The sequence below is a fragment of the Sinohyriopsis cumingii genome, chromosome 10 (assembly GCF_028554795.1).
Source record: "Sinohyriopsis cumingii isolate HCF-2022 chromosome 10, ASM2855479v2, whole genome shotgun sequence".
NCBI lineage: Eukaryota > Metazoa > Mollusca > Bivalvia > Unionida > Unionidae > Sinohyriopsis > Sinohyriopsis cumingii.
Window position 1 is genome coordinate 11968505 of NC_142970.1, and position 55888 is coordinate 12024392.

Sequence of the window (55888 nt, forward strand, 5' to 3'; positions counted from 1 at the left end):
GGACATCATGCTACATGTTTGCGGCATGCTGCCCCAGTGCTAGACATCACTATAAACTGCTAAATTAAAGACATAGTAGTGATATGACTGAATTTTTAAAAAAAAATCCAAATCACATCACTTCAAGTCAAATGTTTGTTTTACTTCTAGCTTTTATTCAGTGCATCGCTTATAATTGCAATATGCCCTCTTCTATTGAAATGAGGAAATGTCAATCTTCCATCCACAGCTATGTCCAAGAGAATTTAATTTAGAATATAATTAATTCCCGTGTTTTAAGCTCAGACTTTTTTAAGTATTTGTCATAATGTTGCACTTGATTAAAAACATTACAACATTAAGTTGTATCCAATCAAAATAGAAGAGATGAATAATCAGACAACGCTGCAAGAGACAAGCAAATCATACCTGCAAGGGACATTCATATTTGTGCCATATTACAAAATTGCAAATTATTTCTAACTGTCTGCAATCATGCAACATAACTGATGCATTATCTAATTTGTGCTGAGCACCGATCACTTCATTCGCAGTCTGAGAATGCTGGAAGCAATACCAAAGCATCTGAATGCATGTTCCAGACTCCTTAATATCGCCTTTTCAGCTTCATTTTGTCTCCATTGTCTCCTTATTTCCAAGCACTGGCCTGGTATGTCACGTGGGTATTTTACACGGTTTTGCTCAATTCTGTACAAAGCGACTTATAGTTCAACGCCAAGATGCACATATTCTTTTCCAACCCTCGTACTGATCTCATTTTGATGTATATCTTCTGGTTGCATGTCTACTATACTATATGGGAGGCAACACACTTTCTCCATTGTGAAAATGTAATTAAATTGATTCAAGACGGACCAAATTGAAAACATCATGCATGCATATATATATATATATATATATATATATATATATATATATATATATATATATATATATATATATATATACTCTTGTCATTTTCCCATGGTCACAGTCAGTCTTTAAAATATAATGCCGTGCAAACATTGCATGTTATTATGTTGCTTTGGGATTTAATGTTGTTTCTTGGTGCAAGATACATTGCACATGGCAGCCAGTTTAATTGGTGGACGATGAACCCGGGAAAAGCCCAGTTAGAACCATTGAACCACAGGAAGCTGCTAGCAGCTTTCTGACATACACACATGGGCCGAGTCTGTGACTCATACACACGCGGACTGAGGTCATATGGCAGTGATCAGTAAAGGTGAGCATGACAGATCACTCGGTGACCTGGGGGCCCATATAATATGTCTAGTGTACCAGCTATCCGATAAAATACATGCATATGGATTACTCTGTATAGGCATCATGGACTAGATCAGAAGACATGCTAACATCTTCCTTGACGCATTCTAAATAAATTAGTCATTCATCATGAAAATATTTCAGTAAAACTTGATCTTCAAACTCTGTGCCAAACAAACCTGTTGTCTTAACTGATTTTAGAAAACCAGTATCAATGCCAACAACTGTAAATGCTTCAAACAGGTTTCTGAATGCGGCTTTGTCCTGACTTTGCTGCTTCCGTTTCACCACGAACACAAGACATACAGTGGCTGCATCTTGAAAATCATATTGTATTTGCTGGACATTAGCTTCTAACAGTTCCAGCTCTGAACCGAGGCAGGGAGACTCTCGTCCAATTTTCAATGGCACTCTACCCAGTTGTCTCTCGAACAGTTTCTCATTTTCTAGTGACAAAACTGGAATATATGACAGGAAAAGCAACATATCTATCCATGATTATGCATTTGGCAAAATTAATAAGTAGACCTTGTGTGTAAAAGGAACGATCAATTCTTCTATTAGAAAACAGAGAGTCATTTGTGAGATGTTGATTTGTACTCCTACACAGTAACATGGTTAAGAAATGTGTTTGTCTTTGATAATCGGTTATTTCAGTATATTACTATTTTATATTATGACTGAATGCAATGAAATCCCTTTAAAAAAATAAATAGAAAAATATTGTTTGTGCAGATAAGGATTACCTGGTCCTTCAAATATACTGATTTGTTTTTAAACCTTTCAAACTATTTGCTTTTTATTCAAAATAACTTTTCCAACTAGCACTAAGGTTTTATCTTTGTTTCAGATCAAGGACCTCGAAAATTAGAATTATTTTCCAATGTCCTAATCTTTCCACATACTCTTCTTTCAGACTGTTTGATTGTGTACATTATAGTGATTATAGTATTGTTCATAAACAAACATGGACAACAGTATGTAAATTGAGTGAATAATGTTGATTTGTTTTGTATCTAAAACTTGAAGACCTGTTGGAGTTAATCACACTTATGTGATCATTAGACAATGAAACAATACATACTGGCTTAGACATGTTAAACAATGAAGCAATATGTGTTGACTTAGACATGTTAGACAATGAAACAATATCTGCTAACTTAGACAACGAAACAATTTATACTGACTTAGTCAAGGTAACATACCAAATTATACAAAGTACAAATATATACCGACTTAGACAAAGTAACAATATATACCGAATAAGACAAATAAAAATATATAACGACTCGCTACAAATACATACCGACTATAATAGATACTGATTGAGAGAATGAAACAATGTATACTGACTTAGATAATAAAAGAAAACTTGTAGATAGATAGATAGATAGATAGATAGATAGATAGATAGATAGATAGATAGATATACACCAATTTATGTTATGGAGACAAGGTATTTCATAGGTTATGTTGTTTATCAGAATCTTCTACATGTTCTATTGGACTGGCCTGAAATATTTGTCGCAAGATAGACCTAAATGTTATAATTTTTCGATGAATCATCTGTGAAATCTATTTGTGGTACAACTTGAATAGCATCTGCGGATACTTCACTTTGCTATTTCCAGCATTAATTAATAAGGATAAATACTTCATCACATGCATAGGAAATCACAAACAAAACCTTGTTCATACACACAAATTCTGATCCTCAGCTGGGACTTGAGTATAACATATCAGTAGAAACATCCGTTACCTGTACTTATCGAGACTCAGTAAAACACGTAAACTTTTTCGTTTTACAGTTTAATTAAAAATTGATTGCGCAGATGTTTCTATCAGTATCCAAAACATATGACCACATATCTTAGTTATAAAAATCGGATCATTTTTAAGAATTATGAGATTCATTGATTTGGATTGGAAATGTATAAACGTGATTATAAATAAAATGCGATTAATAGTAATGTATCATCCTATTTTTTGTGTAATACACCATTGATTAGGAGATTTTTATTTTTATAATATTGAAAAAATTATTACAATAACTTAAACAATTAATATCAGTAATGTCGTTGGAATAAGACTATTTATCATCAGTGAGGGTTTCAGTAGGTTGGCAAGCCATAATCCTACCTGTAAAACTCCCGGTCAGTAAAATACAATTAGTGTAGCCGTGATTTGTTACAATAATAGTGCTTCTAATATTATATTATATTGGTCAAAATGTCACTGAAAATCTAGTCTATTAATATCGGGAGATAGAGGACCAATATACACAGCGGTATTAATAGTAAAGGGAACAAACAGCCTATTTGATAATAATATTATAGGTCACTATCTTAGGTCAAAGTTTCATGGTATGCTATCATCGTATATTCCTGGCAAAAATCATGTATGTATGTATGTATGTATGTATGTATGTATGTATGTATGTATGTTATATTGTATGTATGATCAAAATAAAATTCCCAGTAACAAATTTAAATATTATTAAGGCTAACACCCAGAGTCATATATTAAACTCAAGTAGGAAACCATGCGTGTTTCTTTCTACAAACCGTTACACAGGACGCTTATGGCCATACCTGATTGCAATGTAACGTGTTAAGCAGGTGATAGATGGACATAAAAGCCAATGTAACAAGTTATTTCTTCCACTTGACTATTCTGATGAATACCTATTCTTTATCAAATTTTGTCTGAAATCGCACAGTTGTTAATCTTAGGACATGATATAATTGCGCACCTTTTTACATTTAGTAATAGGAAGGATGAGAAATTTCCAACAAATACAGCGGATGTAGAAACATAATTTTGTGGTTTCGATGGTGGCACTACATACACCATTCTGCGATTTTTAAAGTCAACAACTGCACCAACAATTAAGTATGTATGCTTGCAGAGAGGAGGAAACGATTTAAGGAACGCTGTATCTTGTATCGACGTAGCCAATTAGATTGACATAATCTGCACTGAATTGCTACAAAAAGGTATCAAGAAAGTGCTGGTTGGAAATATTCTACCCCGAGGGTATCCAATGGGTATGACCGTTTCCGAATATTGCAATAAGAAAAAGATATTAAGGAACATATTGGCTACAAGATTTAAAGATCATGACCGTATCGTATTTTGCACATACCGAATTATTTTTGCCAAACTATTGGGCACGAAATAAAACTCATTTAAACGAAAAAGGGAATGGGTGGTTGTATGGCAATATCCGTATTTTTGGTGAAAAAAAGCACATTTTAAATGCATAAAATCTGTTTCAGCCGCTATTGAACAAACATACCTTTTAAGGACTATATGAAACATAGCAACAAGACTATAATGTTTCGGAAACAGCAACGTTAACATAAACATCAATATTTATGTTAGCGTTGCTGGCTAACGTCGTCTCAGTCAAAACAATTACTATGTGAATTAGTCACTACCGAGATCTCAATTAATAGCAATGTATCCACCCTGGTTATTAAATTACAGATGGATAAAAAAATAAACTGTCTGGCTTAGATAGGTTGGATTTGGACATAGTAACCGTAAGCTATATGACATATATTCATGAATATTGTGCCGTGTTATTATAGAAACATGTTCCAGGTAAAAGTCATCCCAGTTAGACAGGTAATGGAGGAGAAGCATCCGTTACCTTTACTTACCGAGACTGAGCATAAAATTTAAACTTTTTCTTTTGATATTTTAATTAAAAATTGATTACGCAGATGTTTCTATCAGTATCCAAAACATATGACCACATATCTTATTTATAATGCATCCCTAACGATATAGTGTTCGGTAATTTAAATACCATTGCAAGTAAAAAATGTTAAATGGGAGTATTATTCTTTTGAAAATCCGTCTATGTACCGTTTTTAAACTATAGCGGTACATATTCTGTCTCTTCAATCCGTCGCATTATTTAGTTGTCATGATTATGTCCTCAAACTGTACATTATCAGAAACATGAAGCTGGTCTATTTCAAATCAATATCGTATATGTATTTATGAACTGTGTTATGTTTGTTCGTCTATATCAGATTTTATATTATGTATTACCTAACTGTAGATCTTTGAATGGCAATTACAACGATACCAATACGTTAATGTTATCATTTCCATTAGAATTAGAGCAATATTGTATCTGTTACGATTCTTTAATTTGTATGCCGTTTGGAACGAAAGTTGTATTGCTTTTTATAAAACTTGATTCCAATGGTATTTATTTAAGATATATTAATATATTTTCGAATCCTACACGTTATGGAACCAAAAAGCAATATTTAGCCGCCTTTCGACTCTTTTATTAAACAGAGTCATCCTATCCTCATTTAAGCTGCAGTTATCTTTTAGAATTTAAGTTTTACAAAATGGACCGTGCTCTTTATGAATATTGTAATGAATTATCGATGGTGACGTTACTTTTGTGAATATCGTCATAAAGATCCGTTAAACTATTTTGCAATAACTTTACCAAATATATAGATATCAAGAAAACGTAGGTATGACCAGTTATCTATCTTAAATTTCTTTTCAGGAAGGCAACGCATATGTATTCTGTCATGAAATAAGTGTGTAATCGACGAATTAAAGGTAACAAATATCTTAAAGCTTCAAGTTGTCTGTTTTTACCACATAACGCTTCATGTTCTGGCATACTTTCGCATTGAAAATGGAATTTATTTGTTTTTTTTTAGAACTTAAAATCTCTATGCGTGAAGGCTCCAAATCTGTAAACTTTCCGTTTTACAAAATGGACCGTGCTCTTTTTGAATATTGTAATGAATTGGTGACGGTAACGCTAATTTTTAATTTTTCATAATTTTGTAGACCATGTCATAAATGTGTGTTACATATTTTTGCGACAATTTCACTAAATACGTCGATATCAACATTGCATGGGTATCGCCAGCTAGCTATTTTAAATTTCTTTTCAAGAGATAAGAAATATGTATTTCTGACATCAAAAAAGTGTGTAATAGACGAATTGAAAGTAACAGATAACCTGAAGCTGAGTCAGATCAAATCAGACCAGACTGTCATAATTTGATTTTTGACCATGTTTGTATAACTACTAAACACAAGTGAATGATATATGCATCATAGGTAAGCCTCTTAAAATCCCCTTACAATATATTTCCACGACGGAATCAAACAAAAATGTGTCAGTTTATTTTTGATCTGACATCAGGCTCTGTTATTTGAAGCTTCATTACCCGAAATGGAAAACATGTCTTAAAATCTTAATTTATTTTGGTTTATAATTAATTGAATTTGAATATATTGGCATCAGTTATATTAAAACGTTTTACTCCTCGTCAAACATCACACTGGCTGTGAGTATCTGACACAAAAAATTAAAAAATGTAAAAATCAAAAATGCATGGTCGTAATGGACGTCGAACATGACTCTCAGGGAAAAGTAAGATAGATGCTGGTACCATTTTTATATATCCCGCGTATTTTATAATATAGCTATTTTACACATGTTATAATTATATTCTCTTTAGATATATGTAGCACTAGCTATAATTCATAGTTGCTTAGTTTCGCTAATTTACATTCCTGCCTTCTTATGCCGTTTATATATATCCTACTCTTAGTAGATTACGTACCTCCATCTATTTTGGTTAAATGCCCGTGGATTATGTAGTTATATACCCATTATATATATATATATATATATATATATATATATATATATATATATATATATATATATATATATATATATATATATACCTGTTTTAGTAGATTATGTATCTGCATGCCTTGCAAGGGCAATAAACTATTTGTCATTGACTATTTATATAAGTTTGTGTTGTGCATCCTTGGTTCGGTGTTGTTTGTAAATTATACAGTCTTGACCGAAACTCCTTTTCTAATTTTATGCAGTTTGTGTAATGCATGATTTGTATACTTTATTACATGCATGCATACGGCGTGCATTGTACTAAACCAAATTTGTTACAGTTTACGTTACAATTTTTGTATTCATCTTTTATCTAAACTCATTTTTATGATACTTTAGGCTTCATTATATGGTTGTTATTGTCTTGTCGCCAAACTTGGTGTAATGGCACATTGGGGTTAATAAATGCATGTCGAAAGGCACAGGTTAATAATCATGAATTCGCTAGCAGACATCTGGTTGATAGTGTGTTATCTTTTATGTCAGGTATACTTTCATCTTGGTAAGCGTAAAATACAAGCCGCAGATAGTTTGCAATCATGCAGCAATGAATAATATTAGAATAAACTTATGACGCGTTTTGTACAACATGGTATAAAGAATTAATTATGCATCATTCCTTTCTTTCTAATCAGTGTTCAAATGATGTGTCTTGTACAATATGGTATTAAGAATTATGCATCATTTCTTTCTTTCTAACCAGTGCTCAAATCTGGCAGGCTGAACGTGTTTGATAGTGCTATGAAAATGTTTTGTTGTTTATTTGTTGTTTGTTTTTGGAGAGGGGTATTTGCTTTGGTTTTGCCAGGTTTAATGTGATTTTACAATACCTGATCGGCCATACATGGCGAACAGTTTACTTAGTGGAAAAAGCGTAGAAAACCCCGGAAGCTACTGGCAAGCTTTCTCACATACCACGTTGGGCGAGTGAGACTCGAACCCATTCGGACAGAGGTGAAGTTTGTGAGTGATATGTAAAGGCGACTGTCTTAGATTACTCGACCTCCTGGCGCTCTGCTTGTAGAACGGAACACCATTGTCGGTATCATTCAAAACATCTGCAATATTTATTAAAGTTTCTAAAGAGCCTTTGATATGTAAAGAATATACTTATATCAGAAAGTTCCATAAAATAAATAGGGCTATTGATTTTTATTGATTCTTCTCAAACCTTTCCCATATTGGTGCCACGTTAAATTTTAGAAACAAAATTATAGTGAAATATAGCATGCAAGGTTAGCAAGGTCACAGAGAGCAAAACTACTTTTTAGTGGTGAGATTTTCATGACCTGTGGTAACCAAGATGGAACTTTACTTAGAATTTATAACATCTAATAAATCTGTTGTTGTGGGGTTTAACGCCATTTTCATCAGCAAATACATGGCGGCCAGGATAACAGAATCCGGTAAAAAACACCAACCCACGGGAAGCTACTGGCTAGCTTTCCCAGGTACTCGCATTGGCCTATTTTGAGGCTCGAATGCACGCAGACAGTGGTGGGACAGCAGTGGTCCGTAACGGTGAGCGCTTTCGACCACTCAGCTCTTTACGCATTATATTTGGCACATGTGATTACGTAACTATCAATACACCTAATCAAGTCATCTCATAAAAGACCACGTTTTTATTGAAAATGAATTTGAATCGGGGCATTTTCTGTGTTTATGCAATTTGTAAAAAATCACTTTGTTCTAATTTAAATTAATTCTGAATATGTCTCTAATCATTTGTATCATTACTATCACAAAACATTAAAAAATTATAAATCTTTATCTTGCAATTCTGCCACATACTAATCCTCGCATGACATTTTCCCACTCAAATACGAGATTACCTGACTAATATACGATATATCGTTATCTTGCAATACAGTCACATACTAATCCTCGTATGACACAATTTTCCCAATCAAATGCAAGATTACCAGACAAATATACGATGGATCTTATTCATTATGGCCATTATCTAAATCCTGAAAGATAAGCCTAGTTAATACCACTTCAGTCAGAGTTCACTTTGTAACACAGCTTAAGTAATCAGCCTCACATGTTGATGAAGATGACGTTTTCAGTTGTAAAAGATCCACATGAAGGAGTTTTAATATTATACAAAATGTACAAAATGTGATATCAGAACTTTAGCAGAAAACAAAAAGTGATTACTTTGGAAAAGAAACACCGTGTTGAGAAGACACTTTAGCCAATGCAAAAAATCTAGATTTTTTTGTTGTTGTTGCACAATTTCTGTATATAGATCGATGGACAGATAATACCAAATACGGAAATGGACGCGAAACAAGTTGACGTTTGCTTTCCTGATCAGCATGCAACCAGATATATTTAAAATATCATGATTACATTATTGGGGCAGCAAAGCAACATTTTCCAACGTCGGTTAAAAGATAATTTACTATGCTTATACACAAATCTGTTTGTATACATTGTTAGTGTTATACTAAACTTCCCATGGGCTTAAATAGCAATACAAGTTTACCGTTTTTTCTAAAATAAGCAATAAAATATGTTGAACTACAAACGCATCGGTAATTCTATGAGCATGTATTATTTTATTACGACCTTTGAGTAATATATAATTTACAGCATGGCGAACAATAATATTTTCGTTTTTATTTTCTTTTTGTCCCCGTAATAGGTTGACAGTTGGGTCGGGAACCATCCCAGGGTCACCCTACAACTGGTACAGCATAGGAACAAAAACATAGTATAGGCCACAAAAAACATACACACATGCAAATGCAGGTTCATACATTCATATATTACACAATATCTTATCTAACAATTATAAATATACAACATGTATGTGACACACTATACTAATGACGCTATTAAACATGTATTTTAGTTAAACACATCATTCTAGTTACTGCGGAATAATGGTTCCCACTGTTTCCAATGCTATTTTCATTCCTGGTCCATTTTCACGTTGACTGAATTCAAACTGTAAATTAATATATTATGGCTACTCTAGGTTCAGATTTGTGTTTACTATAAATGTAATTTATTTGGCGTCATCCTATACTATTTCAGGTTCGTATTAAATTCATCCTCTATTCCAAATTTAGACGCACTCAAAATGTTTGACTGAAAAAAGATGCTTTGCGAGTTTTGGTTGGTTGTAAAGGGACTGTAATACTAAGAATGTCATCTTTTCGTTAATGAAAATTGATTACTGGCAAAAGTATTTTTTAGGTTTATCCTAAATTCAAATATTTAACGTTGCCAAAATACATACTCATTTGGAGGATTATGATTATGGTCGAAACATGGCCCCAAAATTAGAAAAGGAAAATCCCTTGTGTATATAGGTATCCAGATTATGCTTTTACTTAAATTACACCAAACGTCTCCCAGTTATCTAACTTAAGTTTATGCCCTATGGATAACAACGCTTTTTTGCGCAAGAAAACATGCATCTAAATTTTATATCAATTTATCAACCAAGTCATTTTATACCCAATCTCTTCCACGGTTCATGGTGATCTGCTTTATCTAAGTAAACTGTTACCATAGTGTAATGACCACGCCATTTCGCACTCCGCAGTTAGAAACGATTTTACAAACGTGGACTTCCTTCAAAGATCTTCATGCTATGATAATTGTGTCGAACTGTCAAAGATGTCCAGTCTTTTGAGGAGAAGTCATATAATAGCTTTTATATTATTCGTAATGATGGTTGTATTTCAAAGTCGATCATCATGCAGTTTATACTTGAAATTTAAAGTCTGCAAGTCAATGCTCTGTATAAAGTTTGAAAAGTTCTGATAAGCGTTTTGTAAGGAAAGGACGTTGTTTAAAAGGATTTTCATCTTTTAGTTACAGCTGGCGCGTGAGTGATGGCAGAATCATGCATGTAAATGTTTTGGATTTCCTTCGGTCAAATTTGGTCCATGACTTTTCTTCTACGATTTCTGTCAAATTGGTCCCTGTGGTTTCTTCTGAGATTTTTCAACTTTGGTACGTTTCTGTTCTTGGTCGTAACATAGATCCTGTGTAAACATTGTTTTAAAAATAATTACTACATAGCCTTGGCAAGTCAGTATCATTTTTGTATAATTAGAAACGACTTCATGACAGGATGCTGCAACCATGTTTTAAAAATATTTGTTGTGCATTTTATTTCAGAAGCTGAAAGCAAACATTCTGATCCTTTAATGCATGACAAAAATTAAATGAAGCGCTACAAGACAACTTTACATGGCTTTATTATCAAGCCAGTCACAAATTACTTCCGTGATTGCCTGGCATCAGCAAATACCGATAACTAGAACGAATTGTTCTTTCACTCAGTATATATCAGACATATTTCACATAGTAGTTAAAATATCTTTAAATTTAGCTTGATGCAATATTTGCAAGACATCCTTTAATGATGCTTTAACTGGCGTCATTTTTTGTTAGGTATCATATGAAGTATATTAGTGAAAACATGATGTTGATAAAGTCATCAGATTAGAAAGAGTAGAGATAATACATTTTTCAAGGTAACCCAAGGTGTGGCCTTATTAAATGTCAGCTATATCTTACCAATACCAACTAGATACGACGATAAAAGTCATATTGGCCAGACTATCCAATCACGAGCAGTAATTGCATGACAATGTTTAACATGGCCTTTTTGATGGTCATACTAGGTATCAAATTGGTATCTTTTTCATTTAGAACCAACTAAATATCTTAAGATTTCAGACAAAAACCACGTTGATAGGACAAACAAGACACCATACGTTTTTCTAGTAAACACAAAAGGTTTTGATCATCTATTCAGGAATAGTTGCAATAACAATATCTCCACTGTGGCTGCCATATTTGATTTCGGGTCAGCACCATTTGTTTTGACCAGCTATATATTGCAATGAATGTGTGTGTAGTTTTATGGCAATCGTCCATGGGGTTTAGGACGAGTAGCAAAAACAAACTGGTGCTAATGGACCGATTCAACATCATCCCATAAACTCTTCGGTTGAATGACATGTAGAGTAATCTTGTCATAATGTTGTGATTCTATTTCTCTCTGAAACACAAGTAAAAATGTGGGTTACATGTTTTATGCTCTTTTATCATGGTTCCTTTAGGGTCTACATTTTCTTATCATGTACTCTGCACTTTCACATTCAGCCTATATGATGCATTTAGAATTATTATTGATATGCTGCTATAAAATCTCAAGCGTGTTAAAATATTTTCATTTTCAGATATAAATCGGAACAAAATAAATAAATATTAAGTGTTTTGGTGCTTCAAGTGAAATGTCAATTGCTATTAATACTCAACAGTTTTCAAGATGTTTCAAGTAGTACCTGGTTTATAATGCAGGGTATGGCACATGCTCTATTCGGAGAAATCAACACAGGTAGTCACAAACGTTTACAGTTCCGTGGCAGCCTCTCAAGCAGTCTGAGAGCAGTATCAATCACAATTTTGTGCGACAAATAGATTGACTAATGACTGGAAAGAGGCCTGAAATCTGAATTGTATGACTATTTTATCAGCATCATATTGACTGAATAATACAAGAAAATTGAAATAGGGTGCCACCTATGGCCACCTTAGGTTTCGTGTTATTTCTTCCATTTCTTATATTTTGCTTGTATATCTTTGAAACACATAACAGTTATTATGCTTTCTTGGCTTTTGTCTTTAGTGTTTGTTTTGTGGAAGGAATTGTTGAATTGTTTCCTCCCCTCATGAAGAATTTGGTTCGCTTGAAACATTTGGAAACTTATGTTATAGAGTAATCTAATTTATGGCAATATTTTGTGGCAACCACATTCATTATGTACTAGGTAACCAGAATCATCGGCCTCATAAACGAACATTTCAAACTTGCTTCCATATGGAAAAACGGATTTATAATATTGTTCTGCTTCTGAATCGTGTACAAAATCAGTACTATTGTGCATTCTTGTTGTATAGCTAATTTAAATCTGAATTGTGTACAAAATGAGTACCATTGTGCATCCTTATTATATAGCCAATTTTGATCTGAATCGTGTACAAAATGAATATTATTTTGCATCCTTCTTCTATAGCAAGCTTAAAGTAGAAGATTGTGATTTTACAGATGCAGGATACTGCAATAATAGGTTTAAATTAATGGATGCATGTCTTTCTGTGGTTTAACCCGCTCTCTAGGAGATGACCTTGTCATGTAGATAAAAATGAAAGACAATGAATATGTAATTATTTTTTATTTCAGTTATTAAATAAGTCGGCAATACTCAGATCTGTATAAGTATCATACCATTAATATTTTGTTCAAATTTGTTTAATATCCTTTTATTGAATAAGCTGCATTACGTAGGCGGTACACTGCATTATAGACTACTTGCTACTCCCGGTTCCTTTGGTGTAGATGTCTCTTCAATGACAGAATGTTTCCCTTCATCACTAGCCTGATCTTCTGACGATTCTTGATTTCCTACACAGGAAACAAAATCTTAGATTTAGTAATATCCCAATTACAATGACAAAATTATCTTAGCTTTAGCAATATCACAATGACAATGACAAAACGATCGTAACATTATTGATACCACACTTACAGTTAAAAAATGATGTTACATTTTGCAATACCATAATGACAATAATACGATCATCTTCCCTTTCGTATCACCACAATGGCAATGAATTATTTAAATAAGGTAATAATTAATATCTGCAAACACAAAATCGTATCAAATACAGCTATATTTATATATAGTTAAGAATGTGTAGCAATAACAAATCTGTGCTAAAAGATGAACAGACGCATGATGTACTAGACAACTATACCATATCAGCTATTCTAGGATTTTAAATAAAGTTATCTTTAGATCACATTGTAAAACCTTCTTGGTTTCACTAACAATTTCTAAAATGTGAAATAATACCTGGCATGTAGAAAGTTCCTAAAGTTAAATTGAAATTTCATAAACGAAACTTTCTGATACATTTTAGATTAATTTGAATCCCAAGAACGAGCCCCCAATTTTCTGTTACGATTCTATTGTTCGAAAATAATAGAAATTAATCAGAACCAATTGTTTATTTTAATTCAACAAACAATATATTTCCCGAGAGTAGAATGGGAAAGAACTTACATTATTACTATTAATGGCCAGATATACCTAGAATTTCTAACAATTCCTAATATTTAAAGTTCTCAAACGATAGTGGTATTTCAAAACGTCCTACGCTGGAAAGGTTGATGTGCCTCTGGTGACTTTTGTCGTAGTAATGTGCCAATAGTGTTGTTGAATTATAATAAAACAATACAATAATATACCCTCATTTTAAATTTCACTAAATGTCTAAGTCTCTATTTCCAAGAATGTTATTTTTCAACACTTTGTATTTTTAATAAATGATTTCAATAAATAAATTCCAGCCTAATGAAATACTGAAAACAACAACAACAGAACTGCTTCTGCTCGGATCTTACAGCAGGAATAAGTACTTTCTAGAACGACAAGAATATACAGTCCTCTACCTGTCCTTAGGTCACAATTAAGTTTTCTATAAAAAAAACTATTACATATTGTACAATTTCTTTCTAGAAGATTCCAAATGTTTACAAGATAAAATGTTAGTTATAATTTAAAGGTATATTACTAAAATTATAATAAAAGCAGGGAAAAGATAACGTCCTTGACTTGGATGAAATTAAATATTTATTTCAATTACTAATGCTCCTAATATTAAACCCATAAAAAGAGATAATATTAGCTATGGTTTAGATCTGTACAAAATGAATGCAAATCAATGATTCAGGTCTGTTACAGAATGTTCTTTGTTTTCGACAAGGTCAGCTACAACAAAATATACCTTACAAAAGCCACAACACATCATGATATACAAAAAAAAAACACAAACAACGCAAATTAAATGTACGAATATCTTAAAATTTAAAGTTTACTTTATGTGTCCTTCATATATGTAGCAGAAATATATCTTCACTGAATATTCATTTTAACTTAGGGATTTGATATAAGCCTAAAAGATACGTGTCCTCCTCTGAACGCAACCAAACACAATGTCACTCAAAACTGTTCACTGTTCACTTTTGTAAAGGAAAATAAATGTTCGCGATCAAAACGCTTTTCGACATTATACCCAAGACATAAAAAGAGTGCTTCGTTAGCCAAACTTTTCTCAAGAGTATGCAACATCTAAAACGTATGTATCAAACACAGTTATGCAAGACACGTGCATGCACACCCCACAACAAATTGTTTGACTCTGGAGAAAACATGGTGATGGTTAGTGGCCTTTCCTGAACAAACTGTGCAGAAGAAATCCGATTACTGAAAATGAATAATCATGGTTACCTCAGTGCTGGAGATTTCTTAAAGAAAATGGCTTTGTATTTGTCACAGCTTGGCTCTTGGGGATTCTTAAACATGCTAGCAGTACGCTAGCAATATTTTTAACCTTGCCAGCAAACCAAATGCAATTAATAATCAAATAAAAGAAGAAACTGTAGTGCTATGAATTCACTCTAAATCAGATATGCAAAGGTAAGCGTGGGTTTGATTTACTCTTACTTCAAAATGGAAGCGTTATCATTATTGTATCTAAGACGTCTACATTGATGGCCAGATCTAAGTAAATGCAATATTCATCAATGAGAACACAAAACAGTGCAGAGATACATTCAGGTTCCACCATATTTTTCTGTTAAATAATGAGCAATTATACCAAACTATAAACTTTTTCACAGTGATAGAGGTTATGAAGCTGTCAGAATAATGCAGTTGGAGGTTCACGATAGCAACGCGATATCATGTGCTGAAAGGAGATCAATACATCAATTATATCATACTCAGACTCGGGTCAAATTTAATGACTTGCAAATAAATCTGATTAAGTGTAGAAGTGATAATGAGCCCAAAACAATCAATCTGGTTTTACGGTACATACACTTCAAATTTACGTGTAATAAAAATCTGATGTGGTCTTAAAAATAGCACGTTTGAACATAAAGGGTAAGAATTGACCCCAGCGATTAAAATGTCACTCTGAAAATCAATATAAATTTCACCCACAATTGCATCATTTCCTGCACTTGGACCTGACTGCATCATTAAAGGGAATTATTTGAACCCTTTGTTAATTGAATATGTTCTAACGGTTTGTTTGGATTTTTTCGTACTTTTTATGTCATGTGTATTCTTCTAAATAAATATATATGGCAATGAAGTGAAGAAAAGGATGGTGGTATTGAGTCAGGGAAACAATCAACAAAGAAAACAAACCATCAGCCAAGATTAAGAAGACCAGTTTCGATATGAATATGTCCAAGGAATAGTAATAACTTGCATGAAATAATTTCTTCCTGAGGGAGGGACAACTCAGAGACTTCGACAATCTATAAAAGTGATCTGGATGAAAGCCAAATTAAATTTGCAACTAGTTATAGTATCCATGCCAAGACAAGGAATGTTGACAATCATAACTGATTTATACAATTAAAAATGAAAAACTAACAGAAACAAGGAAGAGTAGACTGATCATACCTTAAATCTGACAATATTCTGTTATGCTGCCAAAACTTTATCGAAAAGGGAGTATCCCTCTACTAGACACCTTATTCGGGGGTTGAATAAAAGGGGGAGTGGTAGAAAATTGTCAATCTTCACTACATACCAGACATTTTAATATCCATTTCTTTCTTCCTACTCTATTCCTCTTTTTGTAGAAGTAAACAGATAAGGAACAGATTGAGCCCAGAAACCATCAACATATTAATGCCTTCAGAAGTAGAGGGATATCTTGCAATGGTTGTTATTTTTACAGAGGTCTAACAGAGTGAAGCACGAAGAAAGAAAAAGGATGTTTTGGCATTCTGTAAATATTGAACCATGGCCATTTCTTAGCTAGAGAACTAGTGATATTGTCCACTCTTTTAAAATTTAAATGTGAATGGTATCGCGAATATACAAAAGTTATAAGCCTGACGGAATCGCAAAGAGAGCACGGAGTTAAGGGTACGGGAAGTAAAATAAGAAACAAGAGTCGGACAGAGGAGTAGCAGAATCAACACCGAAGGAAACCCTCTCTTAAAACTGTAATTTTATATGAGAATAGTAATTGGCAACTCTGAATAGGTCATTGCATTTGTCGAAAGAATTATGTTTAGAAAGTGTCGATGAAATAGTGGAATACGTTGATAATTTATTAAATCGTTATACCTTTCACCTTGCGTCTTTGATACACCTAGGCCGTAGGCAAGGCTGATTTGGGGCTCAGCGGTATTTAATTTTAATTGTTAGATATGTTACCCCAGGAGGCTCGTGAAAGAACATGGCAGAAGTGTGTTAGTTTTTTTCTTACTTCAAGGATGACCCAAAAACCAGAGTTTTTAACTGTTTGCAGTTTCTATTGCAGATATTGACCCGAATCAGATGTAAGTGAATTACAATAGTCTAGTATTGAAATACTAAGGGATACAAAAGTGTTGGTGTCTTGAGAACGTACCATGAGAGTGACACTTAGGTTTCATATTGAATGTCTACATTATTGCTGGCATTGCTGATATTTCTCACACGAGTGATCCTAAACAGGCTGTATACGCTTACAAACAGTGTATCCAGTTTCGCAGTGCGGGTTTCGCGCATAGCGGTCCACAAACGACATGATCTTCTCCGTCAGGAAACTGCAGGAGAAATGCAGATAACAACACAGACCCCTCTTCCTGGCCTTTATAGACCTCACCAAGGCGTTCGATCTGGTCAGCAGTGACGGACTCTTCAAAATCTTGGCGAAAATTAGATGCCCTCCAAAGATGCTAAGCATGATCCAATCCTTCCATGATGACATGAAAAGCACAATGCAGTAAGAAGGCTTAACATCTGGACCCCTTTGACATCTGCAGTGGAGTGAAAGAGGGCTGTTCCTTTGTCCACACTCTCTTCGGCATCTTCTTCGCAGTCCTTCGCACGCCATTGAGCCGTCCACAGAAGGGATCTATCTGCACACGCGATCAGACGGCAGGCTGTTCAACCTGGCACAACTGAAGGAAAAGAGCAAAGTGCGTGAAGTAACAAGCAGGAACATGCTCTTCGTAGACAATGCTGCTCTAGTCACTCACACAAAAGCGGAGCTACAGCGCCGATGAGTTTGGGTTGACCATCAGCCTAAGGAAATCAAACGTGATGGGTCAGGACGCGGACACCCAAACATCATCAACAACTACGAAATTGAGATGGTCAGTCAGTTCCTGTACCTCGTCACTACCAGCATCACCAATCGCTCGCTCGATTCTGAGCTCATCAAGCGGATCGGAAAGGCATAAGCAACTCTCTCCAGGTTGTCAAAGAGTGGAACAACAGCATGCTGACCCTAAACACTAAGATATCCGTGTACCGTGCATGCGTGCCAAGCACTCTCCTGTACATTAGTGAAACCTGGACTCTGTACGCGTCACAAGAGAAAAGACTTAGCGTCTTCCACATGCGACGCGTCTGACGCATACTCGGCATAATCCGGAGCAACCGAGTAACAAACAACGATGTGCTTGAACGTGCCAATATTCCCAGGATGGTCACACTCCTCCGGCAATGTCGTATCAGATGGATGGGCCATGTACGTCGGATAGATTACGGACTGACCCCCAAAAACATTCTTTATTCGAAACTTGCCTCTGGCAAAAGGTCGATCGGTCAACCTAATCTCCGCTTCAAGGATGCGCGACATGAAAGCGCTTGACATCAATACATCATCTTGGACGAGCTCGCTCTAGACAGGTCCAGCTGGCGACATGCTCTGATCAATGGTCTGAAAGCCGGCGAGGACAAAAAACGATCGCAAAGGAAGAAGAAGCAGCTTTAACCAACACCAGATGCAACCTTCAAGTGCAGCAAGGACTGCCATTCCCATGTTGGGACGATATAGCCACAGCAGACGCTGCACAACCACCAACCGGGTCGCACTTCCATCGTCTCTCGAGACTAATGGATGCCATCATTATTGCTGATACTTATTTTTCAGGTAAAGAATACGAATGAGCAAGAATTTGCGTGGTTAGGATGGCTTCAGTTTTATCATAATTCAGTTGCAGCTTTTTACATGTTATCCATGTCCTTCGCCTCACAAATGCATCTTTATACGCCTCCGATGGTACCCCCAATTTTAGTTGGGCAGATATAATTTTATACGAGTGTCTCATTAGTGTACAGCTGGTGAAACACCGGATATCGAACTATGCCACGTGAAAGCGGCTGAGTGTATAGAGTGAAGCGAAAGGGGTTAAGAACAATACCTTGTGGAACACCCAAACATATCTCAACTGGGCTCAAATGTGTTCCATTTACGGATACAATTTGTGTTCTGTTGATTATGTAGGTCTTGAACCATAGTTAGGCTCGATTTTAAATACCACAAACATTTTCGTGAGTGGGGAGTAATATATAATTGTCTGTTGTGTCAAATGCAGCTGACAAGGGAAATTCAGGTAGCATTGTAATCAATCCATTATGCAAAGTAAGGTAAAGGCCGTTAAAGTGAAGTTTCAATACTCTATAGAGACAACATGCAAACAGTATCTTGCTAAAGAGATTTTGAATTCAGATGTCATACAAGTCAGGGTAAAATTACTTTTTCTAATTATTTTGACATTTACGTGTTGTTAGAAATACGGCGGTAGGTATTTTAATTGCTAAAGTCAAATATCAGTTTCTTCCTTTCTAGCATACGTCTTTTTCATTTTGTATGCATATACACGAGGCATTGCCTATGGATTTTTTTTAAATTACTGGAATTCCAAGAATAGGAGAGAGGAACTGATGAGTTAGTGAAGGCTCTATTGAGCGTCGGCACTCGAAAAGTAATGATGTCGTAATTGGATAGAGTCTGAATGACACTGGGATGCTCTTCATCACAATTCTATGTACCAAATCTACAGAGACTGGTTGAATGTTGCTAAACGTATACATTATGTATTACAACTGTGTGGTGATGATATATTATTAGAAAATGAACATGTCTGTAAGAATATTTTTGTACAAGTTGGCTAAAATATATAAAAGGACATCTTTTTAATTTAAAGGCAAATTACATGTTTGTTTACTCAAATTTGTGGTGCCTAGATTGAATGGATATCTTAATCTGTGAACATTACGAGGCCTCAATACGTAAACGTCATATTTGATCAGGTGTTACGTTGAGTGCTTTAATTTATAATTATCTATTTAATACCCCACTAGTGTTGATGTACTAAAATTACTCATAAAATTATTCATTAAAAAATATATTTTGCTGGCATTTGTTGTTCCATCACAAACGAGAAATCATAAAGCTAGTACCTTCTGGTACAATATCATGATATTCATTTACATTTGTATCTAATTTTATAAAATTAGTAACATCAATTTTTTTATCAGTTCTTAGTAATAGTGGAATAATAATACAAGATCGGCATTACGTACGCACAACTAAAGATCATAATGGTGGCAGAACACCTTTTTAAAATTGATCATAAATAATATGCATTAATAGTAGACAGCTTAGACTTGACTGATCATAATTAATTCGTCATTTAAAAGTTGCGGAAACCTTTTCATATCTGAGAGCCTGGATATGAGGCAAGACTCGTACAGTATCCTGATGCAAGACCACCGAGCTAAATATAGTATAAGCTGAAAACAGATGAGTTCATAAAACGATTTGGAAATTATGCAGCTATCTAAACGTGTTAAGGAATATGATTTCATATTATATATTTAATATATCTATAGTTGAAATGTACTAATGTAAACATGACATTTCCACATTCGTCATCAATTACATTATTTTAGTTAGATTTTGTTTCGAACTTGAATCACTCGCAAACTGTATTGTTAAATACATTCCACTCGGATTAAACAAAAGGTGACATGCGCATGTCAGTACAAGAACTTAGGTTAAGGGACGTTACCATAAGCAGTATGGCAAGAGTCTAACCACAAATAGGATTTAAATGAATTTCAGTGCCTATATATTCCGTGAAGATGGTAACTTTCTTAACTATGAAAAGAAAGCATCTTACCATTTCACAACATTTGCTTAAGAAATTTACACCTTACATTTAAGAGATTTACACATTTGTATAATTTTGCCAACTGAAAGGTGTTACATTTATCAGCTGGAAAATCAGAAGGAAAAGTCAATGCACCACCATCCAATAACATGGAATGGGAGAAAAAGAATGTTTCTACAAGAAAGCATTTAATTTAATTTAATTTCTTCATCACATCGATGATGTCGAAATTTTAAAAATGATATTTCATTTATGGGGAGAAAACAAAACAAGAATATTCTAATGGAGACCATGGTAGCTATATTGCTGGCCAGATCAGCATCATTTTAAATTTTGGCAAAAATACAACATAAGTCCTAATGTGAAAATAACCATATTGTTACACTTTTTACTTATTAGAAGTAACAGTAACAAGATTTCCAGATAGATGCCATGTTCGCAAGACTAAACAGAAGATTGGTACCTTTCCTATCTAGAGCACACATGATATTATTTAAAGTCTTCTGGTGAAAACTATGTCAGTATAACCAGCCATCTACGTGGAATAGTTATAACAATTGTATCTAAACTGACATTGCGCCGGCCATGTTGAATGTCACGTCACTTTAATTTAAGATCACCTAGATTCAACAGAGAGTCTTCTAGTGAATACCTCATGTCAACGTGACTTCAAATTCCGGAGGAGTAGGGATAAACTATTTCCAAAAATGAAGCTATTTAATCCTAGATCTGATTCAGCACTCTTTTCATTTAGGACCGAACAGACATCATATTAAGTCTTGTACTGAAAATTGAATGTTTATATGAAGGTCCATTCAGCAACAACCGCGATAACAAAGGTTCTATGATGGTCACATTCATATTTTACCACCAATCGAGTCCATTTCGATTTACGATCAACTAGACAGAATAAAAAGACTTTTAATTAAACTGCAAATCAGTCTGACCTTCTGTTCAGTAGTAGCGTTAACAAAATATTCAAGATGACTGCCATGGTGCTCATCTTGTACACCATTCTCTTTCAGGACCAAAAAACAACGACGTAAGGTGTTTTACAACGGGAAGATGTTCATATGACCTTTTTATAGTTTCAAGATGGCCGGTATTGAATGTCCCAGCGGCACCATTTTGACTTAGGACTAACTAATCCATGGGATACATGTGCTTGTAAAGTTTCATTTCAATCCTCAAATAATTTAGAAACAGCGATAACAAACGATGGCTAACGTACAGACAAGTAACATGATCCATAAGCTTTTATACGACCAGTAGAGCTAATAAAAGCCACATCGCTCCTTTTAAGCAAAATACTTTCTATACAATTATATTATAATCATTAACAGTATAATTTATATATTTTGGAATAAATGATTCTTCTTGTATAATGCAAATTAATATCATGATATTGCTTAACTTTGTCATTGACAACAGCAACCCACCAACCCTCACATTTTTGATATGTGGTGGTATTGGTCGTATAAGACTATTTCATTTTTATGCTGGGAGAGATAACAACGAAATGCGTTAAATGTGAGGAAGTCATTTACTGAGGGTTGTTGTACTTCATTATTGCATTGATAACCATTGATTAATATTACACTGACGCAAGAACTACAATCAAATCAAATAAATAAAGCAACCGACCTACGCTTATTTTTTTGATCTTCTAAAAGTAGGGGTGGTATTGGTCATATGAGACTTTCATTTTTAGCGTAAATACATGAGATTGTCAGGTTGAAGGATCCTCTCTCCTCACAGGTTTGTGAAACAAACTTAGCAAGTACATGTTAATAATAGTGTTTACAGTACAAGCAGAGATGTCATAGGGTTGGTACTTTCTATTTAATGATGCCACTTTAGTTGCAGTATATATCCTTGACTGGAGTTGACCTATTTACTGTACGGTTGAAAGCACGCATATGCTACATGATAAATCAACAGGGGAGAAAGCGAATTGAAAACTACTGATAAACACATTTAATAACTCAATTCTTTAAGATGTAATTTATGCTGCACCAGTTTAGTTTTTCAAATGTTGCATGTTTAGGCATCAACAGAGCTTTTATAAAGATGGTTGAGCTTATTCAATATGATAGGAAAATTTGCATTAAAAAGCAGATCTTTAAGTTTCATCACCTTGTAAATTTTAAGTGCTGTCAATTTAACCAGATCTAGGCTATTTGATTTTTTCCCTTATAAATACGTGTATTTCCCTAAATATAATCATTTTATTTTTCCCTAAAATTATTTTTTTAACATATTCATTTAACGGCCATATGAACAAAGTAGTCAAACCACTGCAAAAATAAAATGTTAAGTCATGAACTTGTCCTATTTCTCACAAAAAATGTATTTTTACCCCACCTCCATTAAAATGTTTTAGTTGGAACACTAGAAATATTCTTGCTCACCTTCAGTGTCTAGCTCCATCAGTAACTTGGGCCACCAGATTTCTCTTCTTATGGAATCCCGTGCATCAACATAGGTAAAGTCTCTGATATACTCAGGAACGTTACAGTCCCCTAACAGTATTGTAACAAAACATTTGCTACGATATTGGTCCATGGCCATCTGAATTTCATCAAAATTGACATTCTGAAGTGCTTCTCTGCTCCAAACAAGAAACGTCTTGTAGGACTTTCTAATTATATTAGGAACTAAGATCAATAATGGTATTCCACGAAATTCGTCTAGTTCATATTCACAGCAAACAAATCCGTAGTCTTGTTCTAGTGTTTCTACAGTTTTATTTACCCACTCGCTATCTGAGCCGACATAAATGAAGGAGGCGTGGCGATTCTTTCCTGGTGGCAAAGTTCTTTGCACAGGTTTTTGGAATTTTGCTGGTATTGACAGACAGGACACCAAAGAATGCAACTCCTCGTCTAAATCCATCGTTTGCTACAACAACAAAACATAAGCTAAAATGTGTTCATTTCTCAAAACGATAGTCCTCATTTATACAACTTCAAAAGTAATCAATAATAATGTACAGTAGTTTTTTAATTAAGGATAGGTTCGTTAATATTATTACTACACTGCAGGTTGCATCATTAATACAATGGATGGAACGTTTAGATGCTTAATATCATATATATATATATAGTGTCCATGGTGTGATGGCGGAATTTTCCGTACACAAATTTGTTTTATCAAATTACTTACGGCAATGCAGTCGACAAAAGAAGGGGTTACCATGAATATGGAATGAAATATCCTAAAGAAGAAATTGAAATCAGCAAATATCGCTAGCCTGACGTGCATTGATTTAATATGAAAATGGTTTTACTGTAGTTACAAATAGGTACCTTGAGTGGAATGATAGCCTTGTCGGGTTATTTGGTTGAAAATGATTGTATTTGAAACGTTGTTTGACTGTGTTTCGACTTTGATCTAGGTGGTACACAATGTATAAATTTAAAATGTGCTGACGGTAGAACGCTGTTTCATTTGCCCTGGTTTGGAAACCCAGTTTCCATCAGAAACCAGCTTTTAAAAATATTAATAACAATCATATTGGGGGAACAGAGAAGAGTATCATTTGTATGCTTTCCATCCAGTTGCTACAAGTCACGCCATTACTACGAATACCATGACATATGCAACATTGGCAGAGAATGTCCAAAGTAAAAAAACAAATTTGGTCCGGTTTTTATTTTATTTTCTGAAAACGTTGAAAATAGGTCTCATTCCTATTTGCTATGGAGGTCACACCATGCTGTTTGATCATTGTCTGACATAAATGTGAGTGAGCTGTACCTAAAAATATTCTCCTACCAAGTTTGATAGAAGTTAGCTCAGACATTCTATGAAAAAAAAATTAAAAACGGGTCTTCCACCTGCTTGCTAAATAAGAAAAAAGCTTCCAGTTTTCTCAAATATGTTGTTGTTGTAGGGTTTAAGGCCATTTTCAGCACACGATATGCTATACATGGCGGCCAGTATTAATGGTGGAGGAAGAACCCAGGAAATCCCCAGAAAGAACCACCGACCCTCCAGAAGTTACTGGCAAGCTTTCTCACATACCCACATTAGCCGAATCCGAGACTTTGGTCATGCACCACCTGGTATATATAGTGCCAGAAACTAAACAGATGCTAGAGTCTGATGTGTATTCTACAAAAAGGGGCAAGTCAAGACAGTAGGGAGGTAGGTGTTTCCGACATATTATTGGCTTTAAGAGAACAATGCCATTGGTTTCATCGGTATATGACTGTAATTAGAATCTCGATCAGATTCAGATGGTCCAAATACCGTGGTTATTACTTACTCCAGGTTTATTTATAGTTTGTAATAACAAATGTAAAAAAAAACAAACGGAAATTGAAACAAAACAGAACGTTACGTAAATCCAAATGTAGGTAAGTCTAAAAACGGTCATAAAATGAACACTTGGCTTTCTTGGATATCTGAGTGCAGTCAGACAACAAGTGTTCATCCAACATTTGCTAATATGGTATGTTAATGCCTAACACTATATAATATAGGGATGTTTTACTATCATTTGTTCTGGTATTATGACTATGTCAAGCATTTATTGTTTGTGGTAAATCGCCATTGGATGTAGAATCTGCACATTTGGTTTTCATGGAATAGAGGCTGATCTATACGTTTTATTTGTCTACAGCGGGAAAGAAAACTAATCTATAATGCATTAGTTAGTCCAAGATGCTGTCCATATTACGAGGTAGATGTACTACTTGTATTTTACAGAGTATGCTTAACAACGTCCTTATAAAAAAGGTTACAAGAGTTCATGCTAACTGTTTATATCATTTTATAAACGACTGCATTACAAAGGTATGTTGTATAGTGTATAGTTTTCAAATTCTAATATGGTGTATTCCAGTTCACCGTCGGTAGAGGAAGACTGTTATATTCATTTAACAATGGTGTTTCCTGATTATAAACACTACTATTACTTTTTATGACCATAATTATATTTTGTATTAACTAAATATTAATATTTCACAGACGGTGATACAAAGGTCTTAGCAGCATGTACGTGTGGTCTCTTGGTATGTAGTATGACCTTCAAGATTGAGCATACCATATAAAAGCCAGATTATGGAACTGTATGTACTTCTTACACGGTTTACTGTCAAGTTAACAATGATTTTAAAAATTTAGTTATTTACTTTATTTTGTTTGGGGCGAGGGGTATTTCCAAGCATAAAATCAAGCCTATGTCGAGTGTTATTTTCTATGTCGATGTTCATATTCATCATCATTGAAGGGCTGATGTGGGTGTACAGGTACAAAAGGACAGAAACGATCTTGATTACTTGTTTAGTTCAGTTCGATGCAGAGACTGTCTAAGAACGATAGTCCCTCCACAAAATTGGACCTAAATGGCTGCAATCTTTCTAAGACTCCAAGACCGTTGCTTCGGCCCTTAAATTGTTTAAACTGCAGGATATCGAAGCAGGGATCATTATGTGCTTCGCCAATGTCGCTAATTGCGATGTTTTCCATATTGGCGACAAAATATATCATCTGGCGAATTTTTGGGCAACAATCTTGCTTGCTGTTTAATTTGTACATACAATCATGGATTTGGAGTGGAGACATTCAAAGGGACCACGTAAGGAAGCCACAAACTTGAATGAACAATTCACTGGAATCTGTTACATAAACAAATAGTTTTTATTCGTATTGACAAACCCATCTTTACAGTGCATTGTATCATCACATTCCGCTTATGTTGACATCTGGCCGCAATACTGTATGTTGCAACATAGTCATGCTACCGGACTATACCTACAACAATCGACCGACCTCTAAAGACGCGAACAGAAATAGTTACAATTAATTGAATGACTACTAATCCTTCCGTTGTTTTTTGTTTTACCTATACGCTAGGTTAACAACCAAATACAAATTTTGTATTTGAATATCTGGGAAATATATAGATTTTAATGCTATTCGTTAAATCTCATTTATTACAAAGTTTCAGAGGAGGACATGCTATTGATCTACCCTAAACACGGAAAGCTAACAAACTATACAGCCATAATTAGTTTTGTCTTAGTCAATTGTTTAAACTGTTTTGTTTTAAAGAAATAAAGTTGACACACAAATCTCACTGTCTTTTCCAATCAGTCATTTCACACACTGCATACTATGGTCACAAAATTAAGCATATGCATCGTAACACAGGTGGTGGAAAAACTGTTTAGAAGCGGCAAATTTTGCTAATTTGATCAAAGTCAAGAAGCCGGTAAATTTTCTGATTCATGCAAATGCAGTTGAAGCTTTCTATTTTGACATTAAGATAGCATATGTACAAAATATTTTTGTACAAACGTACATAAGCCTGTCGTAGATATATCTGGCATCAACGTTTATCCGAGGCCAGAAACATACAATGTACAGTAATTAAGTCTTCTCAAGTGTTTCACAGAGAATGAGACTTAAGAAAACAATTAGTGAAAGTGCTAGAGGTTCCAATGTCAGTAATAATGAACCTCACAGACTCCGACCAAAACGTGATTATGTTCCACCCCTTTCTAAAATTTTAGCTTTAGAGGCCATGTCTATGGTAGATAATGACAATCACTCGCACGAACAGAAACATACTAAAAAGGGGATTTTAACCCAGCAGAAAAATCAGCTGCTAAAATACATACATGAGGGAAAGTTACTGTTGCCAAGTCAGCAGACAAGGAATCCTGCGTTGTCTGGATGAATGCGTCTGATTACATAACTGAAGCAAGCAGACAACTTTCAAAGGAGATATTTCCTTCGTGTTGGTAAACAAAGGCGGTAACCCAGGCAGGCCACTCATTTCCACAATCATCTCAGGAAATAAATATTACCTAACTTTTCAATGCATTGTCACTATTATTATTGCAAGTATTATCATTATCATTATCATCATTATTATTTTTTCAACTCTTGTTAATGGTCACTGTACACAATGTTCGACATACGTCCGCAGAACCTCCATGCATAACCTTAATGGAGTACGATTAGTACATTTCGTAGATGGCATTGATATATTGCCTCCCACGGGGTCAGTCATCTGTTCCCAGTCGGGAATGACATCAAACCACTGTGGTCTACTGTGTCATAGGCACAATAATTCATTCTTTGATCTTTGTTACTCAGCTTTCTTTAGCTGGTGGAAACGTAGAATATATATGTAGTTTACCCATTTTAAGACATTTTATTACTTTTGTTTTCTTTATTCTTCTAATTTTATCTTTTGTTTCATGGTTTTCGCATTCAAACACGTAGCAACCGAGATGTTTTATTGGCCTTTGTCTTTAGTGTTTGTTTTGCGTTCTGGAATGGTTTCCATTTATGGCACTCTTCAAGGCAACTACATTATTTACGTGGCAGTTAGAAAGATAAGCCACATATCCAACTTTCGAACTTGGTTGCCCAGGGACAACAAACATTTTGAAGACTGTTCTGCTTCTAAATCGTGTAGAAATTTTATTATTTGTGTATCCTGGTTCTATTGCAAATTCGTAATCTAAAATTGCTCATGGCGATTCTACAGAACTTCTGGATAATGAGATACTTTGTGTACATTATTGGTTGGCTGCATGTCTTCCTGTTGTATAAACTGCTTTCTCTCTGGCCATGACCTTGCTATGTCGATATATTATAACGACAATGAGCCTTTAACTAGTTCTCATTTCAGTTATTGAATGTATGCAACACTCTGATCTGTATAGGTATAATAACATTAATATCTTGCATAAATTGCAAGATGTGTATCACTGTAGTGGGTGGTAATCTGCATTACATGAATCAGCTATGGAATACTTACTACTCCCTGTTCCGTCTCAGTAGATGTCTCTACACTGACAAGCTGCTTCATTTCGTCAATCATCAGACCTACTGAGGATTTCTGATCTCCTATACAGAAAAACAAACAATGTTAGATTTGGCAATATCACACGACATTGAAGAAATCACCATAACTTTAGAAATATTACAATGACATTGACGAAATCACTATAGCTTTAGCAATATTACAAGACACTGACGACATCATCATAGCTTTAGCAATATGTCAATGACAATTTCAGAAGAACCTTACTTTTATAAATAAAATGATTTTAGATGAAGCAATACCACACTGACAATGAGAGTTTGTGTGTGATGTAGGTTTTTAACCTATAAATAAAAACAATTTTTCAGTCATATTGCTACGACGTATGCAATGTTACAGTTTATCGTGATGTCTAGCACTGGAAAATCATGCCGCAGACATGTAGCATGAAGTCCAATCCAGTCACATTACCTTGACACCAGGTCGACCAGTCATAACATTAATCTGTTAAAGCTGAACGCCTGGCTAGACAACTTTTAGTACCATTTTTAAAAGTCTATGGTATGACTCGGGCGTGGTTCGAACCTGCGACCCCCCGCATCTGAGACGGACGCTATACTCATTAGGTGACCGGAGCAGTTACAAAATGACAATGACGAAATACCCTTACTTTTAGCAATGCCATACTGACAATGAATTTGAAATGGGTAATAATTAAAATCTGCAAACATATCACATGTGTACAGTTTCATTCGCATTCAGTTTGGAATGGAATCTTATGACATGTGTACAGTTTCATTCGCATTCAGTTTGGAATGGAATCTTATGACATGTGTACAGTTTCATTCGCATTCAGTTTGGAATGGAATCTTATGACATGTGTACAGTTTCATTCGCATACAGTTTAGAATGGAATCTTATCACATGTGTACAGTTTCATTCGCATACAGTTTGGAATGGAATCTTATCACATGTGTACAGTTTCGTTCGCATACAGTTTGGAATGGGATTTTATCACATGTGTACAGTTACATTCGCATACAGTTTGGAATGGAATTTTATCACATGTGTACAGCTGCATTCACATACAGTTTGGAATGGAATTTTAACGTATCTTTAACAATTTTTCAGCCATATCGCCGCATACAGTTTACAATGAGAATCAGTAACAAAATGCGCTAACGGATGGACAGACGCATGATTGACAATGTAAAGACACAAAGAACTATTTTTAAAAAAATCCAACAAACAATTTGATTCACTAAGATATAATGTACAACCTGTAAAACAAAGTTACGATATTAAATCAAAACTAATCATAACATTTTGAACACTAGTTCTAATATTTCAAGTTCTGAATAAATATTACTGATATTCCGAACAAAAACCATCAAACGCTGGAAGTGTTGATGTACCTGTGGTGGCCTATGTTGTAGTGATGAGCCGAAAATCTTTTGCTGAATCAAAATCATACCAAACAAGAATATATCCATATTTTCAATTTTACTATAACTCCAAGTCACTATTTCCAAGAACGTTGTTTCTGAACACGTGTATTTCCAGAGAAAAATAAATTTAATTATATAATGAATAAATAAATTCCAGTCCGAAATGAAATATTGGACACAGCAATAATACCACAGTCTGCTCAAATCTTAAGAAACGAATAAATTTATATCAAAATAAACTTATATAATTCTCTTCTTCATATAAGGTAATAATTAACATTTTCCATTAAACAAAGACTAGCCTAACTGAACATTTGATTCCAGAAGAGTCCAAATGTTTGCAGGATAAAATTAATTCATTGTAAAGCATATTCAGAAAGGTAATCGTTTTTCAAAATCGAAACATTACCATTATTGTAACTATTAAAGCTACATTGTAAATGCAATATTCATTAGCGACGTGGAAAACACTACTTTGATCTGAAGCATGTTTACACAAAACAGTGAAGCGGTTGAATCGGGTTCCTCCATTACAAAGTGGATATGTCTCTGTTAAGTAATAAGCAAATATACCAAAGTATAAATTTTTCACAGTCATAGAGGTTATGAAAGCTGTGAGCAAAATTCTGTGTTTCGCAATAACAATGTGATATAATGTGCTGAAAGGAGACCAATGCATCGATTATATCGTATTCAAACGGTCTCAAATTTAATAACCAGCATTAAACTAGTATTATATGTAGAAGAGTTAATAAGTCAATCTCATTTTACAGTATATAAACTTCAATTTACGTGCAATAAAAATCCGTTTGATGTTATCTAAAGAAAAGTATCTATTTTCAAAGTAAAGTGTAAAACTTGGTCCCACCTATTTATATGTCCCTCGGACAAAAAATATAACTAGTCATTACTTCCATCATTGCTAAACTCACTTTAATAGTCCATTAGGTGCAATGGTTGTGCGTATGCTATTGATACAATCTTTTCGTTATCTTGTTAGTAAACTCAGTGAACTTAATATCCTATTAGGGCTCTGCTATTTTTTTAAAAATCTTGTCAAGTGTAAATAATAATGATAATAATAATAATAATAATAATCTTAATATTAATAATAATAATTATGTGAGGTTAGTGCAGTACCTAATTTTGAGAAGATCTAGGCACTTACAATATTATATAACACATAAAAACATATGCATAGCCTGGATTACAAAGACAAACACCATAAAATATACAAACGAACATGCTAACAATAATTAAGAACATAAATATTATTAATTCTTTAGGTCTGTTCTTTTAGTTGAGATAGGTGAGTTGAGTGTTATATTGAATGAGATTACAGCGTTCTTGTGTCTACGATCTAAGGGCAATGCTTCCACGTAACTCTGCGCTAGAACACAAAATAACTTTGTCGATATGACTTCATTTTATCAGCAGAAACCATGAGCATGCGAGTGTCGGAAAGGGAGACAATTCCTAAATGGATTGTTTACATGGATGACATCAACTAGGTATATTGAACTGGTAAAGGATGAGATTGAGCAAGACTTTGCGTGGTAATCTGGATGAGATTCAGCAAGATTTTGCGTGGTGATCAGGATGAGATTGAGCAAGACGTTGCGTGGTAATCAGGATTGCATTAGTTTTATTATGCATCTGCAGCTGTTACATGTCATCCATGATGTCAAGTCGCAAACGTATCTCTCTCTCTACGCCGTGGATGGTAGCCTTAACACTTCAGTACAAGTGGTCAGACACCGGACGTAGAACCATGGCACTTAAGAACGGCTGAGTGTATATAATGAGTGAAATGGGCCGAGAACAGTGCCTTGTGGAACGCCCAAGCATTGATCAAGTGATCTGGAATGTTTTCCATTTATGGATACATGTTGTGCATTACTGACCACGAAGGACTGTTACCACAGTAATGCTGTATTTTGAATAACACAGAAATCTTGGAGACGATAAAGGTGAAGTAATATATCAATCCTTTATGTCGAATGCAGCAGACAAGTCAAAACCAGTTAGTACTAATCGTTCCATTATTCAAAGCAGCTAGAAGGCCGTTAACTACTCTCAGAAGGGCAGTTTCAGTAATATGACGCAGGCGATATGAAGACTGTACATTGCCACAAAGACATCTTGAATTTAAATAATATACAAGTTAGGATAGACCTAATTTTTTAATTAGTTTGACATAAGCAAGATATTAGAAATAGGGCGGAATTAATCTTTTTGGTTCGAATCAAGCGTCATTTTCTTCAACGGTGACTTTACAGCGGCAATTTTGAAACATTATGGAAATTCCCCGGAATAGGGAGAACTAATAATAACATCGGTTGGTGAAGGCGATATTGGATCTAAGCACTCAAGCAGCAGTGATGTCGGTGTCGGGTCGCATTTACATGACTTTGAGGTGTTTGTAATCAAGAAATGTATTTACCAGATCGATAGAGAAGGGTTTGAATACCGTTAAAAGTGTATATTATGCATCACAACTGTGTGGTGATTGTGTGTTAACTGAAATTGATCGTGGATGCAAGAATGTTTTCATAGAAGTTGGCTACATGACATAAAGGACATCGTTTTAATTCAATGATACATTTACACTTTTTATCAACTCAAACTTGTGGTGTCTAGATCGAATGAATATATTGACTTCTGGAGATCACGCGGCTCCAATACCTGTATGTCAATTCCCATCAGGTGGTTCAATAATTTTCTCTGTTTAATCCTACTGGTGTTTATAAAATGCATATACAATCATTTGGATGAAAGGTTTGTTGGTATTTGCTGTTCAATGGCAAATGAGCATCATCAAGCAAACACCTTCGGATGTCACAAATTTGTGTCAAACTCTGTAAAATTAGTTATATCAATCTTTGATCAGTTCTTATCAATAGTGAATCTATAGAAAATGCGAATTCAGCATTAATTATCCACAAATAGCATCATAATGGTGTCGTTTATCGTAATAATACTTAATGGTTTAACGCCATTTTTTCAGCACAAGATAGGCTATACATGGAGGCCGGTATTAATGGTAAAGGAAGAACCCTGGAAAACCTTGAAAGAGCCACCGACCCACGAGAAGCTAATGGCAAGCTTTCTCACATACCCACATTAGCAGAGCTCGAGACTCGAACCCACGCAGAGGTGAAATGGCAGTGATCCGTAACGGTGAGCGCTTTAGACCACTCGGCCACTCGGGGCCCCGGCGTCGTGTATCAGTTTCAAAATTTGTGATCATAAATGGCTATACATTAACAGTAGATAACTTGGACTTGACTAATTAATACATTGAGATGCTGCATAAATCTATATTTTTGAGAGCCTGGATATGAGGCAAGACTCGTATCGTATGACTTGTGCAAGGCTTTACATTAAATTATCGTTCCGGAGCAAACAAGAGGCGTCAAAAGCAATTTTGCAAATCATACAGCTGTCTAAATGTGTCAAGGAATTTTATTTCATACTATACATCTAATATTTCTCTAGTTCAAGTGCACTAATGTAAACATTTACATTCAATATGCCTCAATAGTCAAAGCCTCTTAGTTGTTTTCTCAAAATGGTATCACTCGCTTAATTGAATGTAAATTACGTTTCACTCCGATTAAGCACAAGGTGACACGTGTATGTTATCGCCTGAACTTGACTTTAAGGTCAAAGGACATTACTGCGAACCGTCTGCCATTGAAGTGGTTACCAAACTCCAAAGATGACAATAACTTTTAAAGCCTCCAAGTTTTAGTTAGAAAGCAAAGTCCTTTAAGAATTAAAAAGCACCGTACCAATTTACAAGAGCTGCTTAACACAGTTACACTTCATTAACAGATTTACTCATTTGGACAACTATGTCAGTTGAAAAAGTGTTACATTTGCCAGAAAATCAAACACAAAAGGTTGCAGTGCACTTCCCTTGAATGACATCTTTTTGAAGAAACAAAAAGTTATATGAGCATATTTTTTATTTCTTTTCATTTCTTTTTCACATCGATCTTTTCACTGCTTATTAAAATGAGTTTTGATTTATGTGGAGTAGAGAAAACGAGATTTTCTGATCGCGACCATGCTAATCCAATTGCCCTATTAATAGCAGGCCATATCAGCACCATTTTAATTTCAGGGCATCAAGGCAATACAAGAAGTATTCGTATAAAAAAGTCATGTTGATAAGTTAAATATTTATAGGATAAAATAACAAGATTTCAAGGTGGGTGCAATGTTTGCCAGACTGGACAGAAGACTGGTACCTTACCTAGAACGAACTTGACCTTTCATGAAGTCTTCTGGTAAAAACATAGTGGTGATATAACCAGACAAATAAGTAAAATAACTATATTACGATTCTTAAGATTGCCATTGTGGTGGCCATATCGAAAGCCAAACCAGAACCATTTTATTTTCTAATCACCTGGACATCAGCAAAAGTGTCGTCTGGTGAATACCCCAAGTCATTCTGGAGGATTCGGAATACATTATTTTCGAAACGGCTGCTGTGATAGTAAGTTTTCTATTGAAAACCTCATGTTCATATAATGTCCCATTCAGTACTGACAACATACTTTTGTAACGAAAGACAAGCGACATTTGACAGACCATCTCTCGTATGTTTTCCAGGAGTACGAGCAGTGAAGCTAATAAAAGCCACGTCACCTTTTCCACCAAACACCTTTTATAGTTATATTATATTGTAATATTGACGCCATACGTAAAGAATATTGTTTGTGCAACGCAAATTAATATCCAATACTGTATCTTTTCACTAAAATCGTCACATTGTTAACCGTAGAAGGAGTGGCTTTGCTCATATACTTTTATTTCATTTTTTAGTGTGAATACAAGAGATATTGTCGTTGTTAAAAGATCTCCTCCTTTCGGGTACTTGAAACATAGAAAATACATGGATATACCAGTGTTTGTAGTACACAAAGGGATGTGAATGGGTTGGCATTTTCTTTTTTTACGATGCAAATTTAGCGCAGTATACATTCCTAACTCGAAGTGACTCGCTTTACTGTATCATATGAAAACACATATGCTACATGCAGAATCAACTGGACAAAAGTCTAACGAAATCTACGAAAAAACGCACATTTCACAGGAATATTTTAATGGTAACTGATTCTTTTTAGATGGGAATTAGATTATGCCATTTTAGTGTTTTAAATGTATGTGTGTCTTTTGCCAGGGACATTGGGCACTTGCACAAGTGGTTGTCATTGTTTGGTAGGATACGAAACGTCACATGAAAACGTGGAACTTTTACTTTAATCATCTTGCAAATTGTGGTGAGAGCAATTTAAGTGGGACTAGGATATTTCATTTTATTCATTATAAATATTTATATTTATCCACAATTAATGTCTTACCAAATTAATTTAAATATGTACAAAGCAACGTGGCTAATACAGAAAACAAAATGTAATCTGTGAACTTGTTCTTTTTTATGTTGAATATTTCCTTTAAGTGTAATGTTTGTTCACACCTACATTTTGATTCATTTTATCTTTTAATTAATTCTACATATATGATTAGAATTTGACAACAAGACATGCATATAAATGTTAATTTTGAAATTACGATTGTCATTATGACATTTAAGCTCACAACAAAAGCCATTTCTCATATTACCTTAACCTCATTAAAAAGTTCTAGTTGGACATGAAAAATCCTTGCTCACCTTCAGCTTCCAGCTCCATCAATAACTTGGGCCACCAGATGTCTCTTCGACTGGACTCCCGCGCATCAATATAGTTTAAGAAATCCATTCTCCTAACATTACAGTCATCCAATAAAATCGGGACAATTCTTTCACTTAAAAGTGTTGTCGTTTCAATTTCATCTAAAACGTGACGATTCTGAAAAGTTTCCAAGCCATAAATTAAAAAATTCTTGTATGACGTTATAATTATTTCATAAAGACGGACGAATAACGGAATTCCACGAAAACCGTCAAGATCATATTCACCGCAAACAAATCCATAATCTTTTTCTAGAGTTTCTACAGTTTTATTTACCCAATCGCTATCAGATTGAAAATAAAAGAAGGTGGCGTGTCGCTTTGATCCTCGTGGCAAACGTCTTCTTTGTACAGGCATTTGGCATTTTTCTGGTATAGTCAGACCCGATACCGTTGAATTTAATTCCACATCAGAATCCATATTTACCTGCAGTACAAAGAAAAACAGCTAATCATAACATATCTTTATTTTCCAGAAAATAGTTCTCATTTAAACTGCTTCAAAGACTATAAATACTGATGCGCTAGGAAGCATTAATCAATGTTAAGTTTGAAGTAATTTTACTATGCAGGTTGCACGCGGATTAATTAGACCCTGGGATGAATTTGTGTCAAGTTTCATCGCAATCATATAAGTAGACGAGGTGGTAGTAGTGACAATAACTTGTGCTAATGGACTGATGACTGTCGATGGAACATTTAATAAGCTATTCTGTCAACCGACAGTGGAGCTAAGATTGTAAAGCCTCTTTGCGGCAAAGGTTCTACAGTTTCTACAGTTCCAGACGAGACAAAATTTATATGGCAATTTAAATTTCTACTACATTCTACCAATATGGCATTCGTATAAACGCACATAATAAATGTATACATGGACAAGTGAGTAACACATTTCTAATCAATATGAGACCGGTTTGCAAGGCTGATATAGCTGTTAGAACCCTTCCTATGGCAGATAAATACACAAAAGGTCACTAATTAGTTCCTTGTATATACAAAACCCATGACTCCTTATCTCTTAGTGCACACACACGCGTACAGGAATGTTTACTTCCTCCTTCTGAGACATTTATGTTGAACTGCATGACAAAGTATGATAACATACCACCCGAGAAACTATTAAATCAATATGATTTAAATGGGAACAGTAAAGAGATATAAAAATATATTTTTCCTTTGCTTTATGTTTTCTGGCTGAAGGTTCAAAATGGCAGCCATCTATTAGTGAATATGGTAGCTGCTGATGAATTAATGATCTAAAACCGATACCCTGTGGGTTTCAAGATCCATTTTATGTTTAAGTTGGCTTTTTTTTTAAAAAAAACGTAGATTGTTGGATTATCACTACATCTGGCTATACACACCTCAATTACGGCAACAAGTAAAGTTTCATAGCTTCAAGACACCAAATGTACTATTTTTCAGATGTATATTGCAATAATATTCCATTGCATATATATGAGGCTATTTTGATGAACATCCCATATTAGGAACGGGATGGTTCAGTTAAGAAATGACTTGGTATGTAATGTGATAATATGATCATATTATAACAGCCGTTTTTGAGCAGATTCATGATTCTGACATGTACTCTTAGATAAGAAAGCTAAAAGAAAAAACAGCGAGGAAGTCAAGCTATCAGAGAGGTATTATTCTAATCAGTAGACTACGTGTGAAACGCTTGGATAATGTATTGCAAGAGTCTAGTTTCACTAAAGGTAATATGCAGTTGTCCATCGTAGTCGCATAGGCAAGCGACCGAGCTCATGAAGACATATTGAGCACCGATAGCAAACTATGAAAAACCAAAATAAAGGGAAATATTTTCGATCAAAGCTTTAAATAGTATTTTAAATATCTCTCCACCTTCATTACACATCTCAATACTATCTTAAATATGTGCTACATTACGCTTTCAAGCCATTATTGCAACCATGGGAGTAATAATCGTCTAGGCCTACATCACGTAAGGTGAAGTGTGGTTAGGGACGTCCATGAAGCTCAACAGTAAACGAAGCGGTTTTGCTTCCATACAGAATAGTGGTCCTGTGCATGTGCCTTCGTCAATATAAATCTGAACATTAAATTAGCTGAAATTCATTGCTTACTAGCAAGTTACATTGTGGAAGCCAAATTGTTGATAGAAAAATTGATATGGCTTCAAAATAATATAGTCAGTTAGTAACATTAAATTTGTCCAACAATATATATATATATATATATATATATATATATATATATATATATATATATATATATATATATATATATATATATTTTCCCAAAAATTCTGAATTTCCATTTATATCAATCTTCGGGCTATCAAATTAATTATTAACGCGGTAAAAAATCTATCACTCAAACAACTTTTCAAACTTGGATGCCCAAGCAAAAACACATATTTTTAAAACTGTTGTGTCCCTGTATCATGTAGATAATGATTACTACCTTGCATAATAATTCTAAAGCAAATGATTGAAAGTTGCAGATTGCGATTTACCAGAATTTCAGGGTACATATATATTGAGTGATAAAGTCTTTCCGCTGTTGAAACTGCTTCCTTTAGAACTATCCAATGTATTTAGAAGAAAAAAGTAAATCAGACTTGGACCATTTTTCATTTAACTTATTGTATAAGTCTCCAACACTCTGATCGAAATATCATACAGCTGATGTTTTGTTGAGTTTGTTTATATCCTTTTATTGACTAAAATGCAGGAATGACAGAACTGTAGTAGGCGGTAAGCTGTATCACATGACTTAGGTATGGACTACTTACTACTGCCTGGTAAGCTGTATCACATGATTTAGGTATGGACTACTTACTACTCCCTGGTAAGCTGTATCACATGACCTAGGTATGGACCACTTACTACTGCCTGGTAAGCTTATCACAAGACTTGGGAGTACTTACAACTCCCTGGTAAGATGGTCAGCTGTATCACATGACTTACGTATGGACTACTTACTACTCCCTGGTAAGCTGTATCACAAGACTTAAGTATAGAGTACTTACTACTCCCTGGTAAGCTGGTCAGCTGTATCATATGACTTAGGTATGGACTACTTACTACTCCCTGGTAAGCTGTATCACAAGACTTAAGTATAGAGTACTTACTACTCCCTGGTAAGATGGTCAGCTGTATCACATGACTTACGTATGGACTACTTACTACTCCCTGGTAAGCTGTATCACAAGACTTAAGTATAGAGTACTTACTACTCCCTGGTAAGATGGTCAGCTGTATCACATGACTTACGTATGGACTACTTACTACTCCCTGGTAAGCTGGTCAGCTGTATCATATGACTTAGGTATGGACTACTTACTACTCCCTGGTAAGCTGTATCACAAGACTTAAGTATAGAGTACTTACTACTCCCTGGTAAGATGGTCAGCTGTATCACATGACTTACGTATGGACTACTTACTACTCCCTGGTAAGCTGTATCACAAGACTTAAGTATAGAGTACTTACTACTCCCTGGTAAGATGGTCAGCTGTATCACATGACTTACGTATGGACTACTTACTACTCCCTGGTAAGCTGGTCAGCTGTATCATATGACTTAGGTATGGACTACTTACTACTCCCTGGTAAGCTGTATCACAAGACTTAAGTATAGAGTACTTACTACTCCCTGGTAAGATGGTCAGCTGTATCACATGACTTACGTATGGACTACTTACTACTCCCTGGTAAGCTGTATCACAAGACTTAAGTATAGAGTACTTACTACTCCCTGGTAAGATGGTCAGCTGTATCACATGACTTACGTATGGACTACTTACTACTCCCTGGTAAGCTGGTCAGCTGTATCATATGACTTAGGTATGGACTACTTACTACTCCCTGTTCCGTATGTGTAGATGTCTCCTCAATGACAGACTGTTTCCTTTCATCACTTACCAGAACTTCTGGAGCTTTGTTTTCTCCTGCACACAGAAAAAAAGATGAATTTAGCAATATCGGAATGACTATGAAAAATAGTCTTAGGTTTAGCAATGCCAAAATTATGCCACAATGACAAAATAATCTTAGCATTACAAATACCACAACGAGAATGACAACATAATATTAGCATTACAAATACCACAACGAAAATGACAACATGATCTTAGCTTTAGCAATAGCAAAATGTCAAAGACACAATGATCATTGCTTAAGTAATACCACAATTGCAAACTGGTCTTGTATGTAGCAGCAACACAATGGCAATGGCAAAATATTAGCTTTAGTAATGCCACCATGACAATGACAGTCGGCATATCGCCCCTCTTCTGTAATGAAATTTCCCTACTGAGAAGTTAACGACTTTCCCTCTACGTTTGGATAGTAGAAAGATAATAGTCCTCACACTTCTTGACTTGTCTGTGGCACTTGACCCATAGACCATGATAAAAGTTTTCGGCATTACTTGGATGGCGATCGAACCCGCTAAATCCCGCATCCGAGGCGGACGGTCTAACCACTAGTTCACCGGACGGGTCAAATATAAGTGGGTGCGCCCGCCTATTAAAGTTTCTTTATAATATAATTGTAAACCCGGGACCTACACCATAAAGTAAATGTGTACATATCAAAATCTACTTTCATCAATGATACATTGTCTCCTTTCTAATAGCCTCTCGTGGGTCGGTGGTTCTTTCTGGGGTTTTCCCCAGTTCTTCCTCCACCATTAATACTGGCCGCAATGTATAGCCTATCATGTGCTGAAAAATAGCGTTAAGCCCTTCAACAACAAAAACATCTCCTTTCTAAAACCAGTACATGTATAGTTGGTCGGGGTAATGCGGAGGAATCCTACAAAGCAGCAGGTTTCAAACAAAATACATAATGTACAAAGAATATATGAATAAGTGGCTCCTTGGAAATCCTTAAAAGGCCATGAAACGTGAATGTTAAAGTGTCTATGCAAGTGCATCGGATATTTCATGCAAAAAACTGAGGAGTCGACTCGAAATAAATTTGAAAACATTAATATTAGCAGCTAAATTAGATGCAACACCTAAGTAAAACAAAGTTTTGTAATATATTGTAGTTGTTATATCCAGCGATTATAATTGTTTCGGAACAGTACATTGTATACTCTTTGTCGCTGAATACATATACTTAAGTCTCCTGAAACCTGTAACATGTATGGACATGCAGCCTGATGCCTTTTTCATGTATAATATATTAAGACACGTAAAAATGTTAATAGCTGTAAGCTTGGGATAACTTACTGTACTAGCAAATCAGGCGAGCCATTCTATAGAATCTGTAGTACAGACCTTCAAACGTGTATCCAATTACATGCGTGAAGCAAGAGTGTTTGAATCATAATCAATTTAATTGTATAAATGGGATGTATAATAACAGCTCTGTTTCGTGCAAATAATTCACTCACAGTCTCTCGTGGTCTTTTCTCTAAACATACTATTGTGCTTTAATTATTTTATGTTCTCTATAACCAGATGGTGTACAGTAATAACAATTGATATTGGAGAAACAACGTTGAGTTACGTATTCTAACAACACGACATTACGGAAAAACCCATATAAGCGCGTTGCACAATAGAACTGAATGGAAGACCTAGTACGCGATTGTCATTCAATCGAGTCATTGAAGGGTAATACATACACATTTCAAGTTGTTCAGAGCTGAAAGAAAATGGCAGTGACCGGCTTCGTATTTCTCATAATGCGTAATCTAATATAGTGTTCTTACCAAATATACTCGTAAAATCGAAACTCTCCTTTGTCTGGACAGTCCATGTAGACACTAATATGATTTGTACCTCCTCTACCTTATCACCAATGGAAATTGATCTTAAGCTTCATAAATAATACAAACGTCATAAATGTTATAATTTTATTATCAGCAGAGAGGAAATTAAAAAACTATGCTGACGATGAAAAGATATGTAGAGGTAAATAACTCTATGCTGAATATAATTCGTACCGATATACAGCTGTACATCCAAACACTCCAATGTAAGGCTATTGCTTTCGGCCTGTTTCCCCCCCCCCCCCCCCAGTAGTGCAAGTAAACTGGCACGGTCAAGTATGCCATACATTTCAGACAATTATTACTGATATGTCCGAATCGCAAAGACGGGTTCTCGGGGGCCTATACCGTACATTTAACAGTTACAATCAAATTGCACACCCACACCCAACCATCTGTTTACCTCAATGACGACATTTTGCAGTGCGGCTGATGGAATTTCAGGAAAGGTTTCATTTCGTATACCAGACCCTATGTAACGAAATAGAACTACATTATATACTTGTCATATTTTGACGATGGTACATATCGCCCTTTTTGAGTTTAGTACGCTTTGAGAGTGTGTGTGTGTGTGTGTGTGTGTGTGTGTGTGTGTGTGTGTGTGTGATTTAGATTTTTGACGTAGCTTTAACAATTGTTCAGTCATATCGCTACGATGTCTGCAGTGTGACAATTTATAGTGATATCTAGCAGTGGCGCATCATGCTGCAGACATGTAGCATATGTCCCACTCGGTCACATTTATCCTGACACCAGGCCGACCATACCTAACACTAACCTCTTATTGCTGAGCGCCAAGCGAGGCAGTTGCTAGTACCATTTTTGTAAGCCTTTGCTATGACTGGACCGGAGGATCGAACCCACGACCTCCCGCATTCGAGGCGGACGCCCTAACCACTAGGCCACCGGAGCGGTAGTACGCGTTGAAGAACTATACATATGTATTGATGTTTCAGTACAAATGACTAGGTTGTCATATATGAATTAAAAATCGCTTACCTTCAGATTCAAGTTCACGAATCCCAACTTCTACCAGATGCGAAGCAGGATCAACTGATGCTGTTCCGGGCATGACTTTGATCGAGCGAATAATGCCGCAAGGACTATTTGATTCTTAGCGAACTAGCTGTCAGCTTAAGACACCGATGACGTGAGGACTGAGCTGCAAAAGACAGACAATAAAATTCAAGTCAATATCCATGATTATCACCTTAACGGGCGCAAGCAAATATAATCCTTCAAACGCAAACTAAATATTAGCGGTATTGTTCTGTAACTGGACACACCGCGTGCAATTAATTTGCAATCAAAACTTCTGATAGACACACCCAGTGTACTAATGATTCCACTGGTCAACAGTGAAATCATTACTGACTTGAAAAGGCCCTAATCTGTAGTATTTTGGTGTGCCGAACACGAATATAACCGTGAAAAATTTGTATTGGCTCTCGTTTTGAAGATATTCATATACCTCATTTTCTATGTTTCACTGTGTAAATTTCTCCAGTAGGACTGCAGCAACATCCGGAATAATGATGTAACATTGCATAATACCATCATGCTCACAGCATCCACAGTTGATTGCATCATTTTCTGATGCAATGCAATACTAATGCCATGCGGCTGCTGAAGTAAGTTGACGTCAGCAGTGTACTATACATGTGTAGGCCTATTATACTAATGCCAGGCGGCTGCTGAAGCTGACGTAAGCAGTGTACTATATAAAGCCCAATCAGATAGGTTCAGCATTTAAAATATTTTAGACGTTGTGCGAGACAGTTCAAGCTACTGTTACATAAAACTTATTATTTTATCCATTTACGTACAATAAAGAACAGTAATGCCTCGAAAGTGTGTTAATACCGCGGACAATTTTTGCTATATTTGTGGGGAAGTGACATTTGCCAACCAGAAGAAAAGTATCAATTCTCAAGTGAAGAAGGCATATCATCTTTACTTCGGATGCAAGGTTGGTGACCAAGATAAGCCTTGGGCTCCGCATATATGCTGTGCTACATGTACAACACAGCTTTCACAGTGGTTGAATTGCAAAAGGTCATCAATGCCGTTTGCAGTCCCAATGGTGTGGAGAGAGCCAAGCAACCACCTAAATGACTGTTACTTCTGCTTGGTTCCTCCTCTTTCCGGCGGAATAACGAAGCGAAAGAAGTCGAGAATAGTCTACCCAAACATTCCGTCTGCATTGAGACCAGTTCCACATGGTGAGGGACTTCCTATTCCAGAACCTCCAGCAGAATATTCTCTTGATTCATCTGACGAAGACAAAGGTGAGTCGACCTGTTCTTCTCCTGGTCCATCAGCATGCAGTGATCCAGATTTTCACTGTGGTGCATCATCAACCCCACACAGAATAACACAGGAAGAACTAAATGACCTGATTCATGATTTGGACTTATCAAAGAACAAGGCAGAATTGCTAGGATCAAGACTCCAACAATGGAATCTTCTAGAAGAAGATGTCACAATTACTGCATATCGAAAGCGCCACCAGCAATTGGAGCCTTTCTTCAGAAAGGAAAGTAATCTGATATTCTGTTCCGATATTGAGGGCCTCATGAATGCTTTAAAAATCACTCATGACCCACAAGAAAGGAGACTATTTGTGGACTCTTCGAAACTGAGTCTCAAGGCTGTGCTTTTGCACAATGGAAACATTCTTCCATCTATTCCAGTAGCGTATGCTGTCCACATGAAAGAGACATACGATAACTTAAGGCAGCTACTGAATTCCATTGAGTATAACAAGTACAGCTGGCACCTCTGTGGTGATTTGAAGGTAGTTGCCCTTTTAATGGGACTGCAGCAAGGATATACAAAATACATGTGTTTCTTATGCGAGTGGGATAGCCGAGCAAGGGAAATGCACTACATGAGGAAGGAATGGACTCACAGGCAGAATGTAGCCATTGGAGAGAAGAATATCCAACACCCAGCTCTGGTTGAGGCTCAGAAAATCTTGCTACCACCCCTTCACATCAAACTAGGTTTGATGAAGAACTTCGTGAAAGCCATTGACCGGACTTTGCCAGCATTCCGATACCTGCATGAAAAATTCCCTCGACTCAGCGAAGCAAAGATTAAAGAGGGAGTTTTTGTGGGTCCTCAGATTCGAGAGCTTTTCAAAGATGACCGGTTCAACAACTTGCTGGAAGGTGACGCGAAACAAGCATGGAATGCTTTTCGCCTAGTTTCTACAAACTTCCTCGGAAATGTTAGGGCAGAAAACTATAAGGAACTAGTAGAAGACATGTTGATGAAGTATAAGAAACTTGGCTGCAATATGTCTCTAAAGATTCACTTCCTTCATTCCCATTTGGATTTCTTTCCTAGCAACTGTGGTATTGTTAGTGATGAACACGGCGAACGTTTTCATCAAGATATCGCAACAATGGAACAAAGATACCAGGGAAAATGGTCCACTACAATGCTGGCTGACTACTGCTGGACACTCCTCAGAGATGCTCCCGAACAGCTGTACAAGAGACAGGCGAAGAAATCTAAGATGTAGTCAATGACTTGATTTTTTATAGGTAGGCTATTACAGTTGACCTTTTACTATTGGAATGCATTTCGTTATGTAAACATTAATTTCTTGCAGATTACAAAAAAACTAGAGCTAATTTTGCAATTTGACTGTCATATTCGTGTTCAGCACATAAAAATTGATAAGAATTGACTAATTTTATTTCAGTAACATGACTTTTGTAAAAATTTGTTGTCCAGTGTTCTCAGACAAATAGGGACAGTACCAGCTTTTGAAACTAATAAAGAATGAGAAATTGAAAAGTACAGGACGATGGTACACGTATTGATTACTCGTTAATAGTTAATGTGGCCGAAGGCAAAGCATGCATATAAGTACGGCCCCTCGTCCATCGTCCATCAGCAGTTTGTTAACACTCGATTTTGAACATTTATGTAGACGAAGAAAAGGTTATTAGACAATTGTTACGACACTATGGTGTTAAAGTACGTAACTGAACAGAGTGAAAACCACATTTTTTAAAATAAAATTAAACAAATAAATTTATTTCCCTAGAACTCAAAGTGAAAATTTCACAAGACCTTAAAGTATTGTGAATGAAATCTCAAATAGACCTGAACGTTATATCACAAATGAAAATATTTAAAGTCTTAACTGTTATCCAGTGGTGTTCATAATAATTTCCAATACATTATATGCTGATGTGCTGTAATCTCAAATGTGCTAAAGTGCTATTTGCCTCGAATGTAGACATGTGTCAGTCTGTTGATGTTTCACAACAATATTATTCATAACGTTTTTGTCTCATTTCCCTATAATTCCAAACTAATGTTTTAGTCCATGAATATGTGATCACTTTGTAATTCCAGTGAACAATTTAAGTATAACCATCAAAACGAAAATCCGAACACAACGATAAAACTGATTTTGCTTCGGATGTTCTGGCAGAAATGAGTAATTTCTCTAGTAAACAGCACTGAGATAAAAGCTAAGACAATATTAGAGACAGGTCGTAGGTGAGTTCTTTTCTAGAACATTTCAAGTTGTCAACAAGTTTAGGAATTTCCAAATGAAAATTCAAAGAAACACGTTTGCATCCACTGATAATGATCCTAATATTTAGTCTATACTCATTGAAATATGTTAGCTATGTATTATGTTGTTTACAAAATAAATGCTTCTAATCAGGTAATCATGAACTTGATTTTGGACAAAAGTCAATAACTAATTACAAATATACATAATATAATTATAGAGGGCAAAAAAAAAAACAAACAAGTTAAATTAAATATATATAACATAATGAAAGGGGAGGTAAGTATGTTCTTGCCCCAAAAATAGATGAATCAGTGAAAAAATATTAATTAGTGAAGTGCATAATCATAGTTATTTCCACTGGTACATTATATTATATTATATTATATTATATTATATTATATTATATTATATTATATTATATTATATTATATTATATTATATTAAGTTGATTCAACCTGACGTAAGGGTCAAATGCTTATATCACCTTAAATAACGTTCCTGCAACAAGTATTGAAGTAGTCCAAATTCATAATTTTTCCATGGATATCCGATTAACTTGTTGGCATTGTCAAAATATAATGATTAACGTTCACAATGGTATTAGGTCCACTCCCACCTCTGAAAACTTGGCAGAAGTAAAAAAATTCTGAAGTCCATATAAAAATGTTTTGTTCATTTCCCAAATACGACGCAACAATTGTGCTTTTCGTTCGCTAATTCGTTTCAGAGAGAGAGAAGACGAGTGAAGGTATATTTTAAATCTTATAATGCTTCTCGTATACTGAGATAATGATTTAATCATAATCACAATAAAAAATATTAGGACCTTAAATTAAAGGTGCCGTAATTTTATGGTTTTTCTTTTCATTACTTCTAGTCAGAAGTCATTTTGAAATATGAGAAAACGAGGAAGGCGAACAAAACAAACACATTATGAAAATTTACTGAGACGCTAAAAATCCATCCTTTCATTTTGGGCCAGATAGTCAGTTTTAAGTGAAATTATTGCATATATACACTCTTTAAAATAAAACTATTTTTTACTTTTTATATTTAATGTGTTACGTATATCTGTATCATGTGTATTATTTTCAGAATACTATTTTGAAAGGGTTACTTAGTAAATGACATCTGCAATGATAATATCCTATGATCATAACCTGTACTTTAAGTCATGCATATTGTGTGCTTTGTTTCATTCAGAAGTTTCAAGGTTTATTACAACTAATAAGTACAAGTAAACACCACCTGATCCGACAAGGACGCGAGTTGTGATTTTGAAGCCAATTTGACTCGTATCCTTATTTATCGGTGTTATAACAGGTGATAACGTCTTTGGTGTGTCTCGGTCATGGTGCGAACTCGCGACATACCACCATCGGAGGTGGACGCTCTGACCACTTTGGTCACGAGATCGGTCTCAAATATTATAATAGCTCTTTACTGTCAAAAATTAACTCTAAAAAGAAGAGTTGTGATGTTGGTTCTATGTAAAGTTTATCAGTTATACCAAGAATTAACCTGAATACCTTACTTGAAATCTGAAAAGCATGCTTTCAATACAAAATCATTGAGAACCACTCCGTTTTTGGTAAAGAAAATGTTATCACATTTATGCAGTCTTAGATGATAATTTAACAAAATACTGTTCAATGGGACGTAAGTGCAAGATCCTGTCTTACCCACCCACCAAATTGTTGCATGACTTGCGCGAATTAACATTTATGGGCTAACATATGGCAGTTACACAGGTGAGCAATATACTAGTCGACCTTGGGACTTGTAATTTGTCAAGAGAGAGAGAGAGAGAGAGAGAGAGACTCGCGATCCCAAATGATGAACCCTACTGTGCAGAAAGAAAATAAATGTATTATTTCAGAGCAGTATACAATGATTCAGTAGTGATAACAGGTTATTTTACTTGTCTGTCAATTAAGTGCATTTTGTTAATCTGTCAATTAAGTGTATTCGGTTAATCGGTTTAATATTAGATGCCTTTATCTTTTTATTTGCATTTATATTTAAAATAATGATTTGGGTTATCTCCAGTTCACAAATCTATAACATACTGGTTAGGCTGTACATGCCTAAAAGGCAATTATTTTGTCATCATGACGAACTTGTCATCTGCGAGATATACACAGCGAAATTTATCGACTAATAAATGTTTGGGAGGTGGGATACTGTTGTTGAAAATAGTACGAATAGTTGCGGCTATAACCTGCATATAGCCTCAATGACCTCTGCGGTAAGAAAACAAGGTGCATATTATATTTTGTAATAATCACACTTGTTGAAAATGTACAAATCTACGTCCACTAAATGGTCTAGGAACGAGTAACACATAACATCTCGCTCATTGCAAATACACAAGTCTTTGTGTATTAAAAATACATGGGAAAGAGTAAAATAAACATCGGACCCAATGATAAAAAGAAGTCTACACAATCAATGACTCACGATTGAGTATCAAACATTTGACTCTCTTTGAAACATGTACAAATCTATGGGCATTAAATGACCTAGGAGTAAATAAACATCCGCCTCATTGAAACAAGTACAACATAGGAATGAATAGAATGAACGTTTGACTCATTGAAAATTTGGAATTAGATTTAACAAATATTTGCAGATAATAACAGAAACTTAACGAAAAAACGAAAAAATAACGATACTAACAATTTCTAATGAATATAATGGAAACTTTAATGTTTTCAATAAAAGCGGCTGGTCTATTTTGAGCAGGTCAAGGTCGCTACAACAACACATCAATATATGGGACAACATCGTATCCCGCTCATATGCAAATATAACGCCTCTCTTGCGAGCGGCAATTTCGTAACATCGAAACGGCCGTTTGTATTTGTAGTTTCTGTCTCCATGTTTATATGTTGGTTAAAATTGTATTTTGGGTTTTCACTTTGTCTAAAATCAAGTTCATGTTGTACCGAACAAATAAAAAAAATTGTGAACAAAATAATACATGTTTAATATTTTTCAATGATCGTTGCTTAAGAATTCATATTACTGTGTGCGTGTGATTTGGATTTTTAACGTAGTTTTACCAATTTTGTAGTCCTAACACTAGCCTCTTAAATGCTGAACGGATAGCGAGGCAGCTATTAGTACAAATAAGTGTTTGGTTTGACTTGGCAGGGGGTTCTAACCCGCGGTCTCCCGCATTCGAGGCTGACGCTCTAACCCCTAGGCCACCGGAGCGGTATTATTATTGTAAACATGTTTATTTTAATCTGAGTCTAGCATATCTGACCACATTGATTACGATTTTAGTAACAGACCTTGTCTTGATGACAACTTTGCATATTCTACAACGTACAATTCCATTAAGTGACAGAATTTCCAAAAGATGGTAATTGCAACCAAGGTCAGGTAGAAAGGTTTATATTCTTGTTTACCTGACAAATTATTCATTCTTGCCTTTAACATCTGACGCCATGTCAGTCTTATTGCTGTGTGTATTATTTCATTTAGGGTGGAATTTATTTATTCAGATCATTATTAACTAGAAATACAAAGTGTACATATAAAGTAATCTTGGATTTTAATATTTATTTGGAATTAGTGATTTTAGATAAGGATATCCAGTAATATTTAGCACTGGGGCATCATGCTGCAGACGTGTAGCATATGTCCCACTCAGTCATATTATCCTGACACCAGGCCGACCAGTCCTAACACTAACATCTTAATGCTGAGCGCCAAGCGAGGCAACTGTTAGTATCATTTTTGTAAGTCTTTGGTATGACTCGACCGGGGATGGAACCCACGGCCTCCTGCATCCGAGGCGGACGCTCTAACCACTAAGGCACAGGAGCGGTCTGGATTCAGAGTTTTGAAAATTTTAGAAACTTGATTTTTATAGTATTAGCTTTTGCTCTGTTTTAATTTTATCGTAGCTTTCAAACGCGATCAATTAACAATAAATACCTTCAAAGATTTTATGTGTAATTACCGTAAAGTGTTTGAACTTTGATTTCATTGAGGGGTCGTTTGTGTGTGCAAGCCGGAAGTTGATACTTAATATGCAAGTGAAATCTCGCTGAATGGAATACTCTCCTCTTATTGGTTAAAAGAAAACGACGTCCTGAATTTGTTTAGAACTTAGTTTCAGTTGGCCAATGAAATGAGAGTATTTCATTAGCGCGTTTTTCTTCCATATTAAACGGGCGCGATCATGGCCATATCGAGCATTAGTGTGGGGAAAATGGTCTGACAGTCGTTAAAGGTATGATAGTAATTTCGGAGTCGCATACAACGTCAAATGCCAGAGCTTAACCTGGGTACCAAATTTATTACGCTACGCTAAATGTAGCTTGAAATATAAGCGTTTATTCTTAGATAGGTCGCGCGAGAAATGAGTTGTGTCCTCCCTTGTTAAAAATTGATATAATTATAATATATTAAAAGAAATAGAAAATATATTTGTGGTCCAAATTTAATACAAAACAACATAACATTTTATAAACAGCTAAATAATCTGTATGAATGTGCCAAATTTGGTTTTGATATCTTTAAAAATAAAAAACGTTGGGTATGGGACCACTTTTTGCCAGAAACATAATTCATTCATAAACAGTATTAAGCCCACATTGTTTGAAAAAATTCATAAAAAATGCAATTTCTGACATTTCCATCAAAAAGTTTTATATGCTTCTTTCAAATAGTATTATATGTGTGCAAATTTTGATTGAGTTATCTTTCAAATAAAAAAAAAATTATTGGTTCAAGCTACTAGTAAATCCAACGATCCTCACAGGTCAAGGTCGTTTTCCCATACAGGCAAGGCACACGGGCGCTTGATTCAGAGGGAACTAATAACAACCTCCCTGGGTGTTATTAGTTTCCCCCTGAATCAAGTGCTTGTGGCAAGACAACATATCGTAATAGTGAATTAACTTTGCGAGTTTCAGATAGTAATTAAAGAATATGGATTAGGAAATGTACTCACCGACTCAGGCATCCATGATATTAATCCACGTGGAACCTTTGCACACGCTAACCGAGATGAATGTGCATCCAGGCAAATCAAGTCTGTACGTTCCAAATTTCAAGGGGTAACAAATAAATACATATATGAAAACACTATTAATCATAAAAATACATTCAGTAAAGAAAAACAAATATTTTCTTTGAAGAAACTCGGTGAAAAATTCCCCAAAAAGGCAGAAGGTACACAATCCACCATGCGATATACCTGAGTGAGTAATCACATTTGTTTCGTGCTTCTTATTATACCAGTGTTAGCACGTGCAAAATGTATCGGCATCAAATAATACCTTGTGTTTGGATTGGATATAACTTTTGATTATTTAGTTGTTTTTAATATTCTCGTAGTCTGGTTCCCTGCTGCTTAAGCTTCTAGTGTTGTACACCGCAGGAAGCATACGATTCAGGGAACCAGACTAATATTCTCGCGGGTTGTATAATTTCGCGGTATTGACTACGTACGTTCTACAGAGACATTTGTGCCATCTAATTTTATTAAATAAAAGTATTTTATCATACCTTAAAACAAAGTATTTCAACAATGTTTCATTTTTTGAAAAGATCTAAGAAAATAATTAAGTCTCGTACATCTTATACCTAAAGTCGGATCATCTTAGGCTTGGTTGAATAATGTCATATACTTGATGATGGTTCACATGATTGACCTTGTATACATGTCGGTCATTGCCGAAAAAAGGAAGATAATAATGTTCGATGTATTGTAAGATTGACGTAATCCAGAGACGGATCAGGGGTATTTAAGGCAGGTGGGGTGGGGTGCAGGTTTTCAGGACAAACCACAACGAGATGAAAAGCCAAACATCGCACACACACACACGTGTATAGTCACTGTCACTTGAAACTTGACCAACATTTTATTCTTGCTCACATTTATTTGGTATTATGCAAACATATAGTTTTGCTTTGGTACCCTTTAGAGGAAAGTCAGGGCCCTTTTGAAATTGTGGACCCCCGCCCCAAAACTTGATCTGATTCGGCCATGCACTCCCGGAAGGTTGCAACCATGTATGACTGTTTTTATGAATAGATTCTGATGATGACACAAATGAACTTAATGCCGAGCTTTAGAAGTACACATTCGCAAGTTTGACATGATAAAGGGATGATTTTCAGATTGGAAATCATTGCGGAGATAATGTTCGATTACCCGACATGATATCTAATATCTGTCACCGTTTTCTTTACAAAACGTGGGCATTCGTGTGATCCGTTATTGCATGTGGCCTTCGCAGGGGATAATGGCCCAAAGGGGTAAGGGGTAGTGCTCATTCACACCAGAAAAGGAGTTTAAAGGAGCGCTGTGGGTTCCCCTAGCAGTGCCAAGGCCAATACCATGACCGTGAACAATTTTCATGCAATTTAGTGCCATTTGTTGGATTTTTCAAGCATCCATATTCACTCTTGCACACAAGACAACGAAACACAATTTTGTGCATATCTATAATTTCCACAATTCATTTCAGGGTTCGGGCGCACAAAGACCCCTGGCGAAGCCTTCACCCATTTATTTATTATCAAACACAGTCATCATTTAGCTTTTTACTATCCATTTATAAACATTTCAATCGTAATGTCAGTACATAAATAAATAACTTTCGGTTTTTTTATTATTCTAACTCTAGTAATTTATCTCATATTTAATCTAAAATCCATTTTTATGCGTTTGAATCATTTGTATATTCAACATTCCTCTTAGACGATTTGGTTGCAATTCTCAGTCGTATATACATTTGATTTTGCCTTGACATCTAGGTACATTGCAGTCATACAGGTTCAATTTGGTTGATCATTGGTGACGTTTTCTTGTTACATGTCACCCTTTTTCTATTAATGTGTGTGTGTTCATTGAATAAGTCTATTTTTCCCTTCACATAACGCGTTTCTACTAACACAAACTGTGGTTTTTGGATGATAATATATCTCTCATTATATCATACCTATTCCTGTCTATAAAAGTATGTGTGATCATTTAATGATCTTTGATCGAAACTCTGAATCAGACAAACATTTGAAATTGCGTCAGGTGAATAAATTTGTACTCTCAGTATAGACTCTAGTATTAGTCACTCAAGGTGCCATTAAAGGTGCACGACTCTATTAAGTATTGGTAACATTATCGGAATAAGTTGTTTCCCTTGATCTATTGCAATTCTAGTAGCTTCAGTTAATATGTAAGACGAGTATGTAATAAAAACGTATTCTGTCCAAGACTGTGTATTATTCGAAATTTAAGGGATCCTGTAAATAGCACAAAACACACACTCATATTTAGGAACGATTAACTGAGAAAGACTGACGTCACATAGAAAACGAAAGTTAGCGATATTTTTCCCTGCATAACAGACTGAAAGCATGTATATTAAAAAAACGGGAATATCAGACCCGAAGTCAAAGTTCACAACTCTACCATCGTGAAGTGATCCAGTGAATGAAGATGGGTGCTCATTATTCGATTTATTGCTGTCTTTTTTAAATGAAAAAAGTCGTATCTGGAATAAATGTATATAGCATCCATAGAAGTGTCGTTAACAACGAAGTGGTCCATTGGTTCGGTGGCCCAGTGGCCAGAGCGTCGAACCGTATCCGTGTAAAAGGTTGTAATAATCTTCTTGCTTAATTGTATGACCCTTAGTACGCCACTGTATCCGTGTAAAAGGTGGTAATAATCTTCTTGGTTAATTGTATGACCTTAGTACGCCACTGTATCCGTGTGAAAGTTTGTAATAATCTTCTTGCTTAATTGTTTGTCCCTTTGTACGCCACTGTATCCGTGTAAAAGGTTGTAATAATCTTCTTGGTTAATTCTGTGACCTTAGTACGCCACTGTATCCGTGTTAAAGGTTGTAATAATCTTCTTGGTTAATTGTGTGACCTTAGTACGCCACTGTATCCGTGTTAAAGGTTGTAATAATCTTCTTGGTTAATTGTGTGACCTTAGTACGCCACTGTATCCGTGTTAAAGGTTGTAATAATCTTCTTGGTTAATTGTTTGTCCCTTTGTACGCCACTGTATCCGTGTAAAAGGTTGTAATAATCTTCTTGGTTAATTGTATGACCTTAGTACGCCACTGTATCCGTGTTAAAGGTTGTAATAATCTTCTTGGTTAATTGTGTGACCTTAGTACGCCACTGTATCCGTGTGAAAGTTTGTAATAATCTTCTTGCTTAATTGTTTGTCCCTTTGTACGCCACTGTATCCGTGTAAAAGGTTGTAATAATCTTCTTGGTTAATTGTTTGTCCCTTTGTACGCCACTGTATCCGTGTAAAAGGTTGTAATAATCTTCTTGGTTAATTGTATGACCTTAGTACGCCACTGTATCCGTGTTAAAGGTTGTAATAATCTTCTTGGTTAATTGTGTGACCTTAGTACGCCACTGTATCCGTGTGAAAGTTTGTAATAATCTTCTTGCTTAATTGTTTGTCCCTTTGTACGCCACTGTATCCGTGTAAAAGGTTGTAATAATCTTCTTGGTTAATTGTATGACCTTAGTACGCCACTGTATCCGTGTTAAAGGTTGTAATAATCTTCTTGGTTAATTGTATGACCTTAGTACGCCACTGTATCCGTGTTAAAGGTTGTAATAATCTTCTTACTTAATTGTTTGTCCCTTTGTACGCCACTGTATCCGTGTAAAAGGTTGTAATAATCTTCTTGGTTAATTGTTTGTCCCTTTGCACGCCACTGTATCCGTGTAAAAGGTTGCAATAATCTTCTTGGTTAATTGTATGACCTTAGTACGCCACTGTATCCGGGTTAAAGGTTGTAATACTCTTCTTGACTAATTGTATGACCCTTAGTACGCCACTGTATCCGTGTTAAAGGTTGTAATAATCTTCTTGCTTAATTGTATGACCCTTAGTACGCCACTGTATCCGTGTTAAAGGTTGCAATAATCTTCTTGCTTAATTGTATGACCCTTTGTACGCCACTGTATCCCGGTTAAAGGTTGTAATAATCTTCTTGGTTAATTGTGTGACCTTAGTACGCCACTGTATCCGGGTTAAAGGTTGTAATACTCTTCTTGACTAATTGTATGACCCTTAGTACGCCACTGTATCCGTGTTAAAGGTTGTAATAATCTTCTTGCTTAATTGTATGACCCTTAGTACGCCACTGTATCCGTGTTAAAGGTTGTAATAATCTTCTTGCTTAATTGTATGACTCTTTGTACGCCACTGTATCCGGGTTAAAGGTTGTAATAATCTTCTTGGTTAATTGTGTGACCTTAGTACGCCACTGTATCCGGGTTAAAGGTTGTAATACTCTTCTTGACTAATTGTATGACCCTTAGTACGCCACTGTATCCGTGTTAAAGGTTGTAATAATCTTCTTGCTTAATTGTATGACCTTAGTACGCCACTGTATCCGTTTTAAAAGGTTATAATAATCTTCTTGGTTAATTTTATGACCCTTAGTACACCACTGTATCCGTGTTAAAGGTTGTAATAATCTTCTTGCTTAATTGTATGACCCTTAGTACGCCACTGTATCCGTGTAAAAGTTTGTAATAATCTTCTTGCTTAATTGTATTACTTTTAGTACGCCACTGTATCCGTGTAAAAGTTTGTAACAATCTTCCTGACTAACT

At 35.3% G+C, this 55888-nt stretch overlaps 1 protein-coding gene across 2 annotated transcripts; it reads right to left on the minus strand.

Moving 5' to 3' along the window:
- Nucleotides 1-13155: 13155 nt before the first annotated feature.
- Nucleotides 13156-51458, minus strand: LOC149789601 (uncharacterized). Of its 2 annotated transcripts, XM_089973336.1 has the most exons (8): nt 51240-51458; nt 42727-42889; nt 39804-39892; nt 36233-36382; nt 35896-36073; nt 28756-28844; nt 23387-23876; nt 13156-13400 (listed from the first exon to the last, which is right to left on the minus strand). In XM_089973336.1, exons 2-8 carry the CDS (start codon nt 42797-42799, stop codon nt 13297-13299), a joined length of 1173 nt encoding a protein of 390 aa, XP_089829462.1. In that variant the 5' UTR covers nt 42800-42889; nt 51240-51458; the 3' UTR covers nt 13156-13296. The 2 variants fall into 2 exon arrangements, with proteins under 2 accessions (XP_089829462.1, XP_089829461.1); XM_089973335.1 differs by having other exon boundaries at nt 35896-36382.
- Between the last annotated feature and the right edge of the window lie 4430 nt (nt 51459-55888).

Excerpts from the sequence above, each read along its gene's own strand:
- LOC149789601 (XM_089973335.1), bottom strand. The coding sequence starts at position 42,799 with ATGCCCGGAACAGCATCAGTTGATCCTGCTTCGCATCTGGTAGAAGTT. Across the intron at positions 36,383-39,803 it reads CACATACGGAACAGGGAGTA|GTAAATATGGATTCTGATGT; the intron begins GTAAGTAGTCCA and ends TTTGTACTGCAG. Across the intron at positions 23,877-28,755 it reads CTGAGACGGAACAGGGAGTA|CAAACGATGGATTTAGACGA; the intron begins GTAAGTATTCCA and ends TTGTTGTTGTAG.